Source organism: Cupressus sempervirens, chromosome 5 (assembly GCF_028749045.1).
Source record: "Cupressus sempervirens isolate cs-2001-9-10 chromosome 5, ASM2874904v1, whole genome shotgun sequence".
NCBI classification, from domain to species: Eukaryota; Viridiplantae; Streptophyta; class Pinopsida; order Cupressales; family Cupressaceae; genus Cupressus; species Cupressus sempervirens.
Window position 1 is genome coordinate 306,162 of NC_143122.1, and position 72,089 is coordinate 378,250.

Below are 72,089 nucleotides of genomic sequence, written 5' to 3' on the forward strand. Positions count from 1 at the left end.
TTGAGATTTCTATACCAACTTCACATACATCTACACTCTTTATGGCTGCCTTCTCTGTAGTTTCATTTTCCTCTACCAAAACTTATTTCACTTCCTCTTTCACTTCATCATGCATTGGAAATGCTATGCTATCCTTAAATACATGGACAACATTAGCCAACTTCAAATGTAAACTAGGAACATGAACCATAGAGAGTATAACAAAAAAAATAGAGAATGAAATAACATAGAACTCTAAAATTTATTGAAAATACTTAAAACAACTACAACTATCACCATGACTGGCGATAGCCAGAGGGCTGAAATATTCTCACATTTTGTTCTCCCTCTGAACTATATATTGTTTGAACTACTCATTACCCTTTTATAATTATTTTGGGTAGTTACAAATGACTCTTGGGATTCTCTTTCAGTTACAAAGGATCTTTCATTACATTTGGCACATCCATCATGCATATTTCTCTAATAAATAAATATTTTCACCATTATACAACTTCTATATTTTAATATTTTCTGCAACTTCCTATTGCAAAACTTCTACATTTTACTGATACTCCAGATTGCCTTCCTGTCACCATCAGACTTCTTGTCACAGACGTGCTCTTGCACCAGTTTTCATCTCTCTTTTTGGGGGAGGATTTTTCCCATGAGGTTTTCCCTCTTTCTTTACATTATGAGATATTGCATTGCATTTTCATTATGCACATGCGTACCTAACATGGCCTAGTAGTTGGGACCCATTATACATTTCATCCTAGTTTTTGTGAGCTTAAGTACATTCCCCTAAATTGAACTTAAGGGGTAGTGTTGATATAAATAATTATTCACTAGTTACACTTACTTAAGTTTACTTAGGTTAATGCATTATTTTAATATTTATTTAGTCACATAGGAGTATGCACACTCTTGTGATTTGGCATGTTGACAACATAGGAATTCATAGCTCTTTTATGCACATGGTGTCTACAACACAAGAGTTAGCACACTAATTAAGCACATGGTGTCTACAACATCTCCACTTGAGAAACACCTTGTCATTCTTATCCTCTCATCTAGAATGATGGATAAGATGTGTTCTTAGTTGTCATGCTTACCTTATCTCCTAGTTCTTTCTAGAGACATTCTAGGTGCTTCCTAAGAGGCCTTTATATAGAGGCACTCCTAGTGTATACATCATCTGAATACAATACAGAGCAATGTATGAGGACATACTCTAATATATTGATCATACTCCTTTTTGGTCTACAATTGTGTTTGTGTTCAAGTTCTATGATCTTGGGTGAATCTTTCCCTAAAGAAAATTCTTACATAAGGGAATCAACCCTAGCCCAAGTGATGCATGACATAACAAAGGGGCAAATTATCAAGGCAAATAAGAAGTATGGTATTAGAATTGCACCCAAATAAAGGGCATTCAACATACTTCAAAACAACATTGAAGATGTTGTAAAGAAATCTACTCAAATGTGGAAATCAATATATGGATTGACAACTATCAAAGTGGGAGAAGAGGATCCCTTTGAGGGAAGAAATAATGGAGAAGGAGAGGAAGAAAAGGAAGAGGAGCCAGAAAAAGAAAAAGAAGATACCAATGTGGAGGAGACATAAAAGAAGAAAGATGAAATGGCCACAACTGAAGAGTAGTAAGAAGAACAGAATGTGGAATACACACAAGTGCCAGCCATGAGCCCTCCACATGATACAAGCACACCTGTAGAAACCATAACTAAAAAGTATTTTTCTAATAACTCACCTCAGAACATCAACCCATTAACTATAGAGGATCTAAAGAAAATCCTTGACCAATCCACACTACAAGTCAGGTTGTGTGAGAATCATGTATTGGTCAGTGTTGAAGAGCTCTAGAAGGTAGTAGCTGATATAAAAAAGGACAAGGTGAATCCACAAGAACCACCTTCCACCATCCTTTAGCTACTAGTGCTCAACCTCTAGTGCAAACATCAGATGATACAACTACAAAGGTTGACACTACTACAAAAGTTGACATGGTTGAACAACAAACTTAGACTGCTCAAGAATAGAAGGTTCCAAAAGCACAAATAGGACAAAAAGAGGTATCTATACCTAAAACAAAAACACAAGGAGTAGGTCAGACATTAATAATTGATCAAGGTAGAATTGAAGAAAAGGACATACCAAAGGAGGAGCAAGAAGCCATACAAACATTGGTAAATTTACCAACATCTAGCACTCCAATAAAAGTCCTTTAGAGACCAAGTACTGATGCAATACCACTTCAAATTTTAGCACTAGGCTCCAACTCATCCAGGGTTACCAAGGTATTTCACTATGGAGAAGTGATTTTAGATGAAGAAATTGTGATACCAAAATATGGCTATGCAACCATGACACTAGAGCAAATTGGGATAATGCAAGAAGTCTTGGAAAAGAAGAAACAATAGGAAATACTCAAAAAATAGTACAAACAAAGGAAAGCATTACAAGATATTAAAGACATCTTTTAAGATGATTTTAGCTTAAAAACACCTAATGAATCTAAGAAAACATTAGAACAATTATTAGAAATTGTGGAACAGGTGAATAATGAAGACCACGAAGCCAATGTAAAATTAATGGAATGTTTTGAAAGGAAATTCCAAGGCAAAGTCAATGAGAAAATATCAGGCGATATAGCACTCTCACAAGTTAAATTGGCCACAAAAATTGAGGAAGTGAAGAAGGTATTTCATAACATATTCTCATTGAACACAAAATTGTGTGATCCCACACTCTTCACACAAGAAATAGGCCATAAGATTTTGAGTCTAGAGAACAATTTGAAACTATCAGGTATGCAATTACCTAAAAATCTAGCTCAAAATGAGAAGCATTTCCATTCATTGCTTCAAACACAAATTCAACTAGTTCTATTAATAGTATAAGAGGCTGATATAAGAGCCAAGTTTACTAACATTCAAGCCTCTCTTACCCCTCATATGGAGATACTCCACAAGGAACTAGGATATGAAGAGACATTGATGAAGAAGGATCCAAATCTTTCAACATTAGATGGACTAGAGCACCTTGCAGCAGAGATAGCCATCCACATAAAATCATTAGATGTTAGATTAGACAACTAGGACACCACTTTGAAGATTATAATATAAGTTCACAAGAACTTTTTGGAAAAATACACAATCAGTGTATAGACCCTTTGACATAAGTGTCAAAAAGGGGGAGATAAATATGCAAGGGAGAGATAAACAAAATAGGGAGATAATCCAAAGCAGGAGAGCACACAATAAAAGGGGAAGGATACAAAAAAAGAGTAGAAATAGATTTTATATCATATAAAGAGTATCAGTCAGTATTTTTGAAGCCAAAGAGTATCAGCAAAAAGATCTATGGAGAATAGATTTTGGATAAAGAACAGGCACATTAACTCAGGGAGAGTTACAAAATTTTGAGGTATATAAGTCTATTATAGAATTTTGAAAATTTTGAAGTTTTGTGTATATGTTGAGCTATGAATGTATTATACCTGAGGAGATTAGATCTATTATATGTAGTTAAGTGTTTTTTACACTTATGTCAAAGGGGAAGATTGTTGATCTCAAATTGGTTTTGACAATTGAGTGTCAACACACTTCAGATATTTACTAAGTTCATGCCAAGCTAGTAATACATGTCGAGTATAATACATGTCAAGTTGAAATTAGTGTCAAGTCACTTATGTGCTGAGTGATTCAAGTATCGATTAAGTAGTTGATGCTGAGCAATTCAGGTGCCAAGCCAAAAATAGAACTATAGTATGCACCGAGAATCAATATTATCTAGTGTCAAGTATCACATATTAGATCTACTTATTTATGATGGCATAAACAACTATGTAAACCATTTTTATACTGACTTATGGATAAATCTTGAAGCTTTGAAGATAAGGATGAAACTATTTGGATTCCCTATGCAATCAACATGGAACCAATCAAAAACTTAGAAGGGATTAAGCGGCAAAATGAATGAATCTGAGTTGTAGATTCATACCTAACCCTAAGCCACCAAAAAGTATTTTTAAGAAGATGAAGCCCCATAATTTAGTATGTATGAAGGTATGCATGCAAGAGAAGAGTAGAAGGAAGAGAAGGGGTGAATTGATCATAAAGTATTCAAGGTGACTTAGTAGAGTGAAAGAATTGTAGAATTAGTTTACAAAACAAAGGATCAAAAACTCAACATTGGAAAATCATATTAGAAAGGATTAAGAAGGATAGAATGGTGATTTGAAACCAGCAAGTTAAAGTTGTAAGTCATCAAATCAAACATTCTACTGTTACTTTCTAACAACTGTATCAACAAAGTGAAATCCTTTAGACTAAGGTTGACTTAATAGTCACTATAAAATCTTTTAATAGGGTGACATTCCAAATGAATGTTCTAAAGTCCTTTAACCAAGCACACTTCTAACATGTTGTTAAAATCCTTTATTAGGGTGAGAATTAATAGCCTCTTGTAAGCCTTTAACAAGGTAGGCCTTTCACAAGGTAGATCATGTTTTATGGTCAACTTATTGTAACCTTAACAGGTGACACTTTATTGCTACAGCAGTGAAGAATTGTGGGTGTCATCCCCACCCCAATTTTACCTTATCATTTGGAGGGTTTCTAGGTAATCATATTAGGTGTCAAGTGTGTGTATTCTCATATGTTTTGATGAATTTTCTTTACATTTCATTTCAGTTTGTTACATGCATCTAATGAATGGAATAAGAATTTTAAGTGTTGAAGTTTGAACTTTTGATTCACACCCCCCCTAGAAGTGTATGTTTCCCATTTGTAATTCCAACAATAGTACCTACTACAACACTTTCTTGGATTCTATCCAGTGTTCCCATAATATCCCCTATGTCATCTAGCTACTATTTCTTTTATCCTATCTCTTTCTAAAGCCACTCCTCCTTCTGGTATATTGCCACTCTCTCTCTCTCTCGTGCCTTAAATTTTGATCAAACTTATGAATATCTACCTCTACCATATCTAAAATCAACTTCACATTGTATTGTAAATCAAGCATAGGTGTTTGATCCTCAATAGCTTTCATCTCAACATTCAATTTTTCAAGATTGGTCAACACCCTCACTTGCATACCTCTCATGTCAAGCACTTTTTATATTGTTTCAACACCATGTTATTTCTTTTGAGCTAATAGTTTTTTAGGTGGATTTTCTTGTAAAACATTAATTTTTTTGAACAATTGTAAACTCTTAGAAAGCGCATTGTTATTTTCTATTAGCATTGATGGGCTTCCCTTCAAAAAAATCAAAATGACGAGTCATAAATGAAACAAAAATTATGATATTTCCTTCATTGCACCCATATCTTATCTTTATGTCCCTATGATACAAGGAACAAAACTGAAGAGGTAATGTTGGAAACATGTAGCATGGCCAAAGATGCAAAGGAAACACCTATTGGTAAGTAGATTCCTATTTCTCTCTCATTTTTCATATGTTTATTTCACTTGAACCATTATTTCTTAGGGGGAATTTTGTAATATTGGCTTCATTTTATGCAAGAAGCGATGAGGACATTCCTAGATCTACCCATGTTAGATGTACGGGAACACTAAATAATTGTGATGAATTGCTCATGAGAAATGAAGATGGACTTCCCATGAGAGCCCAACTTCTAGGTACTTTAAAGATTGATCCATTCTTAAAGATTTTAGATGTTGGGGGGGTGGAGCAGGCTAGGAGAATGAGCATCCAGCTTCATGTGGTTGGCCTTGATTAGTATATAATATTAATCTATTCTCAAAACCAATTGAAGTTCAACATTAACCTATGATTGCATAACAAATAACTATGAATCTCTTGGTTTTAGGCAATGCATAAGGAGGCCATAGTTCAGTATGCAATCTTAATTCATATGCATACGAGATCCGATGGAGTTGAAAAATGAAACAAGTCTACAATTTTGTTAAAGATTTTTAATTAGGTTTTTTAAGTTATAGATGATTAGAAACATTGTAACTTTGATTGTTATAGCCAAGGGTAATGTCCTTAGCATGCAAGAAAATCAAGAGTTTCTATGTGTTGACTTGTTGAGGACATTCTCTTGGCCATAGAAGCTAGAGTTCTAATGTTCATGATGGTCTAAAATTTTAAAATGTTAATACATCTATTAAATAAATGTAAACATGGTGCATTTTTTTAGCTCCACCTATTGTCCATGCATATAGAACGTAGTTGCATGTGCATGTTGGAATATTCAAATATGGAAAGAGTACTTATGAGAGGGGGGGTGAATCATAAGTATCATACTTTAGCCAATAAAATTTTTTTAACTGAAAGTAAATTGCATGCATGTAAATACATCAAGTAAACATGAAACTAAACACATGCATCAACAACTCATAACACTGCAATTCGGTAACCCAGAAACCCTCCAGGAATAAGAAGGCAAACCTGGGGTGGGGATGATACCCACAAAAATTACTGCAGCAATATTGTTCAACCACTTCTGATGGTTTTCCCTGTTAAAGGCTTTATACTGTGTCAATAGTGACGTGGTTAGAGGCTTTACAAACACTTAACATGAAATGTCACCCTATTAAAGGATTTTAATCACCTAATTAAAGGATCTGTGAAGTAGCTGTTAAGCTAACCTATCACCATAGGATTTTCATTCTAATACAATTGCTAGAAAGTATTAGGTATAATGGACCTAGTAGATTACAATCCTTGATTTTTGAAAGCAGGCACCTTTTCTGCTTTCTCTAATCTTGATCCTTTGTGATCTGATAACCTTCGCTTCTGAAAATAGATTTCCTTGTGCACCCTTGTATGTCCACTCATATATTTTTACAATGAAATTTTGTCTTCCTTATAAAGACATTTAGGGATTTAGGGTTAGGTATGGATCTACGATCCATATTCAATATTCATTTTCTGCTTATTATTTGCACTTCTTCTATTGGTTGCATGCCTTCATCATTTTTCTTATTGGCTGCATGTAGATTGCATAGGAAAAATAAAAGAATCGATCTCATCATTAAATCCTTCGAGATTTACCTTATGTCGACTGTAAAAATGGTTTGCATCATAGTTTGTGCAATTACAAACTCTTATGCTAATATACTAAGTTACTTAGCTCCTAAAGTATTGCTGATACTTGACTCTTGTTGTTTCCTAGATATCTCAGTACCTAAACAAAACTGTATCACTTGGCACCTTAAGTTACTTGGCACTTGTTAACACTCTACACCTTGTGTTGCTCAGCACTTGTTAACACTCGTCACTTGTGTTACTCGACACTTACACTTCACTCAGTATCTGATATTCACTCAGTATCTGATCTTCACTCGATATCTGATCTTCACTCGGCATCTAAAAACTACTCGGCACATGAAGATCACTCGGCATTTTTTGTGACTCGACATGTATGGTGTACTCAGCTTCAATACAGAGTAGGTAAGTGTTATTGGCACTCAAGTGTCAAAAACCATTATGAGGTTAATAGTGAATTCTCCATTCAGAGTGGAAGAATATTATTTTGGATGTGATGAAAAAATGACATGCACTAGAAGATGGGAAAATGATGTTCCTTTTGCAAGTCTAGAACATTTTTTATTATATTTTTTCACACATATCATTTAAGAACATTGTTTTCTTCATATTTTAGGTTGAAATAGGTGTATTTTTTCCATTGATAATGGTGTAAGAGGTTTAGAAAAGGAAAAGAGGTGCAAGAGGACTCATTTTAAACACTGGTTTGATCCAAATGAATGAGATTTTATTGGTTTACTTCCCTTTTTTTCAAGATTTAACTAGAAACAAATGCCTTACATTGAATATTGAGCAACTTTGTTTTAATTTTGAACTAATTATTTAAATAGAGGGTTTAGGTCCTAGAGTGATATTAATGTCATTTTAGGTATGATATTCTTTGACCCTTCAAATTTCTAGTTTCTTCAACTAATGGCTTCCCTAAATGTCAAGTTGTTTCTAGTTTTGCATGGTTATTCTCCCTAGAAAGAGACAACATTGAAGAATTAATGAAAATTTCCTAGCTTGTTTTCTTGTTTTAGTTTTGAATATATTTTCAATTTAAGATGATTAGTCCTTAATGACTAGTGATATGAAGATCATATTATTTAACATTATCTAAGAGCATCTTATGTGGCTTCTCCATTTTTTGCCCATAAATTTATTTTCTATATCTTTTTTTTTAAAATTAAACCATGACTACCATATGACATATATGATGCATCTACTCATTCAATCAACTACACCTGTCATGCAAATGCTTCTAGTTCTTTATGTTTGGTGATCATATATTTCTAGATCACCTTCTAGTGCTCACTTCAAAATTTTGCAAGTTGCTACTAGATTTATTCTTTGTAGGGAAATAGTAAAATATTTTTATTGCTTTGCATTAGCATGCAAAATGAAATAAATCGTGTCCATATACTCATTTTTAATTAAAATGTTCAAGAAAACTCTTAGTGATGATCGGTCCCATATTTATTAGGCTTATTTATGAAAATTTTATTGATAAGTTGACCATATGGCTTTGTTTGGCTACTTTTATGGAGCTTGAGATTACTTTCTTGGTTTGCACCATGCCTCTCTATTTGAGAAACTAGAAATGAATTCTAAATTAGTAGTTCTTTGAGGCATTGATCTCTAGAAAAGCCTATTTTACTGGCTAACCTTTTATATATCTAAATTATTTCAGGTAATGAAAAATTGACCTTCTATCCCAATCTTATCTAAATGTAGTCATGATCTAGCCTTGTCCTATGTGCATTATCACTTGAGTTTTGGTAGTATTTTTTTCAAAGTAGATGTGCATTTAGAAAATAATGGCTTTATGTAGATCCATTGGTTTTTAATTCTTTAATATTTTATCCTCAAGCCATCTATCTTCATTTTGTTTTCTACAAGTTGATGTGCTTTTAGGCAAGTGTGAAGTAATAGTTGCTTCAAGGAAGACATTCTCTCACTTTATATGTGCTCATTTTTTTGGTCTAATTGAAGGAAACTAAGTTGATTGTGGATATAATCCTATATTCTATTATAATATATTCATTACTTTTTTCATCTCAATCTTTGCAAAACATTTTTCAGAAGTAGCCACACTAATGTGGTAGTTTTCATAGTTACAAAATGAAGTGACAATGTAAACAAAATTGAAAATGGTGATAAGTTGTTGTTGCAAGACAATGGTATTACATGAAGTTCAAATCTAAATGAGAAAATGATTTCAAATAAGGGCATGTAACTATTTCAAATGAATCCTTGTTACATTGAGAGAAGTCAAAAAATAATGGAAAATGTGTTTTGTTCTACACATTAAAAATAATAAATGCGTATGATAAAATACATAACATATTTTCTCATAATCTAACAAGAATTTACTTGTCATAACTAATATCACTGCCTAGTTCTATTGAACTAATGGAATAAATGATTTCACATTGCATAATATGTTGCTTGGTTTTTGACTTATCCTTGGTGAAGTCTAGCTTGCAAAGTTGCTACCAATTCTTACATTGGGTGTTTTTGAATCCTTCTTTCTAATTGATGAACCATATATGTTTTGCAAATTTCTTAAGTTTTCCTTTATAGAAGTATGTCCTCCAAGATTTTTAGATATGAATTTGGGGCTTGCCAAAGCTTTCCTTTTTAACAGATCTAGTCTTCTTCTTCTTCTTTTCTGTGGAGCTAGAAACAATCCTTTTAAAGAAACTTCTGGTTGGAGGAGTAGCTATAGGTGAATTATATTTTTTTGAGTTTGTCAAAATATTCTTGGTACTGAGAATGATTTTCCTAGTGAACAAGCTAAATCCTTTTCAATTTTTATTCATTGTAGTATGATAATCCATATTCTCCTTATCAATCGGGCTTTCCTCCTTAATAGGAAAACATCCACTATGCTCTTGAAATTTCTTTACAAACAAGTTGGAGTTTGTGTCCATATAATTTGTGATAGTTCTATCAAATAATATTCCACTTGCAAGGGTCAATGAATCTGAATAATAAATCTCTAATGGATATTCCTTCCCCTAACATTAGATGGAGTTTTATGAGTGATCACTAGAGTATGAGGAAAGATAAGCCCATCATGCATCTAATTGTGTGTAATTTCTACACTTCAATGTTTGATTTACTGGAATGAATGAGCCAAAAGCATTGTGAAAATATGAAGCTTCCTTATCCCTATTCACAAGGTTATCCATTTCTTGACACTCTATAGGCTTTCCTACTATTGTGTAAGTCTTCCCCATTTTGAACCCTTGTGATATTTCTATTTCAACATTTTATTTATTGGAGTGAATGAGAGGAGAGCATTATGAAAAGCTATAGCTTCATTATCCCTATTCACAAGGTTTTTCATTTCTTGGCACTCTAGAGGATTTCCTTCTATTGTGTAAGTCTTCCTCATTTTGAGTCCCTATGATATTTCTACTTCAACAATTGATTTATTGGAGTGAATGAGCAAAGAGCATTGTGAAAATATGTAGCTTCCTTATCCCTATTCACGAGGTTATCCATTTCTCAACACTCTATAGGCTTTCTTGCTATTGTGTAAGTCTTCCCCATTTTGAATCATTGTGATATTTCTATTTCATGTAGGGACCCTAATCTTGTGCCTAGAAAAGGATTGTCTTTACTACTTGAATCAACAACATTTATTGTTGAGGAAAACATGTGGTAAGACTCCATCATGCCTTGCATCCCTAGAATGTCTCCCAAACCTTTTTCAAGTCTATCATTTTCAACTTCACATGAACAATCTTCTCCCAAACTAGAGTGTAGTCCAAATTGATTGGAAGACTTCTTATTAACTACAACTAACTCACTGAAACCATGCTAACCTAGTTTTGTAACCATATTTCTTTTCATTGAAGGTGTCCTCTCAATGTTACATTTGTCCATGCTAGCTAGCCCCTTCTGGAAAGAGAACTCTAAGACTTAGCAACATTTTTAAAATAATTTGGTTAGCTATCATAATTATGACAGCTAGCCCTGACAAATGAATATCATGTCTACAACACAATTGTCACATCAATGTCACAATTGTGACAGCTGACTGGAAGCTTACACTATTATAATTGTGATGAAATATTGTCACAATTGAGATATCATAAACATGAACTCTTGTCCCTTCCTTCTTCCAAGTTACGACAATGTCAGCTGTCACCATTATGAATAATCCCCGCACCATCACAATTTGTGATAGCAAAAGTCTGACAACCTTCCAATAGGAGCCAATTCATAGTTTTTTCGCTAGGGCAATGCGCAATTGAGATGGCCTAATATCCCAATTTGGGTCCAAATGTAGTAGTGGGGCCTGTTAACCTACCCAAAGGTTTAGATTTATGTTTTCCCTCCACTTTTGTTGTTTTAGACATTTTTTCATCTTCTAAGATCAATTCTCATCTTTGACTTCATCAAGTTTGTAAATGGTGAACTAGGTATCTCTAAAATTACCACCATAATCTTATGTGTATTCTAACCTTTCTAACCCTTTTTAAAAAAAAAAATTGGGCAACATTAGCATTGTGAAGTTAATTTTTCTATATCAATGTCTTCGTAGTCCTCACAAACATATGTCTACCATTTTTTAATAACTTTTGATCTACCTAACCAAATGGAAAATAAATTACATATTATTTTTTACACTTTTTTAAAAAGTGTTGATTTTAGATTATTTTGATTTTAGTTATGCCCAATGCATGAATAGGTACCAGAATTTCAAGATGAGGTCACTTCAAAAATCATAGAAAAAATATTTGGCAAAAAATTATGAAAAAAGACACAACTTCTAGATCTCACTCTTACCTATAATCCTATTATAGGGTTTTCCAAAATACTAAACATAACTATATGTTTTGTTGAGCACACATAAATAGTTAGCTTTTATTCTTTTTTAGAAGAAACAAAATAGGAAAAAGATTTCATGCGCACAAGGTTTGAACCTCTTAATGTTATCCATTTTGTAAAAGCCTTAGTAGTTTAGAAACTAGATTTAGAGGACTACAATTTTTGTGTTTTACACATTTTCTCATTTTGAGTGCATGATCCTCAAATAAAGATGCAGGAGTATCCTAGGTGTAAGAGAAATCTTACATCACCCAAAAAAATATTTTCAGTCTTTACTATTTTAATAAAGACTAGTGGACAGGGTGGTTAGTATTTCTAGGAACTTGCTATTTTTAGTAAGTTTTTCATATGAGCTCAAAATTTTCTCATTTTCTACATGAAGGTTCATTTTAGAATTATAAGTCTACCATAAAATTTTTATTGCTCTAGCTTATGTATTAGAAAAGTTAGTAGAAATTTTTAGTGGAAATATTTGGAGAAAAATCTTCAAGCTCACCATTGAAGGCCTTAGAGTTCCTGGATGAGGTCTAAAAACTTGATGAAAGGACACTTGTGTGGTTCTGAGCCTATAGATCAGGAGTTGGTGTTTCCAAAAAGTGGTATAGTAGTGAATCAGAGAAACGATTTGAGAGTTATGGCCTTCCAAAGTTGGGTTACCCAAAATTTATAAAATAATTGTCAAAAATGTATTTGGTTGACTTTATATGTATTTTTGGGCCTATTGGCTCTAGGTAATAAGTTTGAGAATCTAGAATCTTCTCAGGTGGTGCAAAATTGCCTATTTAAGAAAGGCCCAAACATTGTCTAGAATAACTTTGGGTGGTAGTTCATAGCTTGGTCTTGCAAATTACTATAATGAAGGCCCCCATGTGAGTTAGCATATTATACTTGTGAATTCTCTAACTTTGCATTTGTGGCAATAATAAGAAGTCCATATTTTGTTCTCACATTTTTTGTTGTTTATTTATTTATGTTATATGTTTATGGTATTAAGGGGAGCATCCTTTATCAAATGGTATTAGAGCTAGAGTTCTTGAGTGTGTGGATACATCATCAACTATGAGGTAGTTTTCACTAGGATTGTGGTTTGGGCTAAGCATGTAGACAAATTGTCGACTATGGGATAGTTTGCACTAGGGTTTTAGCGAAAGTGTGAACATGCCTCCATGAAGAGAGCATGGCAGAAGAGCTATAGGTGTTACACCTAAGGGTTTTAGAGCCCTCCAAAGACAAATGTAAGCATTGGAAGAACAAATGCATAGAGGAATAAATAGATGAAAGCAAGGATAAGGATGAAGAGGAAGAAAATGTTGAAGCAGAAGTAGTTCTAAACCTAGAGGAAGAGGCTTTTTAAGGCCATCTCCAAGATTTGAAAAAGAACTAACTTTGAGGTTCCCACATTTTTAAGAAATATTAACCCAGAGGAGTTGATCAATTGGATCAAAAAACTAGAGGAGTACTTTGAGTATGAAGATATTGAGGATCCTGATAGGGTCAAGTTTGCGAAGAAAAAATTGAAGGGCCATGCTAAGATCTAGTGGCAAGAGGTTCAGTTGGAGAAGAATAGAAAGGGAAATGAAAAAATCAATAGATGGGATCAAAAGATAGCTAAACTAAAGCAATAATTCATTCTTGTGGATTATGAGCTTGATCTATTAAAAAAAATGCAAGGGTTGAAGCAAGTAGGAAAATCTATTCAAGAGTATCCCAAAGAGTTCTATCGAGTCTACATTAGAATTGGCCATGCATAAGATGATAAAGAGAAACTAGCCCATTATCTTAATGGGTTAAGGCTGAATATTTGGGACAAGCTAAGTCTAGTTTGAATGATTAGTATTGAGGAGGCATACCAATTTTCCTAAGAGTTGAGGAGAAACTGAGAAAAAAGTTTGATAACAAGAATAGTGGAAGAGGTCATAGTGGAAGATCTAGAGGATGATCTTATCAAGGTTGTAATGATGGTCATAAGAATAAGGATAAGGCTAGAAGTAGCGGTTAGAACCAGAGGGAAAACAATTCTAATTATTTCCATGAATAAGATAATAGAGATCAAAGAAGAAGAGGTAGAGGAAGAGGATTTGGAAGAGGAGGCTTTAGTGGGAAATGTTTTCACTACAGAGAAGAAGGGCATAGATAATTTGAATGTTCCCAATGCCAAGAAAGGATAGATCAAAGAAATGAAGGCCAGGCTAGAGTTGCACATGTTGATGAAGATGCCAAATCATCACATTTTAAAGATGCTAAAAGAGGAGAAGTCCTAGTTAATAGAAGAGTCCTACTTAGTCGTGAGAATGAACCTAATCAAAGAAGGAGCTTGTTTTTCAGCAAAGAGTCAATTTCTTCTTTGATTCCATACTCCAACTGAATCTTTATATCCACCTACACACCTACATCATAACATTCACGTTCACTAGTATCAGTAAGTAAAATAGAGTACAAAGAAGAAGAAAATCATTTTGGAGTTCTACTTAGCCTTGGTGACTGTCTAACATTCACTGGGGTGTCTAGTATTTTTTTTTTTTTGTGGTTGTTGCATTTCATGAGGAATTGCTAGAACATCATATTTTGGAGTATCATCCAACACTACATAATCATCTTCTTTCTTCTCATGTTGTTACAATAGATCTTTGTACAACACTTTCTCATTGAATATGAAATATCTACTTCTTACAATTTTACAATTTTTAAAGTCACAAAGACTATAACCAAATTCATTAATGTCACATCCAAAAAATACACATTTTTTTGACTTAGCTTCTAGATTGGTTCTATTTTTAGAATTTATATGATCAAATGTTTCATGACCAAAGGAGTAGAGGGACCTCTATTAATCAAATATATAGTAGTATTGATAACCTCTAGCACATGTTTAAGGGAAACCCTGCATGCAACCCCATGCTCCTTGCATGCTCCATTATTGTCTTGTTCATGCGTTTAGCCACTCCATTTTCCTATAGAGTCCTTGGAATAGTTTTCTGTCTACAAATACCATTAATGGAGCAATAACCTTCAAATTCAGGACTACAATACTCACCACCATTATCAAATCTGAGACATTTTAATTTCTTTCTAGTCTCATTTTCAACCAAGCATTTCCATTTCTTAGAATTTTAAAATACATCAAATTTATATTTAAAGAAATAAACCCATACTTTTCTAGTTGCATCATTAATAAACATAACATAAAAATGAGAGCCACCAAGGGAAGATACCTAAGCTAGTCCCCATACATTTGTATGCACAAGTCTAGTGCCTGTCCCTAAGTTACATTCCTAATATCATTGCCAAACTCTTTTAGGCTAATTTATGTTTGATGATTAGTATTATTATTTTAGAGATTATCAGATGTTGTTTTACACTCAGTTTATTATATGATGAGATTTCTTGGTACTCTATATTTCATGAATGTATGATGATTATTCAATGGTTTCAGTTATCAATGATGATTAGTTAGATGGTCTATTTTTCCATGTGTTTCTTATGGATACTTACCCCATACTGCATGTGTATGGTGTGCGTGTTTATTTTATTTATGTATGGTGTTTCTGATGTGGTTAAGGAAGGGAATCGTAGTCAACTGCTAGTCGGGATCTACACGATGCACCACTTCCTGCCATTGTCTGTTTAGCTTAGAATATTATGTTTGTACATGCGTGAATTTTTTGTAGGTTGCAGGTACTAGGTATCGACTTCCCTGAATTGTCAGGATGAGTGTACCCTATCGCATTGTCTCAATGGTAAGAGAGGGGAGATAAACTCTTAAGTCCAATTCCTAAACCCTTTAGCCAATTGTCCTAATTGATAATTAGGACAAGTATCTAAGTTAAGTACCCTCTGAATGCATCAAATGATGTAATTTCGTGATTATAACCCTTTTTGTTTTGATTTAGTATATGCTTTTCTATGTAGGGTTTTCATATGTTGTTATATGAGTCCTTAATGTGTTTTCTATTAATTCAGTCTAATTAAAAAGATTAATTAATGATTTAATTTTATAGAGAATTATTATGATATCTTTAATATTTAATTAATTGAGAAATTAATTAAATAAAAGAACTAAATTTGGAGATTAAAGTTCAAAGATAAATTTAGAACAGGATAATATTTGTTTAATTTAATAATAATATAATTGGAGTTCATTTTTAAATAAATGCTAATTATTATTGTTAACAACTTTGGGGGTTCATTTTTGAGAGACACGAACTTGGACAGGAAGTTTTTGGAGACAATTTTTGGAAGCGAATTTCAAAAAGATGATACCAAGAAAGTTTTCCAGAGGAAGGTTATTGAGAGGAGCAAATTCTTTTACAGTTCCTAGAGATTGCATAATAGCATCAAGATCAAGTAGGGTCTTGTGTTTTCGATTATCGATTTATTACGCAATTATCCTTTCCTGTCTTCTTCATGTCTGGGGTTTGTAAATTTGGAATTTTCTGTGATGAATGTTAAAACATTATGATATTGGAATTTATCAGATGCTTGTCAATAAACTTCTGTATACATAAGATTTAAATGGGAAGGGTTGAATCTAAGACTGAAATTCTAAATTAGAAGTTCGGTTGGTTGTCTTATATTTTCTATATCAATATAAGGAAGAAAACAAGTTTTCAATATATATATATATATATATATATATATTAAAAAGAACTATTATATATATATATATATATATTTAATAGATTGAAGATTAATAAATTTTATTAATAAGATTATATTGTTTTTGAGAAAAAAATATATATATGCATATATGTAAATTTTATTTAACAAATTTATTGATATACAAAGTCTTATATAAATGAAAATAGTTTTAAAAAAAAATATAATAACATAAAATTTTAAAAAAAATATTGGGGAGGGGCAGCTTAACCACCCCCTGCCCCCTTAATTATATGCAGCAGGCGACTGCTGAACGCAGTCGTACCTGTCGATGCAGGACGACTGGGATAGCAGTCCTGCCCTGCACATACGGCAGGCAGCGATTTATAATCACTTATGCATGTTTTTAATAAAACATTTAATTATGCCATTCAAAACTCGGGTTTGGGTTTTGTGGTAATTTTTTTTAATATTATAAATTATAATTAATTTTAATAATTTTTAATTAACTTAAATTTATGATATTATTTATTATTAATTTCATTATTAAATTTTATTAATATTTTATAGTTTGTTATATTAATAATAAATGTAATATATATTTAAATAAAATATTGATTAATTTAATTAATTATGAATTAAATAATAATTAATTAAGAATAGAAGTTATTATCATTAAGGACTTAATTATTAATCTTAATAAAATCGTAATTATTTTATTTAAAACATTAATGGATATTATTTGAAAATTCGATTGAAATTATCTTTATTCAATAATCAATTATTATTATTATTATTATAATTTAATAAATGATTATTAATATTTTTAAGTCATGACGCAATTTCTTTTATTATCAGAACAAGATAGGGTTAGTTAAATGGGACAACTGAGGAACTCATAGTAACACTGGCAAACTTAAACTTTATTTTTCTTCTCAAATTTGTATTTTCAAATCAAATCCAAACTGCGAGACTATGATGTTTTCTACGTGTTCTCTGTGTTTTGGGGTTGTTCTAGTATTGACCAGTTTAGGTTTTTACCAGAGGCCCGGGTTTGTGAATGTGAGGTTATGATGATTTGTTCTCGATCTTTTCAAACCAACCAAGTTAATGTGATAGTGTGCTCTATGATGGATGTATTTACTGTTTGTTATTGCTTTCTAGTTTCCTTGTGTGGAGCTGAGGTGTATGTATTTGAGATACCTAACTTAACCATTTTTGAGTCTCGATCAGTTATACTTGTATTATCTTTTGGTTGCTTTGAGAAGACTGAAATGTTTGTTATGTTCTTGATGATGTCATGTGTTTACTTAACCATTTTGGAGTCTTTGATCAGTTTTGTAATTTACTATAGGGATACTTTCTGGTTTCTCATTAGAGAACCATTGATTTTTGTGACTTATCATTGATGCCTTCAGTTGCTGATAGAGAATTGTCGTGATCATATGATTATTATTTGATGCTTATCTGTTGCTCATGAAGAACTGATGTAATTTTGTGGCTTATCCTTTTATGATGTCTTTTCAGTTGCTTGTATAAGACTGAGGTGGTTTTATTATGATTCTTTGATTTATGATTTCATGAGCCTAGGGTAGGTTATCTATGTGTAGATTCGGGAACTGGCTTGCAATGGGGGTCAGAGCCCTAAGATGTTTCCTTGAGAAACCCATTGTAAGTCATTTTTAATAAGTGAAAACATTTACACTAAATGAGAGAAAATGAACCTAACAAGATAATTGTATGTTCTCTCCCATGCCTTGAGTGCTAGTACAGGCTAGGATGGGGTAGAGAGGATGCTTGGTTACAACCTTGCATTCCATAGTAGGCCTCGTCAGTACGAGAGGATACTAGTGGCCGCAGGATCAGTAGGGACCCGAGATTCCTGAGGGATTGCTTGGGTAACTTCTATGTGACTTTTGTGATGACACTTTCCCGCTTGCATATTAGGTTTCCTACGTGTCTTGTGGTACCTTTGGGATTTATGTGTCGATTATTTAGGAACCCTTGAGTTAGCATACTTATAGGATTTCCTGGACTTAGAGAGTACTTGTGTTTTGTGTTTTGATACCTTGTTTGGGACTTGCGACTATCTCCTCAGTGCGGTGGGAGTGGACCATTTAGGTTCCACGCGGTTGGGTGGTAGTGCTTTTTACTCTTACCATTGAGATCCGTTCCATGGTCACCATGGCTGGAGTGCTCGTGATTGGCATTTACCTTCACTATTTTCTTGGATTATTATGATGGATAGTTATATTTTATGATAGATGTTTTATCATTATGGATGTATGGATGTATCATGCATAGTGAATAGTTTCATATATTTTTACTATACTTTGTATCATGGATTCGTGGAGGTTGATGCATTTCTATTTTTACATATGTATATTCTTTTAAGCCTTTCATACCCTTTGACTTGTACAGTGGATGATTGAGCAATCCGAATTAATTTTCCAAGAGGCATTTGAAACAAATGTATATTATGGACAATGGGACTTTCTGTTTATTCTTTCATATGTATGTGATAGTTGTTAGACTTAGAATTAATTAAATTTAAATGTGACTCAACATCTTGGGATCCTTAAGAAATGTAACTTGCGATGTATGTTTGTCGATGATTACATGTTATTGCTTCCGCTACTATGTGTTTGATGTGTATGTTATACATTCTTACTTTTAAAAAAAAAAATGTTTATCAAACTTAGTGAAACTTTAGGTTAATTCTTTTGGATCCCTTGGCGGGGTGTTACAACAAGCTCTAATCTCTCACTTTTCTTTTCTTCCCAGTCTTCACAAAACTCACTCTCTTTTGTTTTCCATACACACAACTTTCACAAGAGTCCATATTAACACATTTTAGACATGGTAAAACTTTCTTTGAATAAATAATTTTTTTACCTTTTTCACTCATGTGCCCAAGTTTTTTGTGCCACAGTGTTGTATCAAAATCTATAGTAGCTAATTATTCTCCCTACTCAATGGCAGCAACTATTCCTGAACATTCATTTTTCTCTTAAACAATCAAAATAGAAGGAACAATATGACCTATACAAAGATATAAGATGCCTACTTTAACACCTTTTGCTACTATAAGGGAACCTTTTGAAACATTCCAATTTTTATCATTAAAAGTAACTATACAACCCTCATCACCAAGTTGCCCTACTAAAATTAAATTCCTACTCAGCCTTGGAACATGTCTTACCACATGTAGTAGCTAATCATTCTCATTCTGCAACTTAATCTTAACTTTTCTATTTCCAACAATTTGATAGGGTTCATTATCCCCCAAATAAACATGTCCAAAATCCCCTTGGACATAATCAATAAAATAACCTCTATGAGGTGTAGCATGAAATGAAGCACCAGAATCTAAAACCCATGAATCATCAATACTTTCTAAAGATAGAAGCAAAGCATCCTCTTCGGATTTTTTGCTTACCATATTTTCCTCCTCCTTCCCTTATAGTTTATCTCCTACATTGTTATTTTGATTCCAACAATATTTCTTCTTATGTCCTAGTTTCCCACAGTGTCAGCAATCTCTTGGTCCTCTAGATTGAGACCTCTTCCCCTTTGGCTTTCCTCTCTATTTCCCACAATTTCTAGAATTATTGCTCTCTCAATTGTTCTGCCTCTATTTTATGCATTCAAAGCACTTCCTGATGTAGATCCACCTAAGGTTTTCCTACGAGTTTCCTCACTCAAAATAACACCAATCACAACATCATATTTTAGGGTATTAGATCCAAAAATAGAATTACTCACAACCATTACCAGGTCATTCGACCTTTCACTCAAAGAACACAAAATCAAGAGAGCCCTAATTTCTTCATCAAAATTAATACCCAAAAAAGATAACTAATTAGTAATAGTATCAAACTCATTTAAATTATCTACAATAGATCCACCTACTACCATTTTCATATTAAATAAATGCTTCATGAGAAATACCTTATTTGAAGCGAAGGGCTTTTGATACAATTTCACTAGGGTTTCCATCAACTCTTCCATCATCTTTGATTTTATAATGTTAAATATCACTAATGGTGCCAAGCATAATCAAATGCTTCCAAGTGCCTTTCTATCTAAAATCTCCCATTCCTTGTTTGTCATAGTTCCCTAGTTTTTAGTTTTTCCTTGTAATGGCTTCCATAAATCCTTCTGATAGAGATAATCCCTCATTTGCATCTTCCATAACTAAAATTTCTACCCATTAAACTTGTCAACCCTCAACTTACCCTCATCTTCCATCACTCCCAATCAACCATGAGACCTTCTTGCAAGGGCATTTCCACTAAACCCCCATAGAAATAATATAGAGAGAAAACTGTGTTGAATAAACTTTATAGTCTAATTAGACTCCACATCACAACAATAACCTATATTATGTTGGTGGTAATTACATATTTCTCCTAGAAGGACACACATTTTGATTTGAATATATTCATTGGATGTCTAGGTATAATTGTTGAAATAGATTGCTTCTCTTAGTTAATTATCTTTTTATGGGTATCATATTATTTACCAATCTTTACAATATGGGGTTAGAAGATGTCAAAGTATAAGTGTTAGGTGTCTAAACTCCCTTCTACCACTTCCTATCAATAATAAACTCATCTTCAAATTCAATATTTGTGGTTTGAGAAGTTTTCACATCAAACACCTTTTCCCTTATCAAACAAAAACTAATATCAAGGGGGCTTGAGTTAAGGAAGAGCCCTTTTTATTTTATTTTGTAGGGTAAATCACTCAATGGTTGGTACCTTTTGACCCATTTTATTTAACTTTGCATCAAAATCTCTTATAGTTTTTTGTATCTCCTTCATTAACTAATTTAGTTGTACCAAGAAAGTATGTTCATCTTTTGGGCTCTTGAACTTGTCTTAAATTGTTATTTTTATATAATTCCAATTGGTGATAAAGACATTTGGTATGTGGTAAAACTAATCCATTGCAGTATCAATGAATTTTTGTACAAAGAGTCTTATAGACAAAACGTCATATTGAAATTCCACCACAAGCAACACTAAAGGCATTCAAATGTTCATTAAAGGAATCTTTGTCATCGCCACTAAGCTTTGGTAAGACATCCTGACTTGATAATTTTTTTGACTTTTACATAGAATTTTGAATCTTTTCTTTTATATTGATGTCAAAGGGGAAGTAATATAGTGAAAAATTAGAAGCTAAATAGTATCAATATAATGGGGAGTATTTTTGAAGTACAAGTGTTATTTTTGTATTGACTATTAGCCATTCTTCACTAAGTGTCACCATCAATGCCAAAGGAGAAGACTATTGAAAAGTGATCAGTATTGAAGGCATGGATTTTTCAATGATGGAAACATAATTATTTGGTAAGATTACTTGACTTAATGATCAATTTTGGAGATAAGTATTGAAGAAAATTGCCTAGGTATAATTTAATGAAACCAAGTCCACTCAAATAATTTTGATCACCAAGCATGGGATGTTGACCAGGCATGGTGAATTTTTTTTAATATGGTACTATAAGGTTTATATATGATTCAAATAAGGTTACCTATGGCTAGATGTTTTTGTTGGAAATATAAGATGAGTAATTGAGAGGGGAGGAGTGAATTTGTTACAACTAAAATAAATCCCAGATCCCTTAGATGTCAGTACAAAATGCAAACTAAAAACTAAAAGCTACTAAAGCTCAATAAACACACATAAAATTTTGTAACTCGTTAATAACTAAATGTGCTAGGTAAATGCTTAACATATAAATTTTAGATTTTATCTATGATTACCATTATTTTAACTTAGTTGCAAACACATAGCATGAACACATTTGACACCAAGATTTAACAAGGAAACCTAATTTGGGAAAAATCACTAATTGCAACTAGTTACTATTTTCACTCTTCTGAAGTGAGTCCTATTAGGAGCCAACCCACTTAAAGGTTACAAAACACATTTTTAGGTGTGACCCTATTATAGGATTTAATCACCCTTTTAGGTGCGGCCTTGTTAGAGGTCTTGAGAAAATTCGATAGAACTGCCACCTTGTTAGAGGATTTGCAAATAGTTGTTAAGCCAAATTTGTTAGGAGATTTAGATCACTACTAGAATGGTTAGAGAGTAACAATGAGATGATCTAATTAGAATGTAACTAAATTGTTGATTATAGATCTCTATTCTGGCTTGTACTTGATCCTTCCTAATTGAATATAGCTTTTCTGCTTCACAAAAATATCATTCTTATCCTTTAAATTTGCTTCCTTTTCTCATCGTTAAATCTTCAATAACATCTTCAAGCTTTCACATTCACACACTTTGAAATCACAACTTGACCTTATACTTATATCTTTTACTTTGTCAAGTCGACTCAAATACAACTTAGAATAATTAATATTCATCACCTCAATCAATTGGAATCAATAGAAAAATAAATTAAGCTTAATATGCCAAAATAAGAAAATCCTTCGTTAGCCAACCCAACTCAGTAGAAAGTAACTTAGAAATGGTTTCCTTTGTTAACCAATAGAAGCTTGGTTAATGCTGAAAATTTATAAAAATCCTTTGGCAACTGAGTGAGCTTGGTTAGCACTAGTTCCATCCAATTTTCCTTCGTTAACTGAGTGAGCTTGGTTAACACTCATCCTACGCATATTTTCCTTTGACACCTAAGTGAACTCGGTAGACATTGCCTTCTAAACTAGGCAATCATAGGAATGCTTGATAGACATAGAAAACTGTCTTCACTACTAGAGTGAGCTTGGCATATATTGACTAATAATGATAAGACATTTGTGTAACATCAAAGATAATACACAATTGATCAATTGTATCCAATAGTTTTTTGGCACATGTTTGTTAGAAATAGATAAACTAGTTAGTATTGATTCCATCCAATTTTCTTTCATTAATTGAGTCAGCTTGGTTAACACTCATCTTGTGCATATTTTCCTTTGATGCCTAAGTGAACTCAATAGACACTACCTTCTAAACTAGGCAATCATAGGAATGCTTATTAGACACAGAAAACTATCTTCACTACCAGAGTGAGCTCAAAAAATACAGAGTGATAATGATATGACATTTGTGTAACATCAAAGACAATACATAATTAATCAGTTGTATCCAAAAATCTCCCTCTTTGACATTGATGATAGCACAACATGTCATAACATAATGAAAATTTGAATTCATCCTTGAGAACTCCCTCTATCAGTAAGAGCTCTTCCTCTTACTGGATTCTTTCTCTATCTACAACAATTGCTACCAAGTTCATTCAAAAATCTCTCCCTCTTACAAAAAAATTCTCCTTGTTTGGAATGACAGTAAACTTCTCCTTCTTTGGAATGACAATAAAATTCTCCCTCTTTTAGTTCCTCACTTTATTCTAAAAAATGTCTCAAAGATATAACAATAAACTTCTCTCTCTTTGACAACACATGCCAAAGACAATAATTTTTTTAATACCAATGTACCTTAAGTATTGATTCATTTGCAATATTCCCTTGCCAATTCTACACCAACTGATTGATCTTCAACTTAGCTCATGTTGATGCATCACTAAATTTCATTTAGTGAGCTTCAAATAGGGGAATGACCCCTAGCTTACCTCTTAGATACAAAAATACATCCTTAGATAATGGCTTGGTCAATATATCTACAATCTATTCCTTTGAATTAACATATTCCAATCTAACTTCTTTATCCTACACCAATTCTCTTAAGAAGTGATATTTTATAGCAATGTGTTTTATTTTGGTATGTATCATTGGATTCTTTGATATGTTGATTACACTAGTATTATCACAATATATGACTATTGGGTCCTTGATTTCTATCTTCATTCCTTCCAACAATTGTTTGAACCAAACAATGTTAGAACAATTAACTACTACTGTCACATATTTTGCCTCTACTATGGATTGAGATGTACAATTTTACTTCTTACTTTTCGAAGATACTAGTCTTTTACCAAGAAAGAATGCTCCAACACTAGTGTTTTTTTTGTCATCAATACTTCATGCCCAATCAGCATTAATAAATACTTTCAAGTCCAAATTGCCTCCAAGTTTATACCATAAGCCATACTCTTCAATACCTTTCTAATATCTCATGATTCTTTTGATTCCCATCATGTGATTTTCTTTAGGATTTGCTGAGAATCTTGCCACTATTCCAACTGCTAGAGAAATATCAAGTCTTGTGTGCACTACATACTACAATTTTCCAATCATTTATTTGTGTGTGGTTTGATCTATTTCTTTGGAGTCATCATTTTTGGAGAGCTTATGTCTAGTAGACATAGGGGTTCCAACTAGTCTTGAATCTTCCATTTCAAATTTCTTTAGTATCTCCTTGATATACTTAGATTGAGTGATGTAGATACCATTTTTGTTTTGTTGTATCTATAATCCAATAAAGAATTTTATCTCACAAAACATTGACATCTCAAATTCTTTACTCATTTCTTCTAAAAATGCTTTGCACAAGTCATCATTTCTTATAAATAGAGTATCATCAACAAATATTTCTACCAACAACAATGTTCTTGTCTAGTCCTTCCTTGATATACAGACTACTATTGTTATTTTTTCTTTGAAAGCCAATATGTACCAAGTAATTATGAAGTCTTTCATACCAAGCTTTGGGTGCTTGCTTGAGACCATATAATGCTTTGTGTAACTTGCAAACTATGTCTCTTTTGCTAGGATCTACAAAACCTTCTGGTTGTTCAATGTAGACTTCCTCATCAAGAACTCCATTCAAGAATTTAGATTTAACATCCATTTGATAAACTTTAAATCTTCTATGTGTTGTGTATGCTAGTAAAGTTCTAACACATTGTAGTATTTTCATAGGGCTCACCATAATCAATACCTTCTTCTTGAGAATAGCCTTTGCACACAATCTTGCTTTGTTTCTTGAAACTTTTCCATCTTCATTCAGTTATTCTAAATACCCACTTTGTACCAATTACATTTTTATCCTTGGGTCTAGGAATAAGAGTCCAAGTTTTGTTCTTTTCTATCTTTTCTATCTCTTCATCCATTTCCTCAATCCAACTTTCATTTTCTAGAGCATCCTTAACACTTCTAGGTTCACATTCTGCAAGTAAACATGTACCTTTTAATTTGCTTCTTGTCATTGTTCCATCTAATTTGTCTCTAATGATCTAATCGAGTGCATGATGCCTTCTAACATATCTTGCTAATATAGACTCTTTTTTCTTTAAATTAATTCCACCATCTTCATCTTGAATTTTAGTTTCAATCTTGGGTCCTTCTATCTATGACTCGAGTTCATTAGGCTCAATTTGATCTAGCTCAGTAGCCTCTAATTGTGACTTGAGTTCTTCAAATAGTAACTTAGGTTGCACTATCTACAACTCAATAACTTTTGGAGATTTAGGGGACTCTGAAGATGAAGCTCCCTTTATTTCAAATAGATTTGGTAGTATATCAAGTTCACAGTAAACAAATCTTTTGTAATCTTCTAGCTCCTTGTTGCTTTCTTCTTCACTCTTTTCTACAAACTCATCAATTCTAACATGTGCACTTTTTATAATATTATGAGTGGAAAAATTCAAACATTTCTATGCTTTAATTTTGTAGGAGTATCCTAAAAATATGCCTTTATCACCTTTTACATCAAGTTTTCCTTTTCTAGATTCTTTCAAGATATAACATTTGCTACCAAATACTTTCAAGTAACTTACATTAGGTTTGTAGCCATACCATAGCTGATAAGGATTTTTGTTTGAATCTTTCTTCAAGTGTACTCTATTCAAGGTATGAACTATAGTGTTGATAGTTTCCTTCTAGTATTTGAGAGCAACACTCTTTTCAATCATTAGGGTTCTTGAACAATCCATGATAGATTTTTTTCTTCTTTCAACTATACTATTATGTTGTGGTGTACTAGGAGCTAGTACTTGTCTTTTGATTCCTCTTTCAATGTAGAAATTGTTGAATTCATTAGAGATGAATTGACCACCTCTATCTAATCTTAAGCATTTAAACATCATTATAGTTTCTTCCACTCTTGCTAGATACCACTTGAATTTTTGAAAGGCTTCTATTTTTTCTTTTAGATACATTACAATCATCATTCTAGAATAGTCATCAATAAAAAGAATGACAAAATTTTCTCCACTATAGCTCTCTATTCCAATAGGTCCACATAAGTCTGTATAAACAATTTCCAAGGCTTCTTCTGACTGATAGTTTTTGATTTTGAAACTAGTCTTTCCCATCTTACTAATTTGGCAATTTTTACATAGTCCCATATCAGGTTTCTTCAAACTAGGAATACCTCTTACTCTTCTATGTTTGCTCATCTTAACTAGATTATCAAAGTTTACATGGCATAGTCTTTTATGCCATAACTAGATTTCATCTACTTGAGCAATAAAACATGAACAATCACTGAGATCAAGATAAAATAGATTATCTTTTGTTTGCTGGCCAAATCCAACCAGATTTCCCTTTCCATCCAGTAGTTTGGCCTATCCATTCATGAATTCTACCCTGAATCCAATGTTATTCAACTATGCCAAACTTAGTATATTATGCTTTAGTCCTTCAACCCAATAAGCATTATCACATACAGGTTCTTTGGTCAATGAAATGCATCCTTTTCCTTTTATGTTACAAGGTTCATTATTTCCAAATCTCACACTACCTCCATCATAATATTCCATGTGCTCAAATTTTGTTTTGTCTCTAGTCATATGATGTGAATAGCCATTGTCAATAATCCATATATCATTTTTTCTAACATGAGAGATAAGTGTCATCTTATATCCATCATCAAATTCATCTTTTACAACAATATATACCATTTCATCTTTACTATTATCAAAATCTTTAGCTATAAAACAAGATTTCTTACATTTGTCCTTGTAGTTTTTGTAGTTCTTAGAATCCTTCTTGCCTTTCTTATTTCTTTTATTTTCATCTTTGATTTCCTCATTTGGACACCTAGTAGCAATGTGAGTAATTTCTTCATAGGAAAGGTATATCAGAGGAACTTTTCCTTTGTACTTTCCTCTTCCTTTGGAATACTTTCTTGCAAGTAGGGTTTCAACAACTTCAAGATCACTATATGAACTTTCTTCAGATGTTCTTTCTTCTTCATTTTATGATTGACTAGTTTTTGAATTCTTAACCTTTTCTTTGAGTGAGATTTTAGCTTTAAAAGAAAATTCAATAACCTTTAAACTAGGAACATAGTTATCAAAGTTATCTAACTCAAAAGCTATTAATCTTCCAACTATAACATCCAAAGATATTTTATTATTTGGATCACATCTCATCTCTTGAATATTAGATACTCTAATTACATAAATAGGAAGAAGAGTTATAAGTTCCTTGATTACAATTGTTTTCTCTTTACTGTCTCTTACAAATGCTTTCATTACACCTACACTTGCTTTGATCCTTTCCACATATTCTACAATGTTATCATCTTCTCTCATTTTCATCTAATCAAAATGACCTCTAAGACTTTTAGCTTTGTCTCTTATTACATTTTCATCTCCTCCATATATATCTTTTAGTTTGATGCATATTTTATGAGCTTTCTAGCAATATTTGTCTTCATCAAATTTAGCATAACTAAGAGCAGATGCAATATCTTTTACTTTGTCAAGTTAGCTCAAATACAACTTAGAATAATTAATATTCGTTAACATAGTCTATTGGAATAAATAGATGAATCAATTAATCTTAATATGCCAAAATAAGAAAATCCTTTGTTAGCCAACCCAGCTCAGTAGAAACTAACTCAGAAATAATTTTCTTTTTTAACCAACAAAAGCTCGATTAATATTGCAAGCTCTCAAAAATTGTTTGGCAACTAAGTGAGCTTGGTTAGCAATGGTTCCATCCAATTTTCCTTCATTAACTTAGTGAGCTTAGTTAACACTCATCGTGTGCATATTTTCCTTTGACACTAAAGTGAACTTGGTACACATTGCCTTCTGAACTAGGCAATCATAGGAATGCTCAATAGACACAAAAAACTGTCTTCACTGCCTGAGTGATATTGGCGTATACTGACTAATAATGATATGAAATTTTTTGTAACATCAAAGACAATACACAATTAATCAGTTGTATCCAATAATTTTTTGGCACATGTTTGTTAGAAATAAATAAACTGGCAGAGTACATAGTTAGCCATGATTTTTGAAGATAAGACAAATTGGCCTAAGGAATTAAATTGTCTTACCAATTTAATTACTTGAAATTGTAGGGATGACATTGTAACCTTAGATAAAATTTCTTAATTTTTTTTTTGGAGATTGCTTCACATATTTTGAAAAGACATTTTTGGAAGCTAACTCAAAAACCAATTTAAAGGGGTATAAAGGAAAGATAGATTTCATATGCAAGCATGGACTTATGATATGTAATGATTCTATGATGATATTATGATGATTATATATGAAACCCTTAATTTTAGATCAGATCAAATTATATTTGAGATATTATAGACGAATCAAACATATTAGTATTATAATTACTATCTTTCTAATTGGATAGTGAGTACCCATTAAGCTGAAAGCTTTTATTTTGTATTAAAAATCTTAATAGAATTGACAACTCTAATAAGGATTAATGTACCAAATGTATGTGATGTTGGAAACTTGGCTCAGTTAAGATATTTAATATCATCATATATGGAAACATATCATTTTTGTGAAGAGGACAGGTCATGACGATTGTGTTATGACAGGTGTACTAGAAAATTATTTGAGTATCACTTAGCTTAGCTAGAAGAACAGATAGATTTTTTATCAGTCTAGTTCTTAGAGGTATACATGGACACATGTGAATTTTTTTGTGGATACCTTAGTAATTTAGGATGACATGGTCAAGTTTGTAGGTTAGTATAGAGAATACAGATAAAGTTATGGATAGATTACCAGTCACAACAATATTCAAGTAGACTAAAGAAAGACACAGAAATGGGTGTTTTGGGTTAAGGGCTTATTTTTTTTTAAAAATAATTACTTAAATAATTAGGGGAAATATCCTATGTGTTAAGCCTAAGTAAGTGAAATTTAATTATATATTTTGTAAAGTGTATAAAGACATGAAGGTCAACTATTGTAGTAATTTGTATTTAGCAAGATATAAAAGAAAGATTGCTATATGTGAAGTGTGTATAGTATTATTGATAACCCAATTGTAGCACTTAAAAAAGAGGGCTTGGATAATCTACCTAACCATTATGGGGAAAGATCAACATTTTTTTATAGAGCCAACTAAAAGGTTAACATCGTGACACAATCAGAGCTAGAAATCATCAATTTAGCTACATCACAAAGCCAAGAAGAAAAGGAAAAATTTATCAAATTATATAAGGTAAGAAAAATCAATTTTTCGAGTCTTATGCTTGCCTAGATTGGATCACAATCTTATTATGCATCAATTGAATATCAAGCCAATGGCTAAACTAGTCACATGAAAGTTGAGAAAGATGTATCCCCATATAGATTTACTTGTTCAAGATGAGTCAGAAAAATTACTAGAAGTGGGATTTCTAAGGGTGATTTCATATGCAAACTATATATCTAATATTGTGTCAGTTTTGAAATTGCAAAAGCCTATCAAAGTTTTCAAATACTTTAGAGATCTCAACATAGCATGTCCTAAAGATGATTTCCCAATTTCAAGTATAGATTTTATGGTTAATTTAATGAAAAGTCACTCAATATTCTCACTAATGGATGGTTTTAGTAGGTGTAATAAAATTAATATTACTCCTAAAGATCAAGATAAAACTAGTTTTACTTGTGCATGGGGTAGCTTTTGTTGGAATGTGATTCCTCTAGGTCTCCACAAAAAATTCAAAGCTACATATCAATGATAAATGACTATTTTTTCATGACATGATGCATGATTCATGGGAGAATTTTTTTATGATATTTTGAAAAAGTCTCATACAAGGATAGAACATCTACCATGTTCTAGAGAATAGTTTTACAAGGTTGGAGTAATTTAAAGTAAGATTAAATAATAATAAAGCGCGTCTTTGGAGTGCAATCAAGAAAATGACTAGGCTATATAGTTTCACCAAAACAAATAGAGGTAGACCTCACTAAAGTGAAAGACATAATAGAAATGAGAGCACATCAAAATATTAGCTAAACAAGACCTCTACAAGGAGGTTTGTAATCACTTAGAATATTTGTCTCACAATTAGCTTTAAAATGTCATTCTTTTACTCAACTTTTGCACAAGGACATACATTTCAAATAAGATGAAAGTTGTCAGGATGAATTTAAAATATTGAAGAAATATTTAGAAACCCACCATTTTTTATGTCATTAATTCTAGGAAGTTCTCTAATACTTTATATTTCAGCAATGGGTCACTCGTCATGGACACTTTTGGCTTAAGAGGATGAAAATGTGAAAGAAAATCTCATCTACTATATCAATATAATGTTGGTAAAATATGAGTTAAATTATAGCTTTATTAAAAGAGCTTGCCTAGTAATAGTTTTTGTTGCTAAAAAATACCAACATTATATGCTAGCCCAAAAGGTTCAACTCATAAAAATATTGATCCCCTCAAATATCTACTAAGAAAAATAAATTGAAATGGAAGGTTAGCTAAATGGGTCATGATCTTAAGTGAATTTGACATTGAATATGTGGATAGAAAGGCTATAAAAGGCCAAGTAATTGTAAATCAACTAAAAAAATCATCATTAGAAGATGAAAAAAAAATAAATGAAAAATTTCTTAATGTATCTATAATTACTTTAGAACCAAGAATTTGGAAGCTTTATTTTGATGGCTCTTACACTCAACATGGATTGAGAGAATGGATTATTTTAATCACCCCTTAAGGATGCACCATTCCTAAATCTTACAATATCTTGTTCCCATGTACAAATAATATTTCTAAATATGAGAAATTGATCATAGGAATTAAAATGGTCTTAGAATGGACAATCATCAAAGTATAATTCTATGAAAACTCGCAACTTGTCATTAATAAAAGCAATGATTATTATAAAGAAAAGATGACAAGTTGATGCCTTACAAAAGAATTATGGATAACCTAAAGAAATATATTATTTTGATCACCTTTGAGGAAATTATTAGAGAGAAAAATAAGGCAACATATGCAATGATGAATTTGGATTCTCTGCTTAAACTACCAAATCAAAGTGCACATTACAAATTCTTTAGAGAAGATTTGGTAAGAACCACATTCAACCAACATAGTTCATAAATAATTTTCCTATTTGTTGGCCATGAATCCCCTTAGTATGGTCCTATTTACACTTATCTCAAAGATAATATTTTACCCATTAACCAATCTCATAATCAACGAAAAAAATTTATTTGAAAAGATTCTTGTTGTACCTTAATAGCTTAACATTGTATCACAAAGGTCTTGATGGAACATTTCTTAGGTTTTAATAGAATGAAGAATCTAAAATCACCCTCTGAAATTCATGAGGAAATCTATGGGTCACATTCAAGTAGTTTAACCTTATCTATTAAAATCCTTAGGATAGAATAATGTTGGCATATAATGGAGAAAGATTCAATTGAATTTGTAAAAAGGTGGAAAATATATCAATTTCATAAAAACTTGATTCAATTGCCAACTTAATAACTTCGCCTAATGACTACACCTTAGTGCTTCTATCAATAGGGGGTTAGATCTTATTGGAATGATAGATCCACCTCCTTCTAATGGTGACAACTACATAATTATAGCAAAAAAACATTTACTAGATAGGTTTCAACATAGTGCCACTTCTTAATGCAATGAGAAGACAAATATCATTATTTATATTGAATCATATCATTTGGAGATGTGACCTTTCTCGTGCTATATTGATATATAATACCTCACATTTATTTTTAAAAATATTATGAATTGTGCAATAAATTTTATATTATCTGTCATTCGTCATCAATATATTATCCTCAACAAAATTGACAATAATAGGTGATAAATAAAAATATAATCAAAATTCAAAAAGGACCATTGATAATTTTGGTATAGATTGGCATATTCAATGAAATACTACACTTTGGGCTTATTGAGAAAATGTGAGGATTCCAATGGGGGAAATACCATTTTCCTTGTTCTATGGAATCAAAGTAGTATTATCTTTAGAGGTAGAAATCTCATCTTTAAGAGTCTCTTTGCATGAAGTGTTAAATAATGAAGATTATAGGGTCTCTCATCTTGGATAACTGTAATTCTTAGAGGATCATAAAACCTTGCATATGAAGATCTTAAAGTATATATGAATTGAATATCAAGGCATTACAAAATGATGACAAAAACTAGTGTATTCCAAGTAGGCGATCTATTCCTTAAAGAAAGCTCTTAAAACATTATGAAACGAAAATGAAAGGAAAGTGGAAATAAAATTGGGTAGGCCCATATGTTAGCCATTCATTGCACTATCCTTCCCTTGTTGCATAGGGTTTGAAACAAGAACACATTTCCCTTGTTACCCAGGGTGTGAACCAATTGTTAACTAAGAAGAATTTTTTTTTGAAGGAGCAACTGCAATGGCCTAAGAGGCTAAAACCACAAGTTTCTTTTGAGTCAAAGATGATGCATTTTATCCTTTGTTGTAATACCCCAAAATTGGCACATTTCCATAGTAACCAATTCTGGTATGTTCAATTCTTCCTAAGTCCTATTTTACTAAGCAATTCTAATTCTGATAATCTCTACTCAACCTTAGTGTCAAATGCAAAAAATCATTAATTTTTATCAATCACTTACTTTAATTAATTCTTGAATATTCATTAAATTGGCTAAATTAACCTTTTAATTGAATTAATTTAATTATAAGTGTTCATAATTTAATTTAATTTAATTCACCCCTTTAGCTAATGTATGAAGGAATTAAATATATTTCATTTAATAAGATATTTCCTCTTTTTAATTAATGAATTTAATTATTCAACTAATTAACTTTTATCCATTTATGAGGTCATATTCTATTTTATTAAATTAAATATTATCTCCAAATCTTCTTTTTAGTTCAAAAATGGAAACTCTAGGTGAACTAAAATCAAAAAAGTAATTAAATCAATTAACTTCTTATTCCACTCCAAATTAAATTAGTTAACTCCTTATTACACTCCAAATTAAATCAGTTAACTCCTTTTTACACTCAATAGCAACTAATTAACTTCCTTTTCTTAAGGAATTTTTCAGTATGACCGAGTGTCACCTTCAATCTAGATTGTCCATTCTGATTAATCTTGATTGTAGATTGATTCTAAGGTTCTATTTAAGAAGCCTTCAATTCCTCATTACGGAGGTTGAATTGAGTTTGCATTGAACTTATGCCAAAATATCTACTCATTTTCTCTTGCAATCTATTCTTGCATATCAATATCATATAGTTTAACAATGCATCCATTTATTTTAATTGTTCTTTCTTATTCTTATATTAATCTTGCATATCTCATATAGCTTAAAATCCTTCATTCTAAAGGTTTGGTTACTCACTTCTCATTCTGAGAGCAAAGGCAAAATCCTTCTAGTTAGAAGGAAACAAGTCAAATTGTTGGATTACTATGATGAATAATCTCATATTCATTCCAGGATGATCTTTCAAATAATGACCGTGTTGAAGTGTGTGTGGAAATCCCAAATATTAATGCAAGAAATCTCATTTTCATAAAAGGAATTGAAGAATTTTCATTTTCCTCTACACTTCCTCGTGCAAAAGAGTGAATAATTATGTAGATTCTCATGCGATACACATCATTTCTTTGCATAGGTTTGTGCATGATTTTGCACAGAATTTTGCACCAGCAATGCAAAAAATAGTTTTTCATAGTCCAATTTATTATGATATTTGACTAACATTTTTCTCTAAAGCATTTTCATTCAAATTTTTGGTTTTCAACAATCGGACTTTTTTTTTTAAAGTATAAAATGAATTTTGACTTTTGATATTTTCATAGGTTTTGACATTTTCTAAGTTATTTTATGGGTATAAAAAAGAACAAAAAAGTTAAATTTTATTTTCCCATAGTTAAGCTTCCATTTGACTAACAGTGTTTTCTAAAGCATTTTATCTCTGATTTTTGGTTTTTAAACAACTTGACAATGGTTTGCAAGATGCATGTCAAAGACACCTTATCAAAACACTTGAAACAAGTACTAATTGTGTGATTGTAGGACGCTTTTTCAAAGATACACATGTTGAAGACTCATTTCAAACCCACTTAAAATGTTGTGTTTGCTTTATTTGTTTCCACACCAAGTATAAATAGGGCTTGTGAACTTCATAGGGTGCAAGATAAGGGAATAGGGGAGTATGCTCTTTACCACTTAGAAGTGATGCCCAAGGGCAAAGTAGAAGCCTAGAAGCCTTTGAAAGATAGTACCCAAGGGAGGCAATAAAGTTAGCAGTTCTCCCAAATGAATCCTTTAATGAAGAGATGGTGATTTCCTTTTAGGGAATCAAAGTCTTGGAATAGGACAAGGTGGGATTGATAAGCTAACTTTGTGATTAACATGTCTTGCATGTTTAGGTAAGGTGATGAGGTAGAGGAGTATGCTCTTTCCCCTTGAGGGAAATTAGAAACTTGGACCCTTAGATCCAAACCACTAGTCTGAATCAACCTTAGAGGACCTGCTGGAGTGATCCAACCTCTGGGAATGACCCAAGTGAGCACACTCCTTTCGCTAAAGATTCCAACTCACCATAAAAAAGAATCTTTATAGAGCGAAAGACTCTAGAGCCATATTAATTTTCTCTTTTTCATTTCAATATTACATATCAAGAAGAGGCTCTGTAAACTGCAATGGTCGGTGCCAACCCTAGTCTTACTAGTCAAGTGTGTGCACTTACAGATGTTGGTGTGGGTTGTTGGTCTCAACTTCACTTGTGAAGCCACTAGGGATTAATATGAAGGGAAGCCAAGTAAAAAACTCTTAGATAGGTTCTACCCTATTCACCTCCGAAGGGGGCATAATCTTTATGCAAGGAGGTGAAAGAATCTCTCCTATAAAACTCACCATAGGCATGTACATGGGTGTTGGAAGGTGGTATATGCACTTGACCCCTACCAAAAGGGTGTTCATTCAACATATATGTTATTGAGCCCTTGGAATATACCAAAAACACAGGCACCCTCTAGTGAGGTGACATAGCTATGTGAAGTGAACGCATGCATATAAGTTGTGGGACAAAGGTTTTGCTTCCTCTACCATTTTTTGTAATAGGGATAAAAGTGTGTTTGTTATTGAATCTTAAACTTGTCCAAACTTGTCAAACAAACAAAAGGGTCAAGACTTCCCCATCCATTTGAGTTGCTTTGCTCATGGTTGGATTCTTTGAAACTACTGCTTTCTTCCTGTGTTATCTAAAAACAAACTATCTTTTTGAAACAAAATGTTGTTCAAAAACTTGAAAACCATCGTGCTATCTACCTAAAATCTGTCAAATAACCAATAAAAAGTCTAGAACTATTGAAAACATTGAAAATCTCTTCAAAACTCTATCTCAATTGTCAGTCTGGTCCCTGTTTTTGCACATAGTTTTGTGAAATTTTGCACGAGAACTTGTTGAGCTTGCACTTCTTCTCGCAGCCCTGTCCAAGTGCTCACACAATCCTATGCAAATCTCCACACGAGATCTTGTAATCTATCCTATTGTGTCAAAACCCTATTTTCTTGTCAATCTAGCACATCCTCACACAACTCTATACAAGTCCTTGCATTAGAAACCTAGTCAAAATTTATTGTTCTAAATCTTTGCCCAGTTCTTCATTCCTTTTTACATGGTTCCCTAGGGAATATTCACTTGGGATCTTGCATTAAAACTATCAAACTATTCTATTAAAGACATTTATGCTCTAATTTTTGTATATTACTTGTAATAGTTCACCTCTTTTTTGTCTATAAATAGTGTCAAATAGTGGCATCTTGCTTAGCTAAACACTTGTGACCTACATGAAAACTAGTCTAATCTCTTAGTTAACTTTCCTTTGCTCCTTCATGCTTGTCATACTTGGTGTCATGATAGTCATAATCTTTGGTTGTTCTAACCATTACTCAGACAACTTGTACCCTAGTATACAACACTCTTACCTTTCTTTTTTGAGACTATGTTCTACTGTGGTCCTTGTCTAGGCTTTTGTTTTTTGCCCTTGTCTATGACTATGGAAACAAGAAGTGGAAATGGGTTTTATCCTTCCAGATTTAGATGAGGGAGAGCTAGAGGTCATAATCATGGTAGAGGTTTCTCTTTAGTTTATACACAATATGTGTCCAATTCATCTAGTGAGGAGTTTTCATGATCTCCTTCACCTATTAGATCTCCTTGTGTTCAAAGAATGTTTTCTATAAACTTACAACCAACTAGGAATTCCTTGTATCAAGAGGATCCCAAAACTAGAAAAGGTCATACATCTCCAAACAACACAACTGAATTATTATTTAGACAACCTTTTCAACCAATATATACTAAAACTTATCACATCCCTACAATGGCTAAACCAAAACTAGAACATGGAGAATGTAGTAGAGACCAAGATCAACATAGGACTAAAAGAAATTGGGAACCTTTTACTAATGAGAATGAATAAGAGGTAGAAATACTCCTTGAGCATATCAAAAAATGTTGTAAAGACTGAAACTTCCATAAAGTCATGGAGATCTTGCTTAACAAAGAGAAAAAGAAATACTTTCTCAAACTTGCTCAAGAGGGAGCCAAGCTACCTCATCACTTTAACATTGAAACTATAATTACACCTGAAGAGGAAATTGAAACATCTAAATTGCAAAAAAAACAAAAGATCATGCAAGACAACTTGCCAATTGATGCATGATAAAGATAAACCTACCAAAACATACACTCTAGATGTTCTTTTTTCATTTCCTTTTGACAAGAGTATAGACATGCCTCCTTTTCCAAGAGGAGTTGAGTTACCTAAATATGATAAATACTTTAGAACTATGGATCCCCAAGATCATTTATGGGGATTTGGTGCCTTATCTATGGAATTTATGAATAATCATACATATCTCATGTGCCTATTTCAAAGAAATCTAGGTGGTTACGCTATGGAGTGGTTTTAATGCTTGCCTATAGGTATCAAAACATTTGATGAGATTGCAAACTTATTTGTCCAATAATACTCTTACAATATACAACACTCGATTAACATTTGAGACTTGTGTAACCTTAAAAAGAGAGTTGGGGAACCTTTCCTCACATTCCTTCACAAATGGAGACAACTTTACACCAAATACTCATGTAAAATCCCTAAAATAGAAAAAATTGATATCTTTATGGATAATCTTTTACCTGATTTTGGGTATAAGGTTCAACTTCAAGGTAAACATACCTTTGAAGATATGGTCACACAAGCTATTCAGATAGAGGAATTCATGATAAAAATTGGTGTGTTAACCTTTCAAAAGGACACTAAACAAGGATCCAACTCTAATAAGCAAAAATCCAAGTATGTGAACAAAAACTAAGAGGTTGTGCATGGTGGAGTTGTTGATAAAATTAATCCTAAGCCTACTAAGGTAGCTTTCAATCTCATAGACAATCTCAAACCATCCAAGAATGTTGAGAAACCTCCTTCTAACAAAAATATGGTTGGAAACAAACTGAATAGCTCATCTTGGGTTACATTCCCAAAATGAGAATTTACACCTCTTAGTGAACCTTTGGATGTGATCTACAAGACCATGCTACAAAACAAGCTCATTTCTCCGTTGGATAACTCTCATCCTTATGATCCACAATCATGAGCACCATGGTGGAATAAAATTGCATTTTGCAAATATCACCAAAAAAAAGGTCACAAACCATCAATTACATCAACTTTCATCACAAATCCAAGACCTAATTAATGATGGTGACATTGTTGTGGACAGACATAACAAGAATGCAGATCACAAGGGTTTCAAGGAGCCATTCCCATCTTATGAAAAAGCTGAAAACTCAAGATAGAAATCTCATAAAAAAATCAGCTATACATACATTAATGATAATGATGAGATAGTCCACATGGTTGAACTCGTGGATGTTGAGTACTATGATGTTATCACCATCAAGGGCAAACAAGACAAAATTAAACCCAAGACACCATTTTTCTTAAGGGGTCCTTCTCATCTGATAATGAACTATCAAAATCTTGTGCCAATGTTGTTACATTTTCTTGCAATAAGTTAGTTCTCAAAGGCCATGCAACTTCCGCACCTAAGATAAAACAACACAAAGACAAGTCTCTCGTCAATCCATCTGGCAAAGGAACAAAACTTGGAACAAATTATGTGACTACTAGCTATAGTATTCTTGATTAGTTACAATAAACTAATGCTCAAATTACAATCTTTGAAATATTAAAAATCTTGCCTGCTCATAGGAAAATTCTCAACGAAGCTTTCACTGAGGCAAACATACCTCAAGATATGGATCTTGAGAGATTTCAATCTATAGTAGGTCATCTAACCTAATCTTACTATATGTCTTTCTCTAAGGTTGACAACAACTCACTGAGTCATCCACATAATCAACCTCTACACATTGAGGTCATGATACACAAAAAATGTTTTTGTCATGTGCTCATTGATAATGGTGCTGGTTTAAACATTGTCTATGCTGCTCTAGTTAGGCAATTGGACTATTCTAAAGAATCCATTGATCCCTGTCGTAAGATAACTATCAAAGCATATGATGAAGTTGAGTGAAAATCTTTAGGTCTTGTGGTATTGCCTCTCCATGTTGGTCCTATAGAAAGAGATGTCACTTGTTAAGTCCTTGACATTCCTTAGCTTATAATATTCTACTAGGAAGACCATGGATACATGAGATCCAAGCTATGCCATCTACTTGTCATCAATGCGTAAAATTCCCATTTCAAGGCTCTAAAGTCACCACACCTACAATTACTAGTTATATCTATAACATGTTGAAATATGTTGAAAACTTTGTACCTACTAATAGGGAATCTATAGACCATCATGATAACAAGCTAAAGAAAATTGAATAGTCATTAAAGCTTAAAGAAACTAGAATGGGTGAATATCACATAGAACCAATTCTATCTTTGACATCTCTTCCTAAGTCTCCTTATCATTATGGGAGATCCTTTGAAGCAAAGAGACCATTTGTGTTGAATCTTTAAACTAAGTATGTTGGTACCTTTGTCAAAGCTATTGTACCTCTCAAGGAGGAATATAAAAATGGAGCTATTGGTGTATGGATCTACAAAGAAGAAACTCCAATTGACCTCACAGAACAAGCTCATGAAATTACTCCTGAAAAATATGGTCCCAGTCTTAGACTCATCAAACATTTTGGCTACAAGGGGATTGGTCCTATTGAATGCAACAAAAATGGTTTAGTTAACCCCATCAAGGTGATAGCTTGAATGAATTGAGACACATTCAGTCTAGGCTTCAAGAAGATTCCCTTCGATTTAGGGATTAACAATTTTATACCAAAACCTAAGAATTCATTTGAAAATGAGTCACAAGCTAAGTTTGATGACCATGAAGATAACACTAATCATGAAGATCCTTACCCTTATCCAATTCCTAATGATCTTGCTAAATTATTTGCGGAACTAGATGATTTTGTACCATGTGTTAGTACCATGGATGGTGATAGTGATTCTTCTAATGACACTACTAATTCTCCCCATATTCAACAAGAACAAGAAGTGTCTATCAATGCTCTACACATTGAGTACCTTTTCAAAAATCAAGAGGATGAAGGAGAGTTTGTCCCTGTCACTTTTGGGGAAATCTATAGTCTGTCTCCATGTAGCATAGATTCCCATGAGTATGAATTCAACTCTCTCTCAAAAGCAACTACAAACAAATACATAGATCAAGTTCATGTCTTTGAAAACCTCCTCAAAGTAGGTGAATCATCTAGGGTTAAGTCAAACAATTCATATCCAACTAGTGTCCTCGGGTCTTCAATTAATGATGTTAGTGCTCAAAAGACTTTGACTCGCCTACCACATCTCTTTCACTCACCTATCCTGAACTCAAAATCGAATTCCAATGCATCTAGTGAAGTCCCTACATTCTAGAATGATTGTTCTCTTGTCTATTACTTAAACATTGTCAAATCAGTAATGCCTTCCACCAGTGAACAAAGTGTCAACATGACTAAATTTGACATCAAATATCTCAGTCATACAATCAAAAAGAAAAGAAATAGAAGGTCTAAAGGTGAAAATCACATTGTGGCAATATCAAAACCTAGAATAGTAAAAATAAAAGAAATATCCAAGGGTGAAAACCTCTCTAAGGTGCCTATAGATGAGATATTTGATGCATTTCCTAGTCATTTTCAAGAAAGATCATTGGTGTTGATAGAACCAACATAGACATTCAACTTGGGAACAAAGGAAAAACCTCACATGATACATCATCCACAATCACTATATCTAGATGAAAAATAGGAATTCATTGCCTTCTTCCAAGAGAAAAAGATTAACTCTGCATGGACATATTCAGATATGCCAGGACTAGATCTTGATCTCGTAATGCATCACTTGTCCATTGCACTAGGAGTTAAACTAGTCAAACAAAAAATTAGAAAAAAACATCCTCATGTTGTATTGCTTATCAAAGTTGAACTAAAAAATCTTCTAAAAGCTAGTTTCATCTGAGTTGTTGGTTATGCTAAATGGATATCAAACATCATTGCAGTCTCCAAGCATGACAAATCTATCAGAGTCTGTACAGATTTTTGAGATCTAAACTTAGCATGTCTGAAGCATGATTTTCCACTACCTAACATTGATATGATAGTGGACATGCTAGCAAGGTATTAAATATACTCACTCATGGATGGGTTTTCTAGTTATAATTAGATCAAAATTGCACCAAAAGATCAAGAAAAGATAGGCTTCACTTGTGCAAGGGGAACTTTTTGTTTGAATATGATGCCATTTGGCTTGAAAAATGTTGGTGTTATCTATCAAAGAGTAGTTACTACAATTTTTCATGACATGATGCATAAAACAATGGAAGACTATGTAGATGATACTTTGGTTAAGAGCACAAAACACAAAACTCAACTTCAAAATTTGGAACCTATCCTAGATTGCATGGAGAAATTTAGTCTAAGACATAACCCCAAGAAATGTGCATTTGGGGTAACATCTGGGAAATTACTTGGTTATATTGTGTCTACAAAAGGAATTGAGGTTGATCTAGAGAAATTTCAAGTGATATGGATATGCCTCCACCTTGTAATATCAGTCAGATGAGGGGCTTACAAAGAAGACTTCAATTCATTTGTAGATTCATCTCAGAAGTTGTAGATAGGTCGCAACCTTTTACTAAAACTCTACATAAAGGTGTGAAATATAATAGAAGCCAAGATTTCAAATAGAGTTTAAAACAAATAAAGAAGTACCTTGCTCATCCACTGATCTTAATGCCTCTTATTCATGGGAAGTCTTTTATTCTATACATTTCCACAACAAAAACATCTCTAGGTATCTTGCTAGCTCAAGAAGACAATGATAATAAGGAAAGAGCTATCTACTATCTAAGTCGCACATTGATCTCCTATGAAATGAACTACAGTATTATAGAAAAGGCTTGCCTAGTGGTCATCTTCACTTCCTAAAAGCTGAGACACTACATGCTTGCTCATACTATGTGACTAATTGCTAAAATTTATCTACTAAAATATTTACTCAACAAGGTAGCTCTAATAGGGAGACTAGCTAAGTGGGTCATGATCTTAAGAAAGTTTTATATTCATTATGTTGAATGGAAGGCTATCAAAGGACAAGCAATTTCTAATTAGTTAGCAGAGGCACCACTTTAGATTCTTCTTCCCCTGCACATTGACTTTCCTAATGAATCATTTCTAACGCTTGCACACCAAACTTGGGTGATGTTCTTTGATAGTTCTTTCACACAATGAGGATCTAGTGCTAGGCTACTATTCATAACACCTCAAAAGTATTCTCTACTTAAAGCATAAAAGATTTTTTTTCCTTGTACAAAAAACATTGTAGAATATGAAGTTCTCATTAATGGCATGACGATGGCAATTGAATGGAGAGTAGATCAATTGAGCATCTTTGCTGATTCACAGCTCATAATCAACTAGGTCAATGACATACATTATACAAAGGATGAGAATTTTATCCTATATAAATGCATGGTAGATGACATGAAGAAATACTTTGCTCATATTACTTTTCAACAAATTCCTTAGGTAGATAACAAAGTGGTTGATGCCATGGCTACTCTTGCTTCTTTGTTACAGATGCCAGAGAATGATCTTCAACACAAGTTCCTAGTGGAAATGTTACTTTACCCTACCTATGATAATCCCAAATCTCAGATGATCTATTATATTATAGGACATGATTCATCTACCATTATATATACTCCTATCTATGTGACCAAACCATTCTAGACAGTCTAACCCGAAATGAAAAATGTCACCTTATCTATAATGCTTTACAGTATGTCATCATTGTTGATGAGCTTTTTAGGAGAGGTCTCAACAGAACACTCCTTAGGTTTCTAGAACCTGATGAGTCCAAACACACGTTAATCAATGTCCATGATGGCATTTGCGGATCTCACTCTAACAGCTTGGCACTAGCTTGTAAACTTATTAGAGATGGTTACTATTGGCCAAATATGGAGCAAGAAGAAATCAAATATGCCAAGTCTTATAAAAAATGCCAGCTTCATGGGAATTTGATTCATGCTCTAGCCAAGGAGCTACTTCCATCAATCATGTTGTGGCCATTCCAACAATGGGCCTTTGATCTTGTGGGTCAGATTCACCTATCTTCTTCAAATGGACACAAGTTCATTATTACAGCTATAGACTACTTCACTCACTGGGTAGAGGTAGTACCACTCTCTATAAAAAATGTCAAAATTGTAGCTCTATTTCACAAATTACATCATATGCAAGTATAGTTACCTTCCTCCATTATTATTGATAATGGAGGATAGTTTAAAAATAAGGATCTTAAAAAGTTATGGAAAAAGTTCAGAATTATGCAACACTGGTCTTCTATCTATTATCCTCAGGGTAATGGTCAAGTGGAGGTATACAACAAAGCAATCCTTAAAATCTTGCATCGTATAGTTAGAAAATATGGAAGGGACTGACATCTTCAGATTAATCCAACTCTATGGGCTTATAGAACAAGTATCAAAATTCCAATGAGTACAATTCCCTTTCCCTTAGTATATGGAGTGGCTTGGTCCCTACATAGTCACTACTATGTTTAGGTCTAGTACTTACCAGCTTTCTAAAGCTGAGGGAGAGGTGCTCAAGGAACCCATCAACACTCTTTACCTAAAGCGGTTCTATAGATGATCTAATTTCAAATCTCTTTGTATATATATAAATGCCTAAAAAAATTCTAAAAATTGCAAAAAATCTTGAAAATAATCATTATCTTAGTGAAAACCTAGCAATACGCACCTTGGTAATACTAAAAAAATTCAAAATTTCAAAAATACAAAAAATAAAAATAAAAAAGAGAACTACAAAAAATTTGAAAAAAGACAAAAAAAAAAAAAGTGTCATTGATGAAAACCTGGAAACAGGCATCATGGTAGCAAAAAAAAAAAAAAAAACCTCTACCAAGAAGGTGAAAACCTAGTAAACATGCCTCTTGTTCCCAATGCTATATCTTGCAACACATCTTCTAGCTCATGTAAAGTTGCTTTCCTACTTTAGTTTTTTACTTTCACTCATGTATCCATGGATTGAATCTTGTTATAACTTGGGAGCAACACCCTACAATGTCATAGGAATCTCTTATGATAGTCACTAGTTGTTCTAACTGCATCTACCTATTGTCGCTCGTATCACTTTTGAGATTCCTCTCATGGAAAATCTCTCATGCCAGTCACTAGTTGTTCTAACTATATCTGCCTACTGTCACTTGTGTCACTATTGATATTCCTCTCATGAAATCTCTCGTGTCAATCACCAATTGTTCTAACTGTGTATGCCTACTATCACTCATGTCACTTAGAGATTCCTCTCATGGAAGATCTCTCTAGCATTAGTCACTAGTTGTTCTAACTATGTCTACCTACTATCACTTGTGTCACTTTTGGGATTCCTCTCATGAAAGATCTCTTTATTATTAGTCTCCAGTTGTTCTAACTGTGTCAACCTATTGTTACTCATGTCACTTTTGAGATTCCTCTCATGGAAGATCTCTCTAGTGTTAGTCACCAGTTGTTCTAACTACGTCTACCTATTGTCGCTTGTGTCACTTTTCAAATTCATCTCATGGAAGATCTCTCAAGTGTTAGTCACCAATTTTCTAACTGTATCTACCTACTATTGTTCATGTCACTTTTGAGATTCCCCTCATGGAAGATCTCTCTCATGTCATTCACCAATTTTTCCTAACTATGTCTATCTATTGTTTCTCAGTTTCCTACCAAGGTTCTTCTTATTGAAGATTCCTCTTTGACTTTAGTCACCACTTGTTATGATTGTGTCTGTCTACTGTTGCCACCTTACTAAAGAGATTTCTTTCATACATGTTTTGAACATTGATACTTGACATCAATCCTAAAATACAAAAATTAAACTAAAACAATGACTCTATTTGGGATATGTTGAGCTTGTCTTTGTCTATTTTTCTTTTTCTTTATCATGTTTCTTCAAGTGACTCGATGATGTCTCTTTTGACTAGGGAAGTGAGGACTGGGGACATGATCTTTTCTTTATTTTCTATTTGCAATTTAGTTCCAATGATTTGAAGCATCAATATTAAGAGGAGTGTCCACTATAAGATCCTTCAACTCATATTTGATGGCCGTGTGTACCTTGACTCCTTTTATATGGACTCTTCATTTCTTTTTTGGTTCTTTTCCTTGCTTGTTAGAGTGAATTCTCTATGCTACAATAACTACTAATACTTGTCCTACTAAGTGAACATACAGATCACTATGAGTATATCTAGCACAATTCTGTCTCAAGTTACAAATGCAAGGGTCATTATGGATAGAATACTTACTAACTACTTAGCATAAGAAGGATCTCTCATGTGTCTAGTGTGTCTATACACAAGAAACATTCTAGTCATCCTAGCATTTATGCTTTGATTCTTATGTTAACTTGCTATATTTAAAGGGACAAGTGTTTTGGTCATTTTGGCTTCTTGTGCCTCAAATGCTTTAATTTAATCCGAACAAAATTATAACAGATGCCCTATTCATATTAATATGATTGAAATGTTAGTGGGGATTGTATGTTGTTTGGGATTTTCTACATTCTCATTGATGATAATTATCAAAGCTTGGTAACCAAACCTAGGGTTGCATCTAGTTTAAGATTGCATCCAGCATAGGATTGCATTGCATAGACACACGGTTCGATTGCAGATTTACTTACTTCCTTCATGACAAGAAATCATTGACATCTACAAAGTATCATGTTTCTTTACCAATGCACAAATGATCAATTAATCACCCTCTTGGCTAGTTTGGTTGCTCTAAACTCATTTTTAGAATCGAATTCAAAATCTAACACACTTAAACAGCTAAAATTTACACTTTAAATTTTTGGGACCGACATGATCAAATGCTTGTGTAGTCCAATTTTGCTGATACTTTGTAAATCTTGGAATCTTTTCAAATCACATTTTTCTTCAAATTTTCCAACATTTTTGGAAAATGTCAACTCTGGTCAACTTTTGTCAAACATGATCTTTTGGCCCTCACAATCACTTCCAATTGACTCTAAATTTTCTTTTGATCATTTTGATCCCTTCAATACCCTTTGGAATCTCATATTTCTTTTGTGTCTCTACATCATATTTCTTGTGTGTTATCTTTTGATTTCACTCCAGAGGGGGTAGGATGATTACATCATTGAATCTGAATTTCAACTTAATATGAATCTTATGTCTTTATTTCTCAGGGCATCTCATTACTCGAGGCATCTTGTCCCCTCTATTTGGCATCATTTTTCATCTATCTTATATTTTGATTAGTTGATCAACCTTATTATAGTTCTTGTCAGAGTTAAATGGATAGGTATTAGGATAGTCTAAACCCTGACTCTTGAGGATCAAGCCTCATTCTAGGGATGATTCTATGACTCATGATAGGTCTTTTTATCTCTTTTATCATCTCAATATCTAGGTAGTCTATCTGGTCCCTTAAGGTTAAGCTCCATTTTGGAGATAATCTTTAAAAGCTTATCAACTTCGGTATCTAGGTGTTCTATCTGGATCCCCTAAGGTTAAGCTTCATTTTGGAGATAACCTTTAAATGCTTATCAATTGATTTCCATGTCATCAATTTTGAAACCAATCTTCTTTCTTGATATATGCTTCATACTTATAATTTCTTTGAATTGAACGTGCTGCTCACACATTCATTCAAAGAGGAGCAAAATGTAATACCCCAAAATTGGCACATTGCCATATTAAACAATTCTGGTCTATTTAATTCTTCCTAAATCCTATTTTACTAGGAAATTCTAATTGTAATAATCTCTACTTGGCCTAAGTGTCAGATGTAGAAAATCACTGATCTATATCAATCACTTACTTTAATTAATTCTTGAATATTCATTAAATTGGCTAAATTAACCATTTAATTGAATTAGTTTAATTATAAGTGTTCATACTTTAATTAAATTAAATTCACCCCTTTACCTAATGTATAAAAGAATTAAATATATTTGATTTAATAAGATATTTTCTCTTTTTAATTAATAAATTTAATTATTCAATTAATTAAAGTTTATCCATTTATGAGGTCATATTCTATTTTATTAAATTAAATATTCTCTGCAAATCTTCTCTTCAGTTTAGAAATGGAAACTCTAAGTGAACTAAAATTAGAAAAGGGATTAAATCAATAAACTCCTTATTCCACTCCAAATTAAATCAATTAACTCCTTATTACACTCCAAATTAAATCAGTTAACTCATTTTTACACTCAATAGCAACCACTTAACTTTCTTTTCTTAAGGAATTTTCCATTATGACTGAGTCTCACCTTCAGTTTGGATCGTTCATTCTGATTAATCTTGACCATCAGTTGATTCTAGGTTTCTATTTAAGAAGCCTTTGATTCCTCATTAGGGATGTTGAATTGAGTTTGCATCAAACTTATATTGGAATATCTACTCATTTTCTATTGCATTCTTAGCTTAATATTCTTACATATCAATCTCATATAGTTTAACAAAACATCCATTTAGATTAATTGTTCTTTCTTATTCTTAGAGTAATCTTGAATACATTTAGATTAATCTTGCATGTCTCATATAGCTCAAAATCCTTCATCCTAGAGGTTTGGTTGCATGCTTCTCATTCTAAGAGAAAATGAAAAATCCTTCTAGTTAGAAGGCAACAGGTCGAACGGTTGGATTACTCGGATGAATAATCTCAAATTCATTCTGGGATGATCTTTCAGATAATGACCATGTTGAATTGTGTGTGAGGATCCGAGCCCTGCATTTCACATATACATTTATGAACTGTAGTATTCCATTGGTCTTTTTAGAAATTTCTATGAGCTGAGAGGTGAACTATTTTGAAGGAGATTTCATTCATGGCATAACCAATGGATAATCTTTAATCTTTTTCTCTACTGATTGGGACTGATAAAAAGTTTTGGGAATATTCAAATATTACACCTTTTGGGTGAATGTGTTATTACACACTTTAATATCAATAGTGTATTTTATGTCATACAAAAGGTCAACCTCAACACAAAGCCTTCTTTGAGGGAGGGGATTAAAAAAATTATCTAGTTTCAAGATGAAATGCCTTGTCCAGATTGTGTATAATCATTTGCATGAAAGACCAATAAGACAAAGGAATAGTAGGGAACTAAACCCACATAAGAACCCTTAAATTTTTTTTCATCCAAGATAGTAAAGTCTCGAGATGAATTCTTGAAAACCAGTAAGGAGGAGTGGAACAACCATGGCCCATTTATAAGAATAACCTCAACGTAGGAGGGGTTGGAGAAACAAAACAAATAAAAAATGCCCTTAGTAAGGTTTTTAACGTCATCAAGATGAATTCCACGAGGGGTCCATTCCTTGTAAAAAAACCCTTGACACAAACTTACGAGGATGTTTCTTTAGTGGTAGTGCCATGATATTTTGTCACAGTAGCTCTAGCACTAGTATTAGCTACTAGGATAAAGTTGGTCAAAGCCATTAAATACTCTAAGGACTCTTGGAGTAAATTTGGTATGAAATAGACTAATACACAATATTTTTATAAAAAGACAAGACCTAATTATAAAATCCTAGTAGAGTTCATTCCCTCCCAAATAATAATAAGCCTTACAAAGCTTTGTTAGTTTCTATTATTTTACTCTATTGTCATGATTGCAAAAACACAAAATAAAAGAATAAATGAACACTAACTAGAAATATAAGAAGAGTAACTTGTTGGTGTTTGAAAACGTTACCCATTTCCAATTACCCTGATGAGAACAAAATGCATCTAGGGGAAGCTAACTCCCATTATCAACACATCCATTCAGACACCAGGCCAACTATAAGGATGTACTCTTTCTACACTTCAAGCTCTGCAAAACCTAGGCGGGTGAATCTCTTTAGATCTGACTATGTGACCAGTGCAATAACCATATTCAGGATCTATAAAAGCAGATGAAACCCCTAATCCTTCTATGCTTAACCAGGAGATCACAAGCATGAAATAGCTAAGGACATGACTCATGAAACTAGAAAGCTAAGTGCGGGTTATACTTTGAGTACCTTTCAACAATAAAATGAAAATGATTTAATAGATTGATATCAGCAAGACCCAAGTATGAGCAATAGAACTTAATGATCCTATCTTTGACCAGTGCCTTATCTGTTGGGCAATTAAATGAATCATAACCATACATCTCCTGGAAACCTCAAACGTATCTCTACATTAAGATCCCTGATCTATCTTTCACCTTGTGAATAGACATTTGCTATAGAATGAATCTCATACTCAGAAAATCCTATCATGAAATCTGCAAACCCTATGACAAATATCAAGCAATTACATGGTTCTTTGTTCCATAAGCAAGACATTTTAACCACATACATTTCAAAATGTAATGCAACCTAATTCATGCTCTTTGATCACAAATTAGAAGAAATAACAAAGCCATAATCAGGAGACAAGATTCAAACTTAACTTCAAACTTTTGCTGCACTTTATTTGTTTTCCTTGAAATCAAATACATGAAATGTACAGAAAATAACTCATAGATCACCTAATAGAAAAGAACTATCTGCATAAAACTTAAAATGCTATTCAATACAAGAAAAAATGTTGAAGAATGGTTTCTCAGTCCAAAAACTGGAACCCTTACAAGTGAAGAAAGAAAGAAAGATATAGCAAGAAATGAATTCCCAGATCTAATATGCAATTGCCAGGTGTCCACTTGAAATCCAATCCTCTGTAACTAAAAAACCTCTTTCTTCTTTCATCCCTTCTAATCTGATTTTGTTTCATCATTAATCTATAACAAACTTGCAAAATATCCTTGCCTAATGATGAAAACCCTTTACTTGCCAAAATATCTGATTGCCTCATGAAAAAGCCAGTGAAAATGAGTTTTTACTGAGTAAATCAGAACAAATTTGACCCTAACTGCATTTCCATTGCCTTCTACTGATATCCAGGTCATTATCTTGAGAAAAAACAAATCTGAACTTCCTGGTATGAATATGGTGGCACTTTAGGTACCCGATAGAAAACCTTGTGTAGCTCAAACTGACTGATACCTGTGCAAAAACTGACTCCAGAATTGGAAAGTTCGTCTTCTCCTGATTTCGGCGATATATAACATCGCCTATCTAGCCTCTCGAAAATCTCCAGAATCTTATTTCAAAAAATAGTCCTCTGCTAGAAGGTTCAGGTTGCACATCTTTAAAATTTAAAATTTCAAAATTTAAAATAAGCTAAAGTTTTAACTTTAGCTTATAAGCCCCTTTAGATTTAAAAGAATGTGCACGTCACTTCCTTTTGGGAAAAATAATAAAAATATTATTTTTCAAACATATCATATTTCTCCATCTCATTCCATTCGGGTCAACCAGCTTCTGCCACGTGGCGCCCTTTGATTCACTCATGCTATGTCACTATGGTAACTAGTGAGCAACTTTCGATAGTGACATAGCACCTACCGTTAGATCTGTGCCACGTCGCGTGATCTGGCGCGACCATGAGACTTGCTCACCGCATGACCTTCTGTTCTCTGCCACGTGTCCGAATTTGATTGGCCTGTACTACCACCTCAACACGCTAACAGAGTCACCATGTCACCACCTGACCCAGGCCTGCTGCCACATGTCGCGAGGTTGCTATCTCGCTATGGTAACCGATGTGCATCTTCGCATGGCGAGATAGCACCTGCCACAAGATCAAGACACGTGTCAAAAATTTGGCACTCATCGCCACATCAACAACTTTGTATATCCATTCAAAATTTGGCTAAGGCTTCAAATTTGACATCATTAATCCAACCACGGGCCCCACAAGCCTAAGCACTGCCTTCAAAAGGGCCGTTGTCTTTTAGACATCACACTATAGATGTAAAGTTGCATTTAAACAAATGAAGAAGGTCTCCCATGGACGATGTGGGATAATGACCTCTAAATGCTTTTCCATGCATTTTTCTCGTTTACAGGGAGCTTGCTCTCCATTCACGTGATGTTTTTCTTTTGTCTTTACTAGTATGCGGATTTCTTCTTACTGGCAGCGGCTTCTCTTAACACCAGGGTTTTTATTTGAAACATTCCCTTAAACTACCATCTCTGAGCGCGGATTTACTACTTTAAAACATGGATTACCTTGCTTTAACGTGTCTGCCCTTTGTCTTTGCAAGCTGCGTGAGATTTTCCTTATGTGGTTTGGCTGAGACGTCCTCTTTCTAACTACCCGTGGTCTCTTTGTTCTTGCATGGGTGGAATGTTCAAAAAACCACTTGATGTTGCTCTTTATTCCTTGCTACTAATTTCAACACCCATCTATCCTGAAGTTGCGGGTTCTCTAGTTTCTTGGCATTGCCTCTTCTAATAAAGATGGGTTTTCATTTGTGAATGGGCTCATGCATCCATCGATTTCTATTTTAATATGCTTTGGCTTTCATTCAGCAAACTCACACTAAACTTCTTTCACCTCACCATCACTTTCAGACCTATCTTTATTTTTATATTGGAGTGATTGTATGAAATTTTCCATTTTTTCATTCACCCGTGGTCTTACAATAAAATCATTAATATCTCCCTTGCAAAATGGGCACTTCGATTGTGTTGCTTTAACTTCTTGGAAGATAGTGATAGCTCAAATCTCATGCAAGGATTCAAGAATTTAACATCCAAAAGGCTTATAGAAAAATCTAAAAGGATTCTTTTTGCAAAATTAATTTGTTTTGAGACATCCTTAAACCTCACAAATGTCATAAATTTGACAAATTTAGTCGGGACCCAAAGTGGGTCCGACTAAAAAAAAATTTCGTTTTCAAACAACTGATACTCAAAATTAATCCATTTACCATCTGATGCTGATTAAACTCAAGTTTGACCATTGAAAACCACTTTTAAAACTCATTTTTCAATGTTCAATCAACTGTCAAATATGCACCAGGAGGTCCACTTACTGGCGTTGAAAACTGACCAAATCAATTGATCATGCCCTCAAATTGAATACACTGAATCTTTGCTCTGCATTCTTGTACCCTTTTGAATCTCGTCTCATGATGAATTCCCAGTCAAAAGATATTCGCCATCAAAGTTGCCTTCTCAAAATTACCTGCAAGCAAACACGTCAGAAAACAACAAATTAGCTCTGGAATCAGCTTGGAAAACTAGGCAAATGAGCACATGGGGAAACAAAAACTGGGACACTCATTCTCTGTCATGAAGACATTATGAAAATGCTATTTGGGCTAATGAAAATTCATGGGGCGCAAATGGCGAGCGTTCAAAGTGGGCTACTCAGAATTTTGCAAACTGGACATGCTGACAGAAAACATTTTTTGCGAATGGAATTGACCTGGAAAAGTGTGAAGACAGATTCATCAAGACTTGAAAACTGACACACTTAAAGTATTTTCGAAGGACAACACAATGGTACAATCCATTTGATCTCACCAATCACTAATTAAGAGTTATAACGCCACAAACAGGGGTACTGACAAATCTGCAAATGCTAACACCAGTAAAAAGTTATAAATTGAGTTTGGAATCGCGTTTGAAAACTGATCAAACGGATTCGTCATGATATGAAACTTGAAACATAACAATTCTCTGACGCCTCTAATGAAATGCAATAGGAAATTCAACATTTGGATCAACTGGTCAAAAGTTATTACTCGTCAAACAGGGCTTCCCAGGATTTTGAATAAAGTGCATCAGCATGAAAACAGTAACTGACCAACTTCAAGGGATTCAAAACCTAGTCAAATAGACTCGAAACGACTAAAAATCTGAAACATAGGTTCTTAGGTATGGACACTAGACACTCTCAAAGAAAAAAGTCACAAAACCCTTTTGGGTGCGAGATATTCAAATGCAAACACAACCTCTTGCCGTTATTTGACACTAGGGCAGAATTGTAAATTTGACAAAAGCTTGAAACAGGACTTCGCCAAACAACTCGAAATATCAATTTAACATCATGGAACACTTAGACAGGCTGAATATAGGGTGTTAGAAACATTAAACACCTTAGGGGTCTCAGATGGATAGCCGGGTACAACCAGGCACATACATTTTAAAAGTGTTTTAAAGGCTTGATTTCTCAATGGTGCTAAAAAACGAGAAGGCAATTATGAGTGCCAACATAACTAAGAGGGGAGGGGTGAATTAGTTACCACTACAATAATTCCATATCCCTTAGATGTCAATACAAACTTCTTATTAACTCAAATCATTGCACAAATCGATTAGAACTCGATATTCAATGTAACTCGGATAACAAAGTAATTAATGTGCATTAACCTTTAGTAACTTAGTTGTAGAAAGATAAAGTAGTAAGAAAATATCATGAACACAAGAGACACCAAGATTTAACATGGAAACCCATTTTGGAAAATCCACCAATGCAACTAGTTACAAATTTCCACTCTTCTAAAGTAAGCCCTATTAGGAGCCAACCCTATCAAAGGTTACAAAACACATTGTTAGGTATGACCCTATTAAAGGATTTAAATTACCATATTAGGAGTGGCCTTGTTAGTGGTCTTAAGACACTTAAATCTAGAAATTCCACCTTGTTAGAGGATTTACAAAATGATTGTACTCTATTAAGAGATTTCTTCACTGCTACAATTGTTAGAGAGTAACAATGATTGACCTGATTGATGAAGCAACTGATTTGCAAATTCAAATCATTATTCTAGTTTATCCTCTGGATCCTTCCTAATCAGAATATTCTTTGCATCTCTCTAGATATTCTTCTCTTAATCAGATGTCCTTCCTTTTTTTTATCTTATCATCTTCCACTACTTCCATGTTTTAATCCACAACTTGACATTTCATATATATGAAACCAATGTCAAGTCATCTTGAACACCCTTACAAATAAAAAATTAACATCCACTAAGTCAACTTAAATAAACCAAATAATAAACAAATAAATTTTGGTGCAGGTTAGCTGACACTAAAACTAGTTCACTTGGTTACTACTAAGTTCCTTGGTAACCGACTTGACTCAGTTTACATTGAACTCTTGCAATGACTGACCTAGCTCAGTTTACACTTGATCACTAAACTTGGCTTCTTCTCATCTTTTGCTCAGTTGATACTGGAGTCTTTTAAGATTGGTTACTACTAGCAATGCTCGGTTGGAGTGTGGCATTTGTGTAACATCACTGACAATATACAATTGAATAATTGTTATCAACATAACACAACCATTTTCTTAAAATAAATAATTTTTAGAAACTTAAATAGATACATTGTACCAATTTATTTTCTCTAAACAAATACTCATTATAATTAAGATCTTGAACACAAATGAATACATTTTTAAATTTTTTTCTTGGGATTTAAATACAAAATGGGTGCCCATTTTTGTTGTCATTTTTTGTGAGTTTGAAACTTCTTCTTGATTTGTTTCTAATATCTCCATCCAATTATGGGTAGTTAAAATGCTTACAAGATTTTTTACGTGTTAATTTTGACATTTGTTTTGGTTAAAATAATATAACTCTAGGATCTTTAAAGTGTTTTATTTGGTGTATATAATTTCTCTTAAAATTATAATTTTTTGTATCAATAAGAATTTGGCTTTGTATAGGTACTAGAATTTGGTGAAATTGGGTAAGCATTCAATTGAAAAAATGAAAGATCGTATGATCAAAAAAATAATTTTTAATAGTAATTAAAATATTATATAATGTTATTATTATTACTAATATTTGTATGGTGCAGCCCTCAAATAATCATAAATGTAAGGTACTAATGGGTATGTACTATGGCCCTAAGTGGCAGTGGAAAACCACCAAATCAGGGTTATGTCAACTTGACACATAATTTTAAAGTGGTTATGAAATGCATATCAAAAAGTTGTCAGAAAATAATCTATAAAAAATTGAATGTAGTTTCTAAACTACTAGGCCTTATCTGGAGAAAAATAATAATTGATTGGTCAAAAGTTTGAATTTAATGCAGTACTACAAAAATTTCAGGGCAAAAATAAAAAGTAGGTGTATGTCTAACCACCTTAATAAAAATCAAATGATAATATTTTTTTAATATAATTATAGATATAAAAAGTAGACTCATGACCGAATGTGACCCATATTTTTGGGTATTTTTATTCCAAATAAATAATTAAATATGAATTTTCTACTAAAAAAATTTTGAAAAAAAAAAAACTCTCGTGTCTGACCACCTTAACTAATAGAAAATTTTACCAAATTTTTTTTTTTTTTTAAATTTCTTATACGAGGAGAAGCATAGAATGTGATGCAACTTTTGGATTTAAAAAATGTTATACCATTTGAAAGTTATAGCTATTTTTCAATCAGTATGTCAATCAGCACTTTACAATAATCTTCATTAAAAATTAACTAATAAATACTTCTCGAACTCAGAATTTGACAACAACTATATCAATAGAATCTAGAGAGTGATATCAAAAAATTTATTTCATTTTATTGAATTTCGATCAAAATAACATTGTCAGATGGCTACCCGAAGTTTGAGTGTTAGTGAAACCCTTCTCAAACAGATTTTTTGGGTTGACCAAATAGGCTTGATAAATACTAGGCCTAATCAAATATCTAATTTCAAATGGGATATCCGATCACATCCAAAAAATTTCCACACCAATTTGGAGGGAAATTTGAGAGGGGAGATTTTTTTCAATTTTAAACTTGGAGGGAGGGAAATTTATTTCGAAAAAGTGTGGACATTGACATTATTATTATATATTATTATAATTATTATTATATTATAGTAATATGTATGATTATAATTATTAAATATAATATAGTTATAAATATAATTATTATTATTATAACTAAATATAATATAGTAATATATATGATATATTTTATTATTATTAAATAAATATAGTAATATTATATGACTAAATTATTATATATATATGGTTATTATTTATATTAAATCTATAATCTAGTAACATATATGATTATTATTGTTATATAATATAATAATATATTATTATTATATTAAAATATACAATATTATATAACTATTAATATAATATTGTCATAAAATGCATCATGTCAACGCATTTCATGACAACATATGTCCCTAGGGCCCGTAGTGGCCTATTTCGACGCATTCCCAATGGGTCCCTAGGGGTCCTAGGGATATACATTGTCATGAAATGTGTCGAAGGGGCCATAGGTCATCCTATGACCCCCTTTGACCCATATAAATGACTTTAATATGTCCTTACGGATCCTACGACCCCTAGGGACATACGTTATCATGGAATGTCTCGAAAGGGGTCATAGGTCATCCTGTGACCCACTTCAACCCATACAAATGAATTTAATATGTCCCTAGGGGTCCTAGGACCCCTAGGGACATATGTTATCATGGAATACATCGAAATGGGTCATGGGTCATAGGTCATCCTATGACCCCCTTCGACCCATATAAACAATTTTAATATGTCCCTAAGGGTCTTAGGACCCCTAGGGACATGTCATCATAGAATGTGTCGAAAGGGGTCATAGGTCATCCTATGACCCCCTTTGACCCATATAAATGATTCTAATATGTCTCTAGGGGTCCTAAGATCCCTAGAGATATATGTTGTCATGGAATGTGCCAAAAGGGGTCATAAGTCATCCTTTAACCTCCTCCAACCCATATAAACGATTCTAATATGTCCCTAGGGGTCCTAGGACCCGTAGGAACATATGTCATCATGAAATGTGTCAAAAGGGGTCATAAGATCCTTCAACCCATATAATATGTCATTATGGAATGTGTCAAAAGGGGTCATAGGTCATCCTATGACCCCCTTCGACCAATATAAATGATTATAATATGTCCCTAGCTGTCCTAGGACCCCTAGGGACATATATCATCATGGAATGTGTGGAAAGGGGTCATAGGTTATCCTATGACCCCCTTCGACCCATATAAATGATTCTAATATGTCCATAGGGGTCCTAGGACCTCTAGGGACATATGTTGTCTTAGAATGTGTCGAAAGCGTCATAGATCATCTTATGACCCCATTCGACCCATATAAATAATTCTAATATGTCCCTAGGGGTCGTAGGACCCCTAGGAACATATGTCATCATGAAATGTGTCAAATGGGGTCATAAGTCATCCTATGACCCCCTTAACCCATATAAACGATGACCTAGGACCCCATTTGACCCATTCCATGACGACATATGTCCCTAGGGGTCCTAAGATCCCTAAAGACATATGTCATAATGGAATGTGTCCAAAGGGGTCATAGGTCATCCTATGACCCCCTTCGACCCATATAAATGATTCTAATATGTCCTTGGGGGTCCTAGGACCCCCAGGGACATATGTTATCATGGAATGGGTTGAAGGAGGTCATAGGATGTCATCATGAAATGGGTTGAAAGGGGTCATAGGTCATCCTATGATCCCTTCGACCCATATAAATGATTCTAATATGTCCCTAGGGTCCTAGGACCCCTAGGGACATATGAGATCATGGAATTGGTTGAAAAGGATCATAGGTCATCTTATGATCCCCTTCAACCCATATAAATGATTCTAATAAATCCCTAAGGGTCTTAGGACCTGTAAGGACATATTCCATTATGGAATGTGTCGAAAGGGGTCATAGGTCATACTGTGACACACTTTGACCCATATAAATAATTCTATTATGTCCCTAGGGGTCCTAGAAACCCTAGGGACAAACATTGTCATGGAATGTGTCATAAGGGGTCATAGATCATCCTATGACCCCTTTCAACTCATATAAATGATTATAATATGGCCTTAGGGGTCCTACGACCCCTAGGGACATATGTCATCATGGAATGTGTCGAAAGGACCTATGACCCCCTTAGACCTATATAAATGATTATAATATGCCCCTAGGAGTCTTGGGACCCCTAGGGACATATGTCATCATGGAATGTAGCGAAAGAGATCATAGGTCATCCTATGACCCCCTTCAACCCATAGGACCCCTAGGGACATATCTTGTCATGGAATGTGTCAAAAAGGGTAATAGGTCATCCTATGACCCCCTTCGACCCATATAGATGATTCTAATATGTCCCTAGGGGTTCTAGGACCCCTAGAGACATATGTCATTATGGAATGTGTCAAAATGAGTCATAGGTCATCCTATGACCACCTTCGATCCATATAAACAATTCTAATATGTTCCTAGGGGTCCAAGGACCCCTAGAGACATATGTCATCATGGAATGTGTCAAAAGGGGTCATAGGTCACCTTGTGCCCCCCTTCAACCCATATAAATGATTCTAATATGTCCCTAGGGGTCTGAGGACCCCTAGGGACATATTTCATCATGAAATATGTCGAAATGGGTCATACGTCATCCTATGACCCCCTTCGACCCATATAAATGATTCTAATATGTCCTTAGGGGTCCTAGGACCCTTAGAAAAATATGTCATCATGGAATGTGTTGAAAGGGGTCATAGGTCATCCTGTGACCCTCTTTGACCCATATAAATGATTTTAATATGTCTCTAGGGGTCTTAGGACCCCTAGAGATATATGTAATCATGGAATGTTCGAAAGGGGTCATAGGTCATCCTATGACCCCCTCCGACCCATATAAACAATTCTAATATTTTCCTAGGACCCCTAGGGACATATGTCATCATGGAATGTGTTGAAAGAGGTCATAGGTCATCTTGTGACCCCCTTCGACCCATAAAAATGATTCTAAGGGTCCTAGGACCCCTAGGGACATATGTCATCATGGAATGTGGCATAAGTAGTCATAGGTCATCCTATGACCCCTTTCAACCTATATAAATGATTCTAATATGTCTCTAAGGGTCCTAAGACCCCTAGCAACGTATGTCATCATGGAATGTGTCATAAGGGGTCATAGGTCATCCTATGACCCCTTTCGACCCATATAAACATTTCTAATATGTCCCTAGGAGTCCTAGGACCCCTAGGGACATATGTCATCATGGAATGTGCTGAAAGGGGCCAAAGGTCATCTTGTGACCCCCTTCAATCCATATAAATGATTCTAATATGTCCCTAAGGGTCCTAGGACGACTAGAGGCATATGTCATCATGTAATGTGGTGAAAGAGGTCATATGATAACCTATGAACCCCCTTCAACCCATATAAATGATTCTAATATGTCCCTAGGGATCCTAGAACCCTTAGGGACATATGTCATCATGGAATGTGTCGAAAGGGGTCATAGGTCATCCTATGGCCCCCTTCAACCCATATAAATGATTCTAATATGTCCCTAGGGGTCCTAGGACCCCTAAGGACATATGTCATCATGGAATGTGTTGAAAGGGGTCATAGGTCATCCTATGACCCCTTTCGACCCATATAAATGATTATAATATGTCCCTAGGTGTCTTAGGACCCTTAGGGACATATGTCATCATGGAATGTGTCAAAAGACCTATGACCCCCTTTGACCCATATAAACAATTATAATATGTCTCTAGGGGTCTTAAGAACCCTAGGGACATATGTCGTCATGGAATGCATCAAAAGGGGTTATAGGTCATCTTATGACCCCTTTCAGCCCGTATAAACAATTGTAATATGTTCCTAGGGGTCTTAGGAACCCTAGAGACATATGTCATCATGGAATGTATTGAAAGGCATCATAGGTCATCCTATGACCCCCTTCAACTCATATAAACTATTGTAATATGTCCCCAGGGGTCCTAGGACCCCTAGAGACATATGTCATCATGGGATGTGTCAAAATGACCTATGACCGCCTTTGACCCATATAAATAATTCTAATATGTCCCTAGGGTTCTCAGGACCCCTAAGGACATATGTCATCATGAAATTTGTTGAAAGAACCCTAGGGACATACATCATCATGGAATGTGTCAAAAGGACCCATATAAATGATTTTAATATGTCCTTAGGGGTCCTAGGACCCCTAAAGACATATGTCATCATGGAATGTGTCACAAGGTGTCATAGTTCATCCTATGACCCCTTTCAACCCATATAAACAATTTTAATACGCTCCTAGGGGTCCTCGAACCCCTAGAGACATATGTCTTCATAAAATGTGTCGAAAGGGGTCTTAGGTCACCCTATGACCCCCTTTAACCCATATAAACGATTGTAATATGTCCTTAGGGGTCCTAGGACCCCTAGAGATATATGTTGTCATCATGGAATGTGTTGAAAGGGGTCATAGGTCATCCTATGACCCCCTTTGACCTATATAAATGATTCTAATATGTACCCCCTTTGACCCATATAAACAATTCTAATATGCCTCTAGGGGTCCTAGGACACCTAGGGACATATGTCATCATGGAATGTGTCGAAAGGGGTCATAGTTCATGCTATGACTCCTTTCGACCCATATAAACAATTATAATATGTCCCTAGGGGTCCTAGGACCCCTAGAGACATATGTCATCATGGAATGTGTTGAAAGGGGTCATAGGTCCTCCTGTGACCCCCTTCGACTCATATAAATGATTCTAATATGTCCCTAGGGGTCCTAGGACCCCTAGGGACATATGTCATCATGGAATGTGTTGAAAGGGGTCATAGGTCATCCTGTGGCCCCTTTCAACCCATATAAAAGATTCTAATAGAAATAATATAATAAAGTAATATTAATGTAGTCTAATAATCACATATATATATATATATATATATATATATAATAACATAATATATTATTATATATTAATAACATAGGTCATAATAATAATAAGATATTATAGATTATAATTTATAGATGATAATAATAATAATATATATTATATTTATATATTATTATTATTATATATTATATCTTTACATATTTCATAACTCAAATTAGTCATATAACTCACAAATTCATTTTTCCCTCCAAATTTTTTGCCACTAGTATCAGATATCTGATTTGATATCAGATATCGGATATGAAATCGGATATCCAATTTCATATCAAATATCTGATCTTAGATCAGATATCCAATAAGGCTTTGGCCTTACTTTCCAGGTTTGGTACCTGGATAGGTGAAAAAAAGTCAGAGTGAATTTTGAAACGCTTTTAGACATCTTCAAACTATTTTTTTCACATCGCCACTTTTTAGCGCACCATGATCCTACACATACCCTAATATTCATGTCATATAATCCAAATATAAGAATAGGAAGTGATCTATACTAATTTAAAATTGAAAAACTATGATATAACATTTCGTTGGATTACCATATTGGCTAAAGATAATGATGTTTCCAAGCTTTAGTTGGAGGGTGATTCAATGAATATAGTTAAGTATCTAAATGTTACATTGAGTCCCTCATGGACTATTGATAATATCATAAAGGAAACTCTTGATATCTTTAGATCCATGGATAAGTACCATATATTACATGTATTTAGGGAATTGAATATGGTTATGGATTCGATTGCTAATGTGGTGATGAAATACATGATAAAAATGTACTATAGAAGGGAGATATAAAATTTCCTAAGGTTTTCATGTCAAGTATTGATTATGACCTCATTAATGGGAAGGAAGGAGTCATGAGCACAGAAAATGGAGGTACCTAGAAGAGTTTGGTTGATGATTACGAGGAGCTAGTTGCAGTGTAAGGATATACATTCTATTTATTTCATCTTTACTTTGTAGGTATTATGGGTGTTTTTGAGAGTTGTAGTGTGTATATGTATTAATTGGACCCTAGTTTTTGATGTGAATACTTCCTTCTTTTGTTATAGAACTTTGGTTAATTAAGTTGTAGAGAAAACATATGGGTCGACACCGTAGAATATGAGAGCTATCAAACTATGAGAAATAGAAAAGGTGAACTAAGGTCTGGGAGATTTTATAGAAGGGGGGTCTGACCCCGTTCATGAAGAGATTCCATGGTAGGAAGCCTAAAGTTATGCAATCAGTTCTTGAGGAAGTGGAATGAATGAATCTTGTATGTGGGTGGTCAGAGTGTTATCATCACAAAGGAACTCATCTCCAAAGTCACTGTCATCCCAATTATGGATAAGAAGTTATATAGGGATCACAAGTTTTTTAATGCTATTATTGAAAAATTCCCTAGGGAGTTGGGTGAAGTGAGGCTTTGATCAAGACTGAAGGTAAAACTTATTTTTAGCCTAATTATATTAAGAAACTATGGTGTGTTTTTTTACATGTCATCGTCTAGTATGTTACCTTGGATAATAGGTTTTCTAGGGTGTATTCTCACCACTTTTCCATTATGAACTATTTTAGGCCTAGTATAAATGTTTTGAATCACTTCCATCTATATATTTCATTGAATTCTAGCATTAGTGGTATGAGGAAAAAGGTTTTCTCTAACCCTCCCCTCCATGACAACTTAATGATTCTTATCTATGAGCATATTAGGGCTCACTATGTGGGGAAATCTATTGAGGAGAAGGGTGTGGTTAATGATGAAGAGGAGTCGAAGGATTCCTAGGGATATTCTAAAATTGAAGATAGTGAGGTTATGCATTCAGAGTATGATAGTTCTATCAAAAATAAGAGAAAGGTAAAAGGGTTAGCTTCTATGGCCCCTATGGTTTTTGTCAAGAAAGAGAAGAAATCTCCTCTGGTTAAAAAGAAGACTAAGATGGGTATATCCTCTTATGAGGACTATTATTAAGGGTGAGAAGATATGGAGACTATTGACGAGGATGTAGGCCGTAGCAAGAAGAAAACATGGGAAGATGAAGGAGAAGAAGTAGAGGAGAGGAAACCTTGTTAGCAAAATCATTAGAACGCCTATGACAAAAAAATATGTTAAAGTGACCATCTCCTCTAATGGGTATGATGAGGAAGATGAGGAAATGGATAGTGATAATGAAGAGGTGGGAATTAGCAAGAAACATCAACCTTCAAGGAAAAATAAGAATATGAAACATGGAGGAGGAGTCAAGATGCTTTTACACTTCTCTATAAATTTCATCCAGGATCACTATAGGGATGTCTCCCCTAGTGAGGAGGATAATTAGGGCATCAATGTTATCCTATCCTTACAGGCTAAGGCTCTTGTTGATGTTTCCCATACTTCTCCTCCAGTGACTTCTACTCTGACTATTGACATAAAGATTGTTTGGAAGAATATTGATAAGAATTATGTGAGGCTAGGAATTACTAGACAAAACTTTGATCTTATCGTAGGTTAGGTGGAGCTAGGTAAAATTGATCTCAGGGAACTTATTGATCCCTCTATGTTGATCCTAAATAATTCTAGTAAAGAGGAGAAGATGGGTGTGTTGAACAATGCCATAAATAGTATGATGGACAATTTTAGATCCATCAAGTGGTTGTTCCATTAGATTGGTGATTTGAATAAGGTGATAGAGTTAGATAATAAGGTGATTGGTTTAGAGGACACTTTAAGAATAATAGATAACTAGAGCTATAAAATCCTAAAGGCATCTAATGAGCACATAAAAATTTGTATTAGCAAGTTGGAGAACTCACCAAGGGACACGGCTATCATTAAAGTTCCTCATGATCAAGGGGGTGTTGTTGATAGTAAGGATGGACCTGGTAAAAGGACCAGTGCCAATACTAGAAAGATGGCTACAATTGCCTCTACTAAAGTTGGTCAAATCAAAGAAGTTGTGGAATGATGGACTAGTTAGAGCTCCAGGTTGTGGATCTCCTCAAGAAAATGGGATAATTTCCCTTTTGGTGTTCTGGTACTAGTTGTTTTTCTTTTGTGTTTTGTTGTTGTTTGTCTTCTTACTATCTTTTCTTGGATGACTTTTGTTCATTGGTTGGTCCTATCTTTTTCTTTTAGTCGTGTTTTGTTATGTGGGCTTAATGTTTTAATCATCTAAGTTCCCTTGTTTAGGGTTTCTAGGGCCCTTCAAAATCTATTTCTTAATCAAAAACATTTCATTGGATTTTTTATAGAATGTCTCAATATTATTGACTTTTTGTTACATATTTGTATGATTTGAAGGTTAAATAGACATGTGTGATAGGCAATAATTGCCATTTTGAATATTATTTTTTTACAATCCACAATAGTTCTTGTTATTGCTTATGGCCTTTATTGTATTTGTTTGTTAACATCAATGTTTTAGATAACACTCTATTATCCAACATCATGAAATAGATAGCTCATGGAGTAGGAAAAATGATGATGGGACACAAAGTGTGATCCAAAACATTGATGTAAACAAAAAGACACAATTAAAATCAGAAACATTAACAAGGAATAGTCATATTAGAAAAATGACATGTAGGAATTAAAGATATATGAAACCAATTAAGATTGAGAATTTTAATGATTATTCAACTTATGGTTATGTTTGAGATAGTCATCTAACACCCATAAATCTAAGATGGTAATAGTAATAATAGAAGATTTCAAGGTATAACATTTGCCATAAATGTAAGTATTAATAGTCATACATTTATAAAATTTAAAACATAAGATTCATTTAACAATATTTGAATTCAATGCTGCAAGTTCTTGCATGAATTTGGTCCATGACATATTTTGTAGCTTGTTTCCACAATTAGTTATCTCTAAACAATTGATCCAAATCCACAATCTATTATGAGTTACCTTGAATAAGGAATATGTGTATAGAAGTAAACATTTATGAATTTGATTGAAATATAAGCATCTTGAAATGATTATGTTTTATTTTATAGGTAATAGGCGAAAGTCTAGATTAATTTAAGCCGATAGGCTTATATGTGGGAACTTTGTTCCCAGTTTTTGCAATTTTTGGCCAGCAAATTGTCAGCCTCACTGGAATTTTTTTACAATGTTAGCCAAAGTGAGATACCCACTCAAAAAACACTTCTATTATCGCCCTTTTATTTCTTTTCTTTAACTTTCCCTCTTGCATTGCATAGGCATTGTTTTTTCCTTTTTCTACTACTGTTTGGGGCTTTCATTTTGTTTTTCCTTTTGCAACAGTTGTTTGAGGCTTTTTAATTTCATTTCCCAAACTTTATATAGCGGTGGTAATGGAAATAGTTTGAAGGATTTTAGGCTATAGTTTGAAGGATTTCAAACTATGTTGTTCTTACTTACTCTCTCTAGTAAGTTTTTCTCCATTATATATATGAATGCTATTAAAGATTTTTATTTCTGAATTCTTCGTCACTGAGATTTAAGAATTTATTTACACCAAACTTGTAACCTTTCCCAAATTTGTTTTCATATTTATTTTTGTAATGCAATTTCTCCTTCAAATTTTAAATTACATTGCTTCTCTAGGCAATCTTTGTAAAGTTTACCATGCTCACCTACTTGAATGATCTTTGTCACTTACACCTAGGGCATCTATTTCAGGCAACTTGGGGAGCTCCATTTCGTTCAAGAAAGGCTATGAATTTTGTCTAATGACATTGTTAAAAGGAGAATTTCAAGTGTTTTCTCTAGTTGTGTTTTTCCTTCTCTTTGTTTATGGTTTGTGTTACTTAGAACTTGAAATATCATAAACTTCAATTTAATAATCATCGGCTATACTAATACACAAAGTTTGACTTTTGTAGGCATATGCACTTTCTGTATATTATGTAGTTGTTGCATTTTTTTATATAGTTGGAAATACAAGATATAATTGATATTTTAATTTATCACAATGTAGAGGTTGTAAATGGATTGCATTAGATTGAATTAGTGTAGGATTCACAAATCTTATAATTATTATTTTTAATCATTATGTATCAAGATTAATAGGTTGTAAAAAAATAGAACTAGAGATAATATTTAATATGGGAAGAAAATTATGGTAAAGAATGATATTAATAATTACTATTCATAGTTCCGATCTTCTTTAAAAATACACATTTATATGATTAATTTATTTTTTTCATAACTCAAATTTTAAAAGAGCAGATATTTTTAGAATGAAAACAAGTATAGAAAGTGATTTTTTTAATAAAAAAAACTCATAATTTAAATTCAAAAAGAGCACACATTTTTAGAATAAAAGTAAGTAATCATTTATTAGTATTTGTTCGTAGGCTAAGTACTATTGTATCAATTTTTGAATCTTGTCTGTTAATTGGTTATTAAATATAATGTCTTCAACCAATCTCTACCAATTAAAATTACATATCTCTTTTTATGTGCAATAAATTAATTTTTTGTTATAGTATACATGCACTTTTTTTAAGTTAAAAATGTATGATTATTTGATTAGCTATGACACTCTGATGGACAATATTTGATGGACTCTATTTTATTAGGGGTGAAAGACATGCCTTCAAGCACCAAGTAGTTTAGATTTATAATCATAATATTTCGTTTCATTAAAAATTTAATTTTAAAAATAGAATATTTAAGAAAAATATTATATTCAAATAGAATATAATTAAATAATATTATAAGATATTGTAACTTATTTTAAAATATTAAAATAATTGTATAGTATATATTTAAATATATAAATCAAGTAGTTTAGATTTATAATCATAATATTTCGTTTCATTAAAAATTTAATTTTAAAAATAGAATATTTAAGAAAAATATTATATTCAAATAGAATATAATTAAATAATATTATAAGATATTGTAACTTATTTTAAAATATTAAAATAATTGTATAGTTTATATTTAAATATATAAATTTAATTAAAAAATTATATCAATAATTTATTTTTATTATAATGTGACAAGTACTTAGCCACTACGTGACAATTGTTTGTTATGTAGTAACTTTATTTTGAAAAATAAATAAATTTCTAAAACTATTTAAAAGTATAGAAAGTTTTTATTAAATAAGATATGGTAACTTAATTTTAAAATTTTAAAATAAATTATAGAGTTTATATTTAAATATTCAATTTAATTAAAAAATTATATCAATAATTTATATTTATTATAATGTGACAAGTAATTAGCCGCTATGTCACACTTGTTTATTATGTAGTAACTTCATTTTGAAAAATAAATAAATTTCTAAAACTACTTAAAATTACATAAAGTTTCTATTAAAATCTACATTGTATTTAAAAACTAACTCAATTTTGAAAAAAATAATCTAAAATATATTTAAAAGTAAAGAAAGTTTCTATTAAATTCTTGTTGGTAAACAGATTTGTCAGAGTAGAATTGCCCAATGGAATGTGTGGCAAACCATTCACAACAGTTGGATAGGCCCTTGGTATGCGGCCTTCCTCTGCGTTTTGAGGGACAACTCCCTCATATGATATAATTTTTAAAAGGTTTTTCGATTAAAGAATCTAAAACTTCAAAGTTCAAGAGAAAGTCATGGAAGACGAATGCACCACACACCCTCACAACCTTCTGTGGTTAACAAGATCGATAACAGAGGTGCTCAAGAACTACACTTGAAAGCAACATGTATTATTAAGCACATTCATTATCATCCGTAAACACTTGCATAGCACCATGAGAATTTCCACTACAACGTATAACAATTTGGATTTTAAAATAAGAAACCCAAAGCAGATCTCATTTCATTTCCTTGCACCAAGAAAAGCAATAGAGATTTTTCAATTCAGAGATAAAAAGTGTACATACTTTCCAAAATTTATCCCTAGATCAAAATTTCAGCATAGTGTTCCCTTATTTTTCCAACCAAAAAGTCCTATTACAAAGCATAAAGGCATCCTTATATAGACATAGAGGTTAATAACCACCCCTCTGTGGTTAGTAACTACCTCCCAAATACATGATTTGAGTGAGGTTAATTCACCTCAATAAAATTAACCCAGTGTGACCTAAAACTTGGACCTTAGATCAAATATCTTCAACCTCGCACTATACTCCTTATTTACTTTTCAAAGTGGCGAACTGACTATTCTATCAAAAAGATATGCCAACATTATATTTGATTGGAGATGACCATGTTTCCATTCACAGGAAACAAGGATGCTAATCTGAAGGGATTACTTAAAGTTGGATGTAAACTCTGTAAAGCAACTCAAGTTATGGGTCAAGAACGAGCATTTCATTTGGTTGAGCATTTTGTTAACACTCTACATGCCTTGTCCATGTTCTCCAATTTTCTATTTAGGCATTACATCGAACAAGTCAAGCGCAGTCTCATGTATGCTTACATCCTCCATAACATGTCCATGAATTTTAAAATGAAGCATTAAAATTCTCTTCCATTGAAGGCAGTCAACCATTTTGAAGGTTCTCTTATTCTGTGGAATTTTTACATAGTCTGAAGAAACAAGAAGTATATTTTCTAGCTTCAAGTCAGTATGAATGAGATGCAACTCATGCATATATGCAACAGAGTCCAAAAGTTGGTGAGCAAACTCCCAGACTAGATCAATAGGAAATGGATGATATTTGTTTTTGCATAGAAAATCGAATAAGCTTGGTCCAAACCTCTCACAAACAATACAAATGTGGCTCTCAAAATCAAACCAATTTCGTATCTCCACGCATCCAAAAATACTCTTATCATGCTTTGAAAGGACATTTAAAACATTAATTTCAACCATTGCTACATCACGATATTTCCACATTTTGCATAGATGTCAACAAAGGTGCCTCCCACAAAGATATCTGAATGTAATCCAGATCTAATAACATCTTTGGTGAACTTGTTTTCCATGTTCTAAATTTGCTAAGTTGGAATAAGCCGAGAGAACAATGGCCAATGTATTACTATCTAGCTTCAAACCAGATGAAAGCATTTGGCCAAATAGCTCTAGGCTCTCATCAAAACATGGTTATGTGCATATCCTGCAAGCACTATTTTCCATACAAAAAGTGTACGCTTGGGAATTCTTTGAAAGAATTTATAAGCATCTTTGACATTACCATTCTATGCAAAACCTATGACCATAGATGTTCGGCAATCATAGTTTTCCATGGGACCACATTTTGTTCAAACATTTTGTCGAATAGCTCTTGTGCATCTTCCACATTGCCACATTTTATATACATGTCAACAAGGGCACTCCCTATGAAGAGATTAGGTAGAAATCCTTTATAATTATCTCCTGATGAATCTCTTTGCCATGTTCCAAAGCTCTCAAGTCCACACAGGCATTTCTTTGAGGGATTTTATCAAACACATCTCGTGTAGCATCTACCATTTTACTAGGCATTATGAAATCTTTGTCCCCACTACAACTTTATAAATCTCTCCTTCAAATGCATAGTGAAGAGGTGTCATGCCATTTTCGTCCTGAGCAGTCACTGAAGCACCGCGGTCAAGAAGCAGCTCACATGCATCTACATCTCCTTTCTCTGAAGCTGTGTGAAGAGTAGTCTTCCGTTTCTCATCTTTGTAAAATTTGAACCTCCGAGTTGTAGCAGAACCCATGAAGTGTATAATAGCCTCTTCTTTTCTTACAATTTAAATCATGCCCGATAGTATTTCTTTGATTGAATCCTTGCCGTTATACTTCATATCTCTTGCTTTCTCGAGTGTTTTTCCTCCTCTTTGATAATGCCATTGAATCACAACTGCCACTTTGTTTTAAAACTTACATGTGACACAGGTTAAAAACTGCCTCATAGAGGTTAAGAAATACACATTTTTGGAGGTTATCATTAACCTTTTGAGAGGTTAATGGTTAGGAAAAATGTATTTTTGAATGTTATCATTAACCTATTGGGAGGTTAGGAAAAACAAATTTTGAGTGGTGATCATTAACCTTTAATTACTTGAGGCTCAGGAGTCGGATTTCAGTGATCTCAAGTGCAATGCAGAATTGCTAATGAGCAAGAGACATGGAGGCTTAGAGACTCGCAAAATTCAAAGATAGAATGGCCAATTTAAGGTTTAAAATCAGGCAAGTTTTAAATATTAACCATGGCTCACGAAATTGAAACAAAATTTTATAGCCGGGCAATAGTTGGCTCTAACTGGGGATAAGAACTGACAAAGACGAAGCTCGAATCTAGAATGAATAAAGTGGTGCCTTATCCATTGGGCTGTAAAATAGAGTGAATTGAGGGACCAATTTACAAAAGAGGGAACAAACAGCAAAAATGAGACAATAGAAAGGAAAAACCAGGCAACAAAACAACACAACAAAAACTCCTATCTAGACTATATACAAGGCAAGATTCCCTACCTCCCATGACTCAAGGTATAATCATGCAAATCCATTCACTGGCTAGGGAAAATAAATACCATAGCATGCTAGCATGTGACAACTCCCAAGTTCCCATGGGCTCAGATATAAGTCCACTCCTTGAATTCTAATTATGAGATTCTTAGAATGCTCCACATCTCTAAATAAAGGGACGTATCCAAACAACTAGGCTTCATCAAAAATCTCAGACTTTAAAATCATCTCCACTTCCTGTTGCCTGTCATTGATGAATTCATTTTGAAAGAGTTGAAGTATAAGGCTTTCAAGTTTCTCAACACATTTATGATCTTCTCTTGTACTTGGAAAAACCGCTACTTGAGTTTCTAGTAGTTGGTCATCATGGAGTCTTAAATTCATTTCTAACACCAGACACTCTTTCTTTTTCATGGGAATGATTTTGTTTATATTCTCTATGAAATTATTCCGATATGAATGCACATCCTTTTCACATTGAATCTTCCCATGATGTATTTCTTCCTCTTCTTCCATCAGATCGCTCAAAGAAGAAACAATCATCCTTTCCATTTGGGTGCACGTATGCTCTATTGAGTCTATCTGATCAAGAGAATTGATCATCAAGTGACATTGATGTAAGGAAAATTCTTTTAAAAGAGTGTCGTCATCTATGCCTTCATCTTCAAATTTTTCAATCATTAAATCACAACACATTTCTTCAAGGCCAATTACTTCTCTAGTGCAAGGTACCATCACAATGTTTTCTTCAATATGGTTTCCCCTTGTGAACTGAAATGCTTCAAATTCAGGCTTCATGCATGAGGAAGAATAAGAACTTGATATGTCATCTTCTCTTACTTGAAACTTATCTTTCATTTACATGTCTATTGTACTTGTCATTAGATATTCATCAATGTTTAAACTAGCTTGGTGCATTAATTTTTCTTGATGACCATCTTCACAAAATGGGAAAACTTCATATTCCACTTGCATGTAACTTGGAAGGGGATCTCTTGACAGCTCATCATCTTTCTCTTGAAAATGATCTTCTACTCTTGTGATGATCATTCCACTTTCTAAAAACTCCTCAACATCCGCAAAAGTAAAGACTTCAAAATCAGGAGTTAATGGAGATGTCTGCAAGATTTCACTTGAGGTTATTTTTTCACCAGTGGTGGTAGAAGATTGTGAAAAATATTCTAAAGAGTTGACTTCATCAATAGAGTCCTCATCATTAATGATTAGGGGTGAATTAATAGGAAGGTCTTCTCCACAGAGAAAGTCATCATCTGAAGCATTTAGGCACCAAGTAGGAATAAAAGTAGTATGAATTTCACCTTGATTTGCATTTCCCCCATCTTTAATCATATCTTCTGTAATTCCTTGAGAAATATTTGATATTTCTTGTCCCTTCTCATTAGGATTGAGATGATTGAATACGTTCTCCTGTTTCATGGAATTTTCACAATGATTCCTTGATACATTACTAGACCCTTCTTCTATAGACATCATTTCTTGACCATTTCCTTGATTAGACATAGAATCCTCATCTTCTTTGACACATGAAGATTTAGATGAGTCATTTCTAACATTTTGATCAAGAGATATTTTGTTACCAAGGAAATAATTCTTGGATGAATCTTCTTTCTCAAGTTCTTGCAGTGTTTGAAGTAAAGGAGGATGTACATTGTCAGGATCTAGGCGTGCATTTCCATAGAATCTTTTTTAAAATTCAACTTGATTAGGATCAATAGGAGTGTGATTTTGATGAGCAATAGGTGCAGATATTGGGGCACCTTTTTGACCCACACTATCTATCTTTGATTGACACAAATCACTTTTTTGGCCGAACTCTTCCTTATAATTACATGTAGAACTTGTTTAGATAAAGATGATTTGGGCTTGTGAGAGAAAAATTGATAATCTTTACCATCCTCTTCTTAGATCTTTTGCAATGTCTGGAGCAAAGATGGATGAGTCTCTCCTGGATCTAGTTTTTGTCCACCATA